This window comes from Oryx dammah, unplaced genomic scaffold (assembly GCF_014754425.2).
Source record: "Oryx dammah isolate SB20612 unplaced genomic scaffold, SCBI_Odam_1.1 HiC_scaffold_29, whole genome shotgun sequence".
NCBI lineage: Eukaryota > Metazoa > Chordata > Mammalia > Artiodactyla > Bovidae > Oryx > Oryx dammah.
The window spans coordinates 8,984,739-9,053,921 of NW_024070213.1; the positions used below are offsets into that span (position 1 = coordinate 8,984,739).

Here is a 69,183-nt window from a genome sequence, read left to right on the forward strand (position 1 = left end):
TCATATCCATTTCCTGGGTTTCCCTTCCTTTTAGATGAGTGAGATGAGCCAAAGAAATGCTTAACTAAATACCCTAAGATTGAGGAGGAGGGGTGCAAATTGACTCCTCTAGAAGGAGAATGTTGCAGGCGTTCAAAGTTCTTAGATGGAAATTTACTGCCTACAGCAACCTGAAAAGCAGTTTAACAGAATCCTCCCTCCCTACTTTGTGTCATTTTGCAGATGAGAAAACCAGCTGAGAGAGGAAGGGCCTTGCTACAGGGCTGGTCAGGGAGACAGTGGGCAGCCTGAAGCTGCCCGAGACTGTGGGGAGGTCCTTCTGAGTGGGAGCAGGTGGGAAAGGAGCTGGCTCTGTCTCCCAGGTCTCTGGGCCCCAGCCTGGCCACACACACGCCCCCAGGAGAGAATCTAACAGCCTCTGCAGGAAAAACGGCCCTGCCCCCTCTCCACCATCACCCCACCTGCCAGAGAATCCCAGCCTTCGAATAATGAAGGATTCCTAATTTAATTACATCTTTAATTCATTCAGGTCTCTGAGGAGCTTTGAGGGGACGCTCAATAGTTCCCAAGAGGGGGAGAGGATTTCCTTCCCTGTTTCAGGGAGGGGAGAAAGAGAGGCCATGGTCCCCTTTTCCTCTGGGACTGTGTGTGCCCCCCACTTTCCCTGCAGGGAATCCCTCCATCAGACTTGGACTTTGGGATAAGCAGGGTGCTAGCAGAGGGTATGGAGGCAGCTGGTGGAGGAAGCAAGGAGTACTGGGGAAACCTCCATATTTTAAAAGACACCGTGGACTTCCCTGGTGGTCCAATGGTTAAGAATCTGCCTGCCAGTGCAGGGGTCACAGGTTCAATCCCTGGCCCAGGAAGATTCGACATACCACAGGGCAACTAAGCTCACACACCAAAACTAGAGAGTAGCCCCACTCTCGCCGCAACTAAAGAAAACCCTCAAGCAGCAAAGACCCAGAGCAGCCAGAAAGAAAGAAAGAGTAAGCTCAGGGCTTCCCCAGTGGCTCAGAGGTAAGGAATCCACCTGCCAATGCAGGAGACATGGGTTGGATTCCTGATCCAGGAAGATCCCACATGTCTCGGTGCAACTAAAACCATGTGCCACAACTATTGAGCTTGTACTCCAGAGCGTGGGAGTCCTAAAGCCTGTGCTCCAAAACAAGAGGAGCCACCACAATGAGAAGCCCGCACCCCACAACTAGAAAGTAGCCCCAGCTTGCCACAACTAGAGAAAAGCTGTGCAGTGGTGCAGACCCAGCCAGCCAAAATAAATACATGAAAATTTAAAACCTGCTTTTAAGAAAACAAATAAATAAGCTCACTACTTTAAAGAAAGAAAAGCCACAGAGCTCACACACATAGCAGGGAGCTGGTTGTGGACTGCCTGTTTTGTGCTGGGGCATCTTAAGCACTGTGATCATTTCTTGAGGGTCCTCTTTGTCAGGCACTGCATCAGATTTAACCTTTACCTCCCAACATTACCATCTGTGTTTTGCAAAAGAGGAAACTGAGGATCCGAGGAAAGGAGATGACTCGCCCAAGACCATCAGGTAGGTAAGAAACATAACCAGGCCTCAGAGGTGTTCTTTCTGGCTAGAAGCCACAGCTCACATGTCCCACCTCCACAGGGATCTCCAACACCTACTCACACATTTCTGACAAGGAATCCCAGGGGATATCTAATCCAAGGATGTTGACACTCCAGGAATGAACCTCTTGGAAATGTTTGGGAAATCTTGTGCCCACGTGCAAATTTCATCAACTTATAATAATAGCAAACATTTATACAGTCTCTATTGTGAGTTAGGCGCTGTTCTAAGCACTTTCACATATTACCTCATTTAACCTTCACACCAGCCCCGTCAGGTAGGTGCTCGGATTATCACCCCCATTTTACAGATGAGGAGACTGAGGCACTGAGAGACAAGTAACCTGGCTAAAGTTCACATACCTGGAAAGTAGTGCGTTCTTACAAAATAAGGCTTATAATCCTGACTCTAAAGGTCAGGAAACAGGCTCAGAAGGAGGCATCTCCCAGAGACGCACAGAAACGACCTGACTTAAGCTCACGCCCAGGTCTGACCTCCCGGTCTCAGGTCCTCCACTGCATCGAGTAGGTAGGAACCTCTGTTTCCTCATTCATCAAACAGATTAGGTGTGAGGCCCAGAGGAGCCCTGGGAAAGCACTCTACAAATGGACAGGCACCAAAAACCTTAACAGCTAGGTTCCTAAGGCACTTAGAATGTGTTCATTTAATCCTTATGGCAACCTACAGGGCTGACATCATTGTTAAGCAGCTTATGATGGAGCCACCAAAGCACAGAGAGTTTAAGTAATTTGCCTAAGGTCACACAGCGATAGATGGTGGAGCTAAGATTTGAACACAGGCATCTGACTCCCGGATTCATGCTCTTAACCATCATGTTCTGCTCCCTCCACCTGGGAGCATGAGGGAAAGGGAAGGGAAGGGAGCCAGCGACCAGGCCTGGGAGGACACAGGAGGAGGTCATCTGGCAGAGAAGAGAGGAAGGCAGAGGCAGAAGAAGGGACGATTCTGGGACCAGACTCGGGTGGAGACACAGCCTAGCGCCCCATCCCCAGGACCAAGGGGTCTTGTGAGCCTGTCGGTGTAGAAGCCTAAGCCATGGGTCCCCAGGCACAAAAGGTCTGTATGGGGGGAGAGGGTGTGTTGCCACCCTGGGGCCAGCAGAAAGGCAACAGCCACCCTAAAGGCCACAGCTGGACAGTCAAAAGCTGCCCACTCCCCAGGCAGGCCTCCCAGAAACTCCCACCCCAAGCAAGCATCTGCAGGCACAAGCCTCAGGACAGACGAGAAGTCATCTCCAGGGCCTGATGACCCTGGGAGCATGGTCCTGGGGGTGGAGAGAAGGCAGAGTCTGAGGTGATTTAGAAACTTGAATGGACAGGACAGGTGACTCCTCTCAGGTGGGGTAAAGGACAAGGGGAGACTGGCACCCCAGTTTCTGGCTGGAGTGAGACAGAGGAGAGAAGCAGGTTTGGGGGAGGAAAGCAAGCTTCCTTAGGGACAGGTTGAGGCTGAGAGGCCCGTGCAAGACACAAGAGCAGAGGACATGCCGGGAGCTTATGGAGACATGAGTCTGGGCCCTAAAGAGAGGTCGGAGTTCACACAGAAGCCACACAGCCTGAGACGGCTTGGCCAAGGACCAGTGGACTCACCAGCCTCCTTTGATCCGTTTCTCAGGAGAGGAGTTAAGGGGAACTACCAGGACTCTCTGGGGACAAAGAATTGATGCTTTTGAACTGCGGTGCTGGAGAAGACTCTTGAAAGTCCCTTGGCAAGGAGATCAAATCAGTCAATCCTAAAGGAAATCAACTCTGACTATTCATTGGAAGGACTGATGCTGAAACTGAAGCTCCAATACTTTGGCCACCTGATGGGAAGAGTCAACTCATTGGAAAAGACCCTGATGCTGGGAAAGACTGAGGGCAGGATGAGAAGGGGACAACGGAGGATGAGGTGGTTGGATGGTGTGCCTGACTCGATGGACATGAGTTTGAGCAAATCCTAAGAGATGGTGCAGGACAGGGAGGCCTGATGTGCTGCAGTCCACAGGGTCGCAAAGAGTCGGACACAACTGAGCGACTGAACAAGGACAACTGGGGACATACCCTGCCAGTGTCCACCACGTCAGAACCCCCACCAAGGGCCGATCACCCAGGACGCCCTCCCAGACGGAAGCTGCAAGTGACACTGTCCTCAGGCTGGGCTTTGCCTCCCTTCCCAGCAATTCCGGACTCAGGGCCTCCAGCACAGACACTGCAGACACTGCAGGCACCAGGGGCTGACTCAGGTCTGAAGGCCATCCTGCCAGGAAACAGGCTGCCTGCTGAGGAGCGAGCTCCCCGTGACAGGTTACAGCCACACAGCGAACGGATGCCCCCTCCTCCCGACCAAGCCTTCCCCCAGCCCGTTCCCCCCAACCCCATGTCCCTGTCCTTGAGTCTGTGGACACCATCTGCACCCCGCCTGCCCCTCTACCGCTGGCATCCACACTCACTCTGCTCCCCTCCTTCACTTTTGCCCCAAAGCTCCCTCACAAGGAAACCTCAGACAGTCCCTGGCACACAGTAGATGCTCAGTACATATTTTTTACCTAACAAGTGGCTGACACTCATTCATTCATTCAACAAATACCTGCCAGGCACTATTCGAGGGCCTGTGGCTGCTGGCAAGAAGAAGATATAAAGAGTTTCCCAAACAAGCAAAACCTCACAAGAAATGTTAGAGGGATTTCTTTAAAAGGAAAAGGCCATAAGTAGATTCCTTTAAAAGGAAAAGAGGAAAAGGCCGTAAGTAGGAATACAAAAACTATGAAAGAAAAAAATCTCATGATAAAGGCAAATAAATAGTAAAGGCAGTAGAGCAACCACTTATACAGCTAATATGAAGGTCAAAAGATAAAAGCAGAAAATCTACAATGAGTTAGTGAGTGTAAGTGAGTGTGAGGGCTTCCCTGGTAGCTCAGAGGATAAAGCGTCTGCCTGCAATGCAGGAGACCTGGGTTCGATCCCTGGGTCGGGAAGATCTCCTGGAGAAGGAAATGGCAACCCACTCCAGTATTCTTGCCTGGAAAATCCCATGGATGGAGGAGCCTGGTGGGCTACAGTCCATGGGGTCACAAACAGTTGGACACGACTGAGTGACTCTTTGCAATCCCATGGACTGTAGCCCACCAGGCTCCTCTGCCCATGGAATTTTTCAGGCAAGAGTACTGGAATGGGTTGCCATTTCCTTCTCCAGGGGACCTCCCTGACCCAGGGATCGAACCTGTGTCTCCCGCATTGCAGGCAGACACTTTGCCATCTGAGCCACCATGGAAGCACCACAATGAGTTAAAGGATACACAAAATTAAAAGATGTAGAATATTACATCAAAAACATACCTCACTCTGTAGTAGGGGGGTAGTAAAAATGTAGCACTTTTAGAATGGACTCAAACTTAAGCAACCATCAACTTAGACCGCTATGTACATAGTTGTTATATAAAACCTCATGGTAAACACAAACCAAAAATCCATGACACAAAGATAAACAGAAAGGAAGATGAACATAACACTCTAAAGAAAGTCATCGGATCATAAGGAAAGAGAGCAAGAAGGGAGGCGCAGAGGACAAGAAAAACAACCACGGACAATCAACAAAATGGCAATAAGTGCATTCCTACTACATTTAATAATTTAAACGTAAATGGACTGAAGGTTTCAATCAAAAGACACAGAAGGAAAAAAGGCTATATAGAAGCCCTGTGGGCCTCACATCACGTTTGAGAAGACGGACAACAAATAAGAATAAGAAGTGGAATAAAACACCTGGTGGTCAGACAGTGGTTAGTGCTGTGGACTGAACACGGGCAGGGGCGGGGGTGGCAGGAGGTGTGATGGTCATTTGAAGATCTCAGGGTGGATCACCTGTGGATCCCAATACTGCCCCACCCCACCTCAAGGCTTTACACTCTCCTGAATCCTCACTCTAGAAGGCGGAGTCTTTTTATTTTTATTTTTTTATTTTGCAGATGAGGAAACCAGCTGGTTCTTGTGCTGCGGTGGGAGGGGTGAGGGATGCCTTAGAAAAATCCCAAGCTGAAAAACCCTTCCAGGCATGGGCAGTCCCACTGGGTTCCCCACCTCCACCCCCAAGGGCCTCATGCTTGGTTAAAGGCTCTGCTCTCAGCTCACCGTCTCAATTATTTTTGAACAAGGGGCGCCACACTTATTTTGCACAGGGATCCACAAATAGCTAGTCCTGCCCTCAGGGAACAAGACTCTGACAGATGCTCCCTTCCCCCCTTCCTCCGGCAGGCCAGCCAAAGGCCACTGTCACCGTCTTCCCCACCAGGCTCCTTGACAGTGGTGGGGTCAGAGCAGCTCTTCTCTGTGTCTGCAAAGCCCAGCATGGGGCTAACAAAAGCGGACCCTTGTGGGGTGTTGGCTGGGTCGGACCACTGGGGTTGGGATGGAATAAACTGACCCTTCCTGGGGATCCTTGGTGGAGTCACTGTTGTTCCGTTGCTAAGTCGTGTCCAACTCTTTTCGACCCCATGGACTGCAGCACAATAGGTTTCCCTGTCCTTCACCATCTCCCAGAGTTTGCCCAAACTCATGTCCATCAAGTTGGTGATGCCATCCAACCATCTCATCCTCTGTCGCCCCCATCTCCTGCCTTCAGTCTTTCCCAGCATCAAGGTCTTTTCCAATGAGTCAGCTCTTTGCATCAGGTGGCCAAAGTATTGGAGCTTCAGCTTCAGCATCAGTCTTTCCGATGAATATTCAGGGTTGATGGTTTGATCTCCATGCAGTCCAAGGGACTCTCAAGAGTCTTCTCCAGCACTGCAATTCAAAAGCATCCATTCTTATGTGCTCAGCCTCCTTGGAGAAATTTTTGGCCCAAATCTCTAACTCTTTGTCCTCCTGGGAGATCCTGGGATTCCCCTCTGACCACATCCTGACTCCAGGTCCCAGGGTCCTGACTGTGAGGCAGGCTCTCAAGATACACCCAGTTCGGGGCTCTGGGGTCCACAGAAGCCCCCATCACTGGCCCTGCCCCCATCACCTGTGCCCTCAGCTCCACCTGTGTGTGGTGAAGAGCTTCAGACATTCCACACCTTCTCTTTTCACAGGTTGGCTGGAGCCTCTCCTGGGCTGCCAGCAAGGACATACAGGAGTGGGATGACTCTGGTTCCTCACTAAGCTCCCCTGTCAGCCATCTCAGGACCCTGGGGTTTCCTCTCCTCTGAGCTTGAGGAAGCCCCAGAGACCTGGTCGAGGTCTCAGCACACCCACAGGCCTCAAGCCCTAGCTCCAGGCCTCTCAGTCCTCTGCATGCTTGAAGGCTGAGCCTTCCGGGACGGGAGTTTCACCACTGAGCAGACACAGGACCCTGAAGCCATGACAAACCCTGCTCCTTCTCATTCTGCCTCTGTCCATAGATGATATAGGTCATCCTGGAGCCCTGGCCTGACCTCTTGGGGGCTCCTGGGGACTCTCAGGAAGGGAACTGGGAGGTGTATTAGTCAGGATGTGGTAGGCTATGCTATGGTAACAAATTGATCCTGGATCTCAGAGTTACAAAAAACTTTAACAACAATAGCTTATTTCTTATGAGTGTCACAGTTCTACTGGACTGTCCTCTGCCACCCATAGTATATTGTCCCAAGGTCGTGGCAGCAAGGAATATGAGCTGGAAGGACTTCCCTGGGGATCCAGTGGTTAAGACTCCGAGCTTCCAATGCAGGGGGCGCAGGTTCGACCCCTGATTAGGGAATTGAGATCCCACATGCCATGCAGTGCAGCCAAGAAAAGGAAAAAAAGAAAGAAAATGAGCTGGAGATTGCAAGGGGTGCTTTCAAGAGCCAGGCCAGGCCCAGAGTTGTGTCATTTCCTCCACCAACACGCCATCAGCCAGAACTCATTTTCTGACCCCACCCAGAGATCAAGGTTGGGGAGCCGCTGTAAACTCCAGCACTGAGCCATCAGGATGGATAAGGGGGTTGATGCACACTTCCTGGCCTCTCCTGAGAACTGACCCCCACCTTGTTCAATATCTGGCCCCTCCGAGCGAGACCAGACCCTCGAGTCCCACCCTTGTTCTTGGAGGGATGTGATCTTAACCGCTTAGCATTAAGAGCACAAAATCACTCATCAGACACATTTTACAGCCACTGTTCCCTGCCCCCCACTCCCTGTCTTCCCCTTCCAGCACTTAAAATAAGGCCACAGTCACCCACAGGTTTAGAGGCTGAAAAGTCTGCACAGAACAGCCCATGCTCATTCTTTCTCTCTCTGTCGTCATGATTTATTTATCAAAATCATGTATACTCTCAGCTATTTCTAAAGAGGATTTCTCAGGAAGCAAAATAAAAAGATTAGAAATCATTTAGGGAACAGAGTGAACTAGATAGATTAGAAAGCTGAAATGGACACTTAGTACAGCTGAATAATATGGTAACATAATAATGTAATCAGTTACATTTATTACAGTATTACAGTAATAATGCCATCCAATCTGAGCTTCCTAGTAACAGAGGCAAAAAGGGATACAGCTTCTTTCATATAATCATCCCTTCCGGCTTCTTTCACCAGCTCTCTTTTCCCTTCCCAAAGTTCCTTCTTTTTATCCTCCCTGTTTTCAGATTCTCTGAGGGTAGAAAGATCCCTCCACCATTTTTTAGGCATCCACATCTCCCTTGCAAGGAAGGAACAGCATAAAGTCAAAGGGCTGCAGCATTAGTGTAAGAGTGGCTCCAACTGAAGACCTGAGCGTACACAGGACTTGAAGGTCACTCATGCCATTATTTTGGCTCTTGGTTCAGGAATGCAGCAGAAGCTAGAATTCCAGGGCAAGAGATACCTTGGTTCGCCATCCAGTACTCTGGAACCGCATCCAGAGAGCAGACCCTGCTCTCTGAAGTCCTGTACATTTAATCACTGAATCCCCAGGGCGATCCTGCAAAAGAGGCCTATAGTATTATCTCCAGTTCACAGATGGAGAAACTGAGGCCAAGGAGGGAAATGACTTCATCAAGGTCACCCAGCTCCCTTCCCCTAAAGACCCAGCCGTGGGGCGGGAGGCCCCCAAGTAATGCGTGAGAGAAGAAGAGCGGTTCCAAGCAAACTGAAAGTTCAGGAGATGGAGACCGGCTCCCCTCTCCCCCACCCCGCAGATTCCAGTTTCCATGACAACAGGCCCTCCTTTCCGGGTGTTTGTGGAAATTTGCATTTTAATGGAGATGTAATTAGAATTAAAAAGCTGAGGCTGGAAGGGATGAGACCCTTCCTGGCCACTCGGAACCTGAACCATCCTTCTACTCCTCACCCTTTGCCCCCCACCCCCCAGCCCTATCCTGACACTTTGCAGCCAGGCTCCTGGTGTCTGTCCCCACTGCCCAGATGGGCAGCCTGAAGCCTGGAGCAGAGAAGGGACTTATTCAAAATCTCACAGTGAGGACAGGTCCCCAGAGTCTGCACTGCCTAAGGAACCCCCCATCTGACAAGAGGAAGGGGTACTGGCTTGATGAGGCCCCCTCGGGTCCTCCCCTGACTCTTCCAAGCTCACTTTTCCTCTCCCTGTAATCTCACAACATCTCAGTGACCCTGGTGACCTGGCAGGTCTGTGGGGCCGGGGTGGGGGGTGGGGGCGGTGGTGGGGACCCTCCCATCTCACCCCAGAGGGAACTGAGGCCCAAGGGATTTGCCAAGGACACACAGCAACTTAGTGTCTTTGGCCAGGGCTGAGTCCATAAAAAGATCCCACCTTTGGGACTTGCTTGGCAGTCCAGTGGTTAAGACTTCACCTTCCAGTGCAGGATCTCTCATTGGGGAGCTACCCTCCCTCCTACTTGCCTCCTGGCCAAAAACCCAAAACATAAAACAGAAGCAGTATTGTAACAAATTCAACAGAGACTTTAAAAATGGTCCCCATCAAAAAAAAAAAAAAAAAAAAAGATCTCATCTTTGACCCCCACCCAGAGTCACTATCTGACCCCAGAGCTCCGTGGAGAATTTCTAGCAGGGTGACAACGGCTGCATTTGAACACAAGCCTGCTGACTCCAGGCTCTTGAACAGCACTCTCCCCATGGGATCACAAGAACATGGAGGTCCAGCAGCTACACAAACACACAGATCACACTCATGGACGCGGACAGAGGTCCCAGGGCACACTGCTGGTCCTTTATTTTCAAACACAGAGTGGTTAAACTCCGAACCCGATGTGCTATTCCAAGTATTAACACTTTGCGCTCAATCCCCACAGCCACCCCAGAAGGCAGGGACCATTACTATAATGAACACACAGATGAGGAAACCAAGGCACGGAGAAGTTATGGGATTTGCCCAAGGTCACACAGCTAGTGAATGAAGAAGCCAGAATCCAAATGTACACCCTGGCTCCAGAACCCATGCCCATCCCAGACCTCAGGACCCTGGAGCCAGGAGCTCTGGGCCACCCCCCAACCCTCAGCCCTGGGAGGAGGGCCGGACAATATTTCTCAAAGCCCAGTTGACAGAGGAGGAAACAGGCCTGCACAAGGAAGGCAGGCGACTTTGGGGCATACGGCTGTGTGAGCCCAGAGCCTCTGCACCAGCCCCAGCCCTGCCCACCTCCCAACCCCTCCCTCGGCCCACAGGGCCCTCCCCTACCCTATGGGGGCTGCAGAGGAGTGACTGCCTGGTGGCAGCCTGGTCAGGGGGAGACGAGGCAGGGGACACCTTTCAGAAAAAAAAGCTCCAGAGACCCTGAGAGGGAGGCGATGAGACCAGAGGCCGAAAAGAGCCCATTCCCCATCCATTTAGAACCAGACAGCGCAGAAATGGATTTTCTCTTGAGCACTCTTGTGAACACACTTCAAAGCCACTGATGGCAGGAGCAGGAGGTGAAAGGGAGAGGAGGCAGAGAGGCCAGGCGGCAGAGGGATCACCAGTCAAAAAAGGCAGTTGGAAATTCCATTTGGGTTTTCAGTTTGAAGATGGAGAGAGGCTGGGAGCTTGGGGTGGGGGTGAGGGGGCAGTGCAGTGACTGAGGATGAGACGGTGAGGGCTCGGGGATGGGGAGAGAAGGAGAGGACAGAGACATGGGGAGACAGAGTCAGAGACAAAGGCGAGGAGATAAAGAGACACACAAAGAGGGGGAGGCAAGAGCGAGTCACCAGATGCCGGGTGCCCCCCAACACGCAATTCAAGGCCACACAGGGACTTGCCCGGTGGCCCAGTGGCCAACCCCTCCTCCCGGTGCAGGGGGCCCGGGTTTCACCCCTGGACAGGGAACTGGATCCCACACCTAGTTCCTGGACAGTGGAAAACTAGATCTGCTGCAACTGAAGATCCCTCAGGCCACATCTAAGACTCAGCACAGCCAAATAATCTTTTTTTAAAAAGAAAGAGATTTCAAAATGGACTCATACAGACACTCACACATGCTCTTGATCAGGACTCAGAGCTGTGGGTCCTTGTCCTCCCTCTGGTCTTGAAATACCCTGTGACTCTGCAGAAGACCCTTCCTCCCTCTGAGCCTTGAGGTTCCCCGCCCCCAGGCCTGGTGAGGTTAAGTTGACTCTAGAAAGGCCAGGAAGGAGACTAGGATGAGGCACGTGGGCAACAGGGGCTAAGAAGGCAGCCACGTCACCTGGGTGCTTCTTCTGTGCAGCTAAGGGCCTGGGCCAAGCAGGCAAAGAGGGACACCCAGAGAAGGGTCGGGGCAGGCTGGTAAAGAATCTGCCTGCAATGCGGGAGACCCCAGTTTGATTCCTGGGTTGGGAAGATTCGCTGGAGAAGAGATAGGCTATCCATTGCAGTATTCTTGGGCTTCCTTGGTGGCTCAGCTGGTAAAGAATCTGCCTGCAATACAAGAGACCTGGGTTCAGTCCCTGGGTAGGGAAGATTCCCCTGGAGAAGGGAAAGGCTACCCACTCCAGTATTCTGGCCTGGAGAAGTCCATGGACTATACAGTCCATTGGGGTCGCAAAGAGTTGGATACAACTAAGCAACTTTCACTTCACTTCAGGCAGGAGCCCAGCGCTTCCACCAACAGATGAAGAAACAGGCTGAGAGCAGGAAAGCAGCGGGAAGTCAGGCAGCCAGGACAGAAACCCACCTGTGAGACCTCAGGACCCCCCCCCCGACTCCCCAGGGGCAGGGAGTGAGCAGGAGGGAGCTGCCCTCTTAGAGCTGGACCAGGACAGGCAAGGCACTTCTAAGGGGCCCAATTGCAGGCACCTCGTTCCTGATCAGAGTGGGGCAAATCTGGCTGTAAAATTCACCAGGAACCCTTGTGGGGTACTTTCCTGCCCAGTTTCTAGTCGGGTAATACAAGTTTTATCAGTATTAACTTACTGGCTCCTCCTACCCACTTTATCAGAGAGCTAAGGGAGCCTGGTGGGCTGCCACCTATGGGGTCGCACAGAGTCGGACACGACTGAAGCAACTTAGCAGCAGCAGCGGCAGCAAGCCCCATTTAACAGATGAGGAAACTGAGGCACCGGCTGTTAAGGGACTGGGTGAATGCCCCGTTGTCATTTGCACACCTTTCCATAAGAAAGCCTTAGCTCCCCAGTGGACAGTCCAACCTGGTGGCTCTGCCTCGACTTCCCCACCCAGTCTTGGAAGGCCACGGGGCAGGGACAGCAGGAAGCCAGGGCCATGCAGGGCTGACCACAAAGAGCCAGCCGACTCCAAGGGATGTCCCCACCCCACGCTCCGGCACCCTAGCCTGGACAGTGGCGAACCAGCTTGCAGGGGCGCACAATGGGAGAAAGTGGTCCTGCGGCGCCACCTAGTGGCCGGAGTGGTCGCTTGTCCCCTCTGGAGGCCGGCGAAGACGCTACAGGAATCCACTGATTGTTTGGGACATCGGCATACAAAAAAATCCCTCCACGACGACCACCGTATGCTGACCATCCCACGTCGGCAGGAGAAAGGGGGTACGGTCGGGCTTTGTCCTTTGCCCTCCTGAAAGGCAAACTCACTCATCCCACGCTGAGTGGACCTGGACATCTCTGCCTTCCTCTCTCTGATTTACACCTTTATGGAACCCTTACAATATGCCAGACTCTGTTCCAGGCGCTTGATGTAATAGTGAATAAAGAAAGATGCCTTTCTTCATAGAGTTTATGCTGAGGAATGGGTGGGAAACATTCAATAAACACTACGTGAATGTATCAGTTAAGTTCAGTCGCTCAGTGGTGTCTGACTCTTTGCGACCCCATGGATCACAGCACATCAGGCTTCCCTGTTCATCACCAACTCCCGGAGCTTACTCAAACTTATGTCCAACGAGTCAGTGATGCCATCCAACCATCTCATCCTCTGTCGTCCCCTTCTCCTCCTGCCTTCAATATTACCCAGCATCAGGATCTTTTCCAATGAGTCAGTTCTTTGCATCCGGTAGCCAAAGTATTGGAGTTTCAGCTTCAGCATCAGTCCTTCCAATGAATATATAATAACAGAAATGAGAAAATCTGGCCATTTCAGAAGCAGGAAAAAAGAGCTTGTCTGACAACATCACTGGAATGCTGGGACACCCCCCCCCCCGCCCCCCGCCCAAGCCCTCAGGGCAAATCTGTGGCCCTGATGCCAATGAAACCACCCAGCCCTCTGCTCCTTCAGGGCCACACCTGTCCCAAGGGACATGCCCCCACTACAGGGTCCTCCTGCCGGGACACTCCCCTCCCACGCTGCCAGCTCTTCTCCAGAGACCTCCTGACCCACACCGCATCCTGGGTGGTTGGCACAGGCCAGCAATGCGTAAACGCTCCAGCCCAATGGTCTTTCTTTATTCCCAGCTCTGACACCATCTGTGTGACCTGGATAGGTTCCTTGGCCCTTCTGAGCCATTTGTAAAATGAGGGAAACAGTGGTTTCTACTTCAGAGCGAGGTGGGTGGTATAAGTGAGCCAACAAATGTAAAACACTGAAAACAGCACCTCGAGGTAGTGTTTGTTATTATTAATGTTTGTTTAGGCATTTCTCTTCCTTCTGGACAAGCTGGTGGAGGTTAGTCAGGTTCATTCACATAGGAGCAACTGAGTCACCTCCATGTCCTACAAAAGGCCCTCAGAACATGTTTGTACTCTGAATTCATTCACCACTCATTTACTGAGTGCCTTCTGCATGCCAGGTACTGGGCTAGGAGCGCAGGAGTAGTGAACAAGACAGGGCTCCTCCCTGCAGCAAGAAGAGCACTAATTTCTAAGCCAGGATTTCTCAAACTATCGATATTTTATCTAAGAAACTCTTTGCAACCCAGTGGGCTCCAGCCTGCCGGGCTCCTCTATCCATGGGATCTTCCAAGACATACGTCAGAATCCCAAAGAGCTTCTGCATATGTAACTATCTAATGAGAGTTACCATGTTAGAAAATCAAACAAATACATTTAAAAATAGTTATTAATTTAAAATAACAGTAACAAACTCACATATTAACGTAACTGACGTATTTTAATGAAAATGGTTGTATTTTCCAAAACCAAACAAAATAGTTTTTTTAAAAAAAACCCACTGATACTGTTTTGCGTTTCTGCAAATATCTTTAATATCTGGCTTAAGGCAAGACAGCTGGATTCTCACGCCGAAGTAAACGTTGCTCTGGTTGAAGTATATGAAAAAATATTTCTAAAAACATATTTTCCTTTTTCGTAAAAATTGAGACTACTAAGTCCCCTCCCCGGCCTTGCCCACTACGTAGCGGTCAGACCGCAGTCGCTTTACCTACGAGGCTGAGCTACTGGTGGGCGGTTTCCGGGAGAAGGTGCCGCCTGTCTCGCAAAGGGTTGATTGGGTTGCGATTGGACAACAAATGCTTCCTTTGGCGCTTTGGCCCCGCCTCCAGATCCCGCCCCCTTCCCGCCGATTAGTAAACCTCACGCATGCGTTCTAAGGAAGGTGGGCACTTCCGTCCGCTCACTGTGGAACTTTTGCTTCTGGCTCAGGTTTCCGCCGAAACCACCACGGGGGCCAAGGCGGAAGTAGTTGAGATGTGTGGGCAGAACTAAGGGCGGCTATGTCGGCTGCCTTGCTGCGGCGCGGCTTGGAGCTACTGGGGGCTCCTGAGGGTGAGGAGGCTCTGCCCGAGGACGTTCGGCCAGGCGGCCAGGCGGCAGGGGCTGGGGGCAGGAGCCCCGAGGGCGCCAAACGATCCAAACCAGTCTTAGCCTCGGTGGGATGGGAACCCTGAGCGCCCTCCGACCCGAGTCCTTTCTTTACAGCCCCCGGCGCCGCTCCAGGACACACCAAACCGAGCCAGGCTCCGATGAAGCGGACCCGGAAGGCGAAGGCGACCCACGCCCAGAAACTGCGGAACTCCGCCAAGGGAAAGGTGCCCAAGTCGGCGCTGGGTGAGCTTGGGAAGGGGCTGAACGCGCTGCTTCCGGGGGCCGGGGGCGGTGCCCTGGGGGAACTGGCGCTGGAGTCAGGGCTTCACAGGTTACCCAGGCGTTTCTAGACTACCTGCCGTGCGACGGCCGCGGAGCGGGGTCCTGGGAACACGGAGATGAACGAGTCACATCGTCCCGACCCTCAAGGTCTTCAGTCCTAGTGGGGAGAGAACACAGGAGTTTCAAAATCAGCGTTTTCAAACTGTTTTTGGGTTTGGGTTGGGTCAGGTTGGGTCTCTGTGATGAGGTTTGTGCTGTAAAACAAGGGTACTTTGAAAGGGACTTAGAATACTAAGACTTCTCTGAGGAAGCGACATTTAAGCACAGACCTGATGGAAGTATAAGAATGAGCTGGGGGAAGTATACTGTTGGCATATGTGGAATCAGAAGTTTATTATTAATCTTTGAAATGTCGAAAGAAAGAAGCCTGGTTGAGGTGACATACAGTAAAGGAGGGTGAGACACTGAGCATTTAATACAAGTTAACACTCTGGGTGCTGTTCTAAGCCTCTGACAAATGTTTGCTCATTTGTTCCTCACAACCCTGTGAGGTCGGCGCTGTCATTACCCTCGTTGCTCAGATGCAGAAACAGACCCCTGCCCAGACGGTGCAGGTGGAAACCAGGCAGTGTGTCTCCAGAGCCCTGCTCCCACCTATCGCTTCAGGTAGAAGGTGCTGTGGCCTGAGCAGCGGGTGACAGTGCAGAGATAACAAGAGAGTCCTGCAGATGGAAGCTGTGTTGATGGTGTCAGTGGTGGATTGGCTGTGAGGATGGAGGGAGCATCTTGAGGGATTTGGCACCACTTAATGAGGGACAGGTGTAGGCAGCATGGCAGGGTGTTTTGATGTTTTGACCTGTGGCAGGACTTAAGCTCCTAATGTGTCGTCAAATCCCCAGTGTTAGTTGCTCGGTTGTGTCTGACTCTTTTGCAACCCCATGGACTGTAGCCCGCCAGGCTCCTGTGTCCATGAGATTTTCCAGTCAAGAAAGTGGAGTGGGCTGCCATTTTCTCCTCTAGGGGATCTTCCCAACCCAGGGATCGAACCCAGGTCTCCCACATTACAGGCAGATTCTTTACTGTATTGAGCCACAAGATGAAGCCTCAATTCCCCAGGGCCTGGTGCAATATAAAGGTGTTCAGGTATTTGTTAAAAGAACTATGAGTCTTGGGGAGGAGCAAGTGTGAAAGCTGGGAAGTGAGCCTGGGTTGAGCCACAGTGATGCCAGGGTGGAGCGGGCACCCCTCCATCCCCACCCCATCCCACCACCCTGCCATGGCACATGAGTGAGGGTTCTCAGGGCCAACGTAAAGAACACCTCTGTGGCTGCCACCTTGGTCTGAGCTATACCGTCTCTTGCCTGGATTATTACAAAAACTTCCTAATTGGCCTCCTCCTTCCCCCTGCCCCGGCCATCTGGTTCTCAGCGTAGCAGCTGAAGTGATGCCGTAAAATCCTAAGTCAGACCTGTCTCTACCCTGCCTTGCACCCTCCAGGGTCTCCCATCGGCCTCCGTGCCTGCTGAGAGCCCCCCAAGATCTGCCTCCTCCAGCTTCCAACCCTCAGGTTCGCCCCTCCACTTCCTTCAAGCACATTAGTCACACTTCTGCCTCAGCCTTTGCACTGACTGTTCCCTCTGTCCAGAATGCTCTTCCGGCCACAATTTAATGCTGTTTTCCTCCAGTCTTTGCTCAGAATTTCCTTCAGTGAATTTCAGGTCTTCTCAGAGCCTGCTGTTTATTTAGAATTGCCACCTTCCCCCCATCCCCTGCATTCCTCCTTTCTGATTGCTGTTCTCTCTTCCTCCATAAAACGTCCACCCTCTAAACTACTGTTTGCCTTGTTTACCATCTCTCTTCCTTTGAAATGGAAGCTCCATGAGGGCAGGACTTTTGGTCTGTTGTTTCCGGCTCTGTGCTCTTGCACCTAGAACAGTGCCTGATACACAGTAAATGCCCAGGACACGTTTGTTGAATACATCACTTGAGCAGCTGGAACCAAGGGGAACTTTGAGCGGGATCTATGTGGAGTATGGTTTTGACATAAGAAGCCAGACTGTTGCAGTGACTTGGGGAATGGCCGATGGGGCCTTCAGCAGGGCTGGGGGGTGGGGAGGAGTGGGGAGATGTCAGAAGGGGACCCAGAAGGCTTCCACGGAGTGAATCTGGAACCACCCTCCCTGCCTCCACAGCTGAGTTCCGGAAGAGAGAGCGTCGAGGTTACCTTGGAGTAAACCTGAGGTTTATGACCAGTGCAAGAAGCACAGTGGACGAGTCTGTCACCCGGCAGGTTCGTCAGGGGTTGGGCTGTGGGAAGTAGGGGTGGAAGCTGAGCCTGTCTTGGGGATCCCTGGGAGTCTCAGCCCTGAGCCTAGGGTGGCGGGTGGTGGGTGGGCCCCCACCCCCCCAGGCTCCCGAGAGCTGGACACACTTCTGTGCAGTGAGGGGTCTCCTCAGAGGACTGACAGCATATCAGGGAAGGTGGGAGCCTGGCCTCACTCCCCGGCGACCCCTCTGGGCCTCGGTTGGCTCCTCTGTGAACGGAAACGATGTGCCCTCCCCCTCCCCAGACGTGATGAGGGCCGGGGGAGAGGGCGGCCCTGCCAGGCTGTGGGGCTCCAGGTGGCAGAGTCACCACCCAGGGCTCCTGACCCCCACACGCCCCCAGATTGTGCGCCAGAACCGGGGCCGCAAGGCCTGTGACCGGCCTGTGACCAAGACCAAGAAGAAGAAGAAGGCCGAGGGCACCGTGTTCACCGAGGAAGACTTCCAGAAGTTCCAGCAGGAATATTTCGGCAGCTAGGCTCCCAGGAGGGCACAGCCTCCTCCGACGTCTCAGCCCGGGGTGGGGAACCCCTGGGGGAGCTGGCGAGCTGGAAGCCCACGGGAGGACCTTCGCTCAGACTTGAGCTGACATTTCCAGGCTCAGGAGGTACCACCTGCCTGCCAGGAGGAAACACTTCCGACTGTTCTGTTTGCTTTGGCCCAGGGAGGGCCTCTGGGTTGTTTGCTGTGGAGAGGCCAGTCACTGGGCCCTTGGGGACTACACCTCTGACAGGAGGAGGGCCACTGGGTGGGCTTCAGGTTCTAATAAATGTGGCCCAGGGGCTGTGTACTGCTCTAACAGGGTGTTTCCCGTTGTCTCCCCCAGTACCAAGGAGCCTCCACCACCACCCTCCCACCCCTCCAGCTGCTTCTTAGGCTCCAGGTGAGGAGTCCTTGGGCCCAGCCCCAGTGCAGGTGCCAGCAGAGAGCAGTTCACAGCCTCCACGGGCCTCCTCCCCCTGGCGGGCAGCCACGGCTCAGAAGGCAACTCTTCAGGCAAAAATAGCACCCACAACTGCTGGGGCCTCATTCCAGGGAAGCCAACACCAGGGTCTGAGGGAGGGATCACTGCTGCCTCAGGCCAGTGCCCAGGGCGCCTGCACACACAGTGGGGGAACAGATATCAAAGGCTACTTTTTTTTTCCTCTTAGCTCTGTCACGAGGTGGGAACTAGTGAGGTGAGGGGGAAGGTGGAGGCTGGGCCACATCTGGCGGGCACAGGCACTGCTGAGCAGAATGCCTGAGTGGGTGAGTGGTGCTGCCCAGCTCAGGCTTCAGTGTGGTACTGATGACAAGTCCTGGTAGCCCCAGGAGTTCCTTCTGAGGACAAGTTGGGGGCCTTGTGGAGAAAGGTCCCTGGAGGCCTTCAGGCTGCTAGTCTGGCTCTTGTAGGGCCCCCACCCACCAACCCATGCCTAAAAAGCTCCTTGGGACATGCAATGTCTGGTGAGAACTTCCGAAGGGCCCTGTGGCTGGGAAGAGCCGCCCATCCCACCATGGCTTTAGTGCAGATTTTACCCCTTACACACCCATCCTGGGATGGGGAGCACTTTCCCTGGTTATTAGCTTTCCATCCTCTTTGGGGACACAGAGGGAACACAGACCTGCCTGAGTCCAAGTTGGAATCCTTCCTGTCTGCAGGTGGCCACCATCTGAGTAGAAAGCTGGCCTGCCTTCCAGGAAGTCAAGGTGGGCAGAAAGGAGCTGAGATTCCAAATCGGTATTGTGCCAATGTCCTCAGATGGGCTTGTCCAAGAAGGGAGGCTGGTGTGCCCTGAGCTCTCCACCCTCCTCCCCCCGCAGGGAGAGGTGGTTGGGTGTGCTTCCTCTTTTAAGGAGCTTAGCAAGAAGCAGGCTCAGCTGCTCACTGCCTCTCACCAGGAGTTTGTTCTCTGAAGAACAGGCTAATCAGGCCCCTTTCCTAACAGGATGCACCTGACATCTGATGGGACAGGCAGGCTCAGGAGCCAAGAAAGAGGACGCTGGCTTACCGTGTTGAGGCCAAGGCTAGAAAGACCAGTTCTCTGAATGGCCGTGAAGCACCTGGGAGCATGTCTCTGGTGGTTTGGAGCAGCTGGCACATTTGCCTGGAGGAGACCCTAGGGTAACCAACAAAGCCCCAGCCAAGGCTTCCTGTGGCTTCCACATGGGGTGGGCTGCTCCAGCCATCCACTGCCCTTGGCCTCCATGAGTGGAAGGGCCAGCTGAGGCCGTAGCCAGCCAGCCACATGTGCACATGTGGGTGGGAGGCAAGTTTATGCTGGAGTTGGGTGGGCCATCTCCAGTGACTTCCTCTAGCGGAGCTGGGGTGGGGCCGTCCTCTTGGCGGTTATTTGTTGGGGTTCCATCCCCACCTCCAAGGCTTTGCCTGAGCTGCTTTCTCGGGTGTTCTCCCCATTCTCGGCGTCCACAACTTTCCCTGTCCTTCTCAGGTACTTAAGACCTCGAAAGTCACGAAGGCCACATACACCCTTGGTGTGCTGGAGGAAAATTCCCACCTAGGTCACCAAGCAGCCCAGCCCTGGGTTCAAACAGCTAGCCCTACCACTCTGAATACCCCCCACTGTAGGACATGGGTCACCATGGGCACTGTGTTTACATCAGTGCCTGGTGCCACAGTCCCATCACCCATCAGACCCACTCAGCTACATTGTCCTTCATAATACACTCATCTTCCTCCCACAGGCTTCAAAGGACATAAGAAACCTATCTAGGCTGGGATCATCTCAACAATCCCAAAGGAAATGTCTGCCATAACCTGCTTTTAAGATGTTACCAGCCAGGGTTGCAATAGCAGCATAACCCCAGTGCCCTTCCATGCTGACACTCTTCCCTGATCCCCCCCCCAATGGATAGCAGGCCTTCCAGCTGGCCTAGGTGCCAGAGAGGAGCCTGAGAACCAGCCAACCTTTTGACCCCACTCATCCACTTCAGCTTCCCTTGTGGCTCAGAGGTTAAATCGTGGAATATGGGAGACCCAGGTTCGATCCCTGGGTCGGGAAGATCCCCTGGAGAATCCCATGGAGAGAGCCTGGTAGGCTACAGTCCATGGTGTTGGACACGACTGAGCAACTTCTCACTTACATGGGGTTTTATCTGGGTATTTAATGTTGGCACAAAAACAGAAGTGGAGTCCAGGCTCTTCCTATTCCCCCCCCACCCCCATTTCTTAGGCTAAATTCCACAGCCTTACACCCAAGGGTGGTAGCGTCATCTAATACTTCCTAGTTTTCAGCGGAAAACCTAATGACCTACTGGAGGGATGTAAACCAATTCATTGTTTCAGGTCCCATCAGTCATCCTGGGGCTTCCCTCATGGCCCAAAGGTTAAAACTCCTGCTCTTAATTCAAAGGGCCCAGGTTCCATCCCTACTCAGGGATAAGACCTAGCACAGCAGGTTATTAAAAAATCTTCACCTATGGCCCAAGTGTCTGTGCGTTTAAATACTGACAGCCAACCCATAGCAATAGAGACTTAGGGGGATTCATCAGGACTCTTTAACAGAGGCAACACACCAGACTCTGCAGTAGTACTTTAACTACAAAATAATTTATTGAAACACAGCTTCAGCCTCCTATATACAAGCGCACATACTCCTGACTACCCTAACTAGGGGACCCTTTTCTTCTCCCTTGCTTTGCGAACCTCCTCTATCAGATCTTTAAGATACTGGATCTCCTTGGCCAAGGAATCTGCCTTCTCTTTCAGAGCCTCATTCTTTTTTTCTAGCTCTTTACATTCCCCAGTGAGGGCCTCCTGTTCTGCTCTCTTCTTCTGGCGGTACCTAGTAGCTGCTGTCTTGTTCTGCTCCATTTTCTTCAGCTTCTTATCTAGTTTCTCACCCTTTACTTTTGCTGCTACCATCTTCTCTCCAGGAGGGTCGTAGGGTTTGGGGCGGGAAGAGCCACTGAGGGCACCTGGAGGTAGCAGGCTCTTATTTGGAGAGCCCCTGGAGGTGGAGGGGCTATGCTGGGGAGAGCCCAGAGAGGAGTCAGGGCTCATACAGATGCCACTATCGTTATCTGAGGGGGCATCCTCCTCTTTTATGCACTGAGGGATCACAGTAATGGAAGTGGTGGAGTCTGGCTTGCTATCTCCTTCAGAGATAACCACTTCACTGCATAGCTCTAAACTAAAGGAATGATCTGGAGTGGAAGACAGGGCCCCTGGGGAAGGGGGAAGAGGTTGCAAGAAAGTGAAGGGGGCACCCTGGTCAATTGTTGGTAAACTTTCCGGAAGATGGCCAATTGGGTTCACTATCTCGGGGGGCTCCTTGTTAGTCTCCTGGAGTAGGGGATCAAAGAGATCACACGTGTCATCCAACGTGGCCAAGAGCTCATCTGGCATGGTTTCCAGGTCATCTATACTCAACAGAGTATCATTAAAATCAAACTCCTTCAAATCCATTTTCTCCACCATCCAATCTGTCCCGGAGAAAGCATCCTCTGGAAAAGATAAAAAGTTGGAAGAAACGTGAATCAAATGTAGAAGCCCCTATCACCAGATCCCACAAGCAGATAAAAAAAAAATCCCCCCTTACCCTTGCTGTTGTCTGAGAAACTGACCAACCCATCCACAGCCAGCCATTCGGAGGAGCCTGCCTTAGCCTTGTCGCAGGAGAACCCATGAGGTTTGAAGTGCTTGGCCACCTCCAGGTAGTCATCTAGGAGACCTAGGCTCTCTTCAGCCCCCAAACCCGACTGGTCGAAGGGGGACACGAAGTCCCCCACGAACACCTCGCTGCTCAGGAAGCTCATCTCGGCCATGTTGCGAGGTTTTGGTGTTTAATTCGAGGAATGTGCTTAATTCGAAGATGTCTCTGTCGGTTACAGCAAGGCTGCTGCTGAATGCCGTGAAAAGCCTGGATAACAATTAGAAACCGAGTCCCATTAGAAATCAGCTGGTCCGAGAATTTCATCTTCTCACCCATTAGGCAGGATGGCCAAATCAGAACTCCACTCCATATTGAAACTAGGGACGACCACGTGGCCCCAAGGCCATGGTGTCACCCTTCTAAGAGGCCATACAAAATGGACGCCCGGCCCTTCCCTACCGGCCCCAAGAGGAAGTCGCCCCACCCTCGCGTCCAAATCCGGCACCAGCCGCCCGGCCCCGCCCACGCCCCTACGACTCAGGCCGCGGCCGCCGCCCTGCCCCGCCGCCATCTTTGCTGCCACGTTTCGCGGGACGCCAGATGGGACTCCGGTGGTTTCCGGGGAGCCCGGGGCCGACCCGGGCTTCGCTCCGCGGCAAAACGCCGCGGTCCCCCGACACAAGGGCACCGGCGTTGCGGAGACACCCAAGCAGGAGTCACGCGTCCTGGGCGCTCGTAAAACCGCTTCCCGCCTCCGCGACGCCGCCAGGCCGTCGGCCGCGCCCAAGCAGGCAAAAACCCCTCACCAACCCGGGGACCCCGGCCAGAGCGGCTCCTCCCTGGTACTTACGCCATGGCTTAAGCCGCTGGGGGGGTTGCCGCTGCAGAGCCTGGTGCTGCTGCCGCCGCTGCAAAGGCCGATGCTGCCGCTGGCACTGCTGCCTCTAATGCGCCATGGTGGCCGCGGACCCTGGGGGAGCGGGAGGAGAAACTGTGCGCACTTGCCCGGAGGAACTACATCTATGGGCGGGAGGAAGAAAAAATGGCGACAACAAGCAGAGCGCGGCTCCTTTATAGACTCTGCCTCTGTGAGGACGCATCACAGACCACATCCTTCCGCCGCCGTCACGTGACTCGCGCCTCCTACCCACATATTGTCATCTATCCGACGCCCCGGCCGTTTCCAAATCTCCGACTTTTATGTCTAGGGCATACCAGTGAAGAGAGAATTAGTTGTTTTTTTATTTACGGCCTCAGGAAAAAGGTATACTTCTTTACAAGGCTTTTAAGATCAAAGAGTCACTCTAGGCCGCCGCCAGAGAGCGCGGAGGGATCCGTACACTCACTTCCGGCGTTGTCTCGAGGGGCGGAGAAAGAAGTCCTTAACTCCCAAGAAAGGTTTTTATTGTGAAGTAGAGAGTCTCCTGGTTCTCGCGCGAGATAATGGAGGAGCGAGCGCGTCGAGATGATTGGTCAGGCACGGTGAGTCATCTATAGCTCCAATTTCTATTGGCTCAAGCTCATGATCTGCGCGGGAAGGGGCGGAGCGGCCGGTGAGGTTCCCGCCGTCTGGCGCTGTCGCCTACTCGCTTTTTTCTGTGGTGACGCTGCGAATTGATTTTCTCATGCCAGTCCGCCCGGAGCCGGTCATGATTGCCTGGGGCAGCCCTCGCCTAGTGCGTCCCCAATAATGGCGTTAGGTCCCGGCCTTGCAGTCCTTTTCCTGCCGTTCTCAGTGAAGCCCCTAACTAGGGACCAGTTTCAGGCCCTAAGATAAAACTAGGCAAAAGGAAGTGTCACTTCGTGTGTGCGTTTTCACAGTGTCTTTTTCATGCAGACATTTGCAAAATACTGAGGACTGCAAGCCCTTCAGTAATTGAAAAGGTTGGCTGATGACGTCAGTCGAATCGCCGCATCTGTGCCCACCTACCATCAAAGGCCAGCTCCGCGTCCCTACTCTTGACTGTAAAAGTCGAGGAGATGCATAATCTTACAGCCGAGTGTATTTTTACATAATCCATTTTGCTAAAATATAAATCTGCTATTCTGTTACGGCGGGGTTTCTTTCCGTTTATGTAGTTTCAATTCCGCTTAGAACAAGGGGAGATTTTATTAAGCTACTGTCTCTCGGGTGGTTTTAATTATTTCCCACTGCTGTAACTTCTAGGCACAGTCGCTTCCCAGCAAGTCCTCCTAATGCCCAATTGCGGTAGTTTGTGTTTGGAAGCCGCCGTCCACGTCGCGATCAGCAACTTGCGCTCTCTACTGGGGAACTGTTAAGAGTGATGAGAAAGCCCTCCACCACCTCTCAACCCCCTTGTCAGGCCCCGTAGAAGTGGAAACCTTGAGTTTTTGCTTCCATCCACTTAAGTGGGCTCTGCAAATATTCCTTTGAGGACTGTGATGTGAAAAATGGGGGAAGCACTGTCCTCCGTGACTACTGACCATTCATTGACTTGATTCAGTCTAGCCTAACAATTTCTTTTCAGTGATAAACTGAGGACTAAAGGGATGAAGTGTTCTTGCCCCATGAAGGCAGTATGAGGTAGGAGTTGAGAGACTTTTTAGGGGCAAATACCCCCAAATTTGGCTGTTTATTAGTGGAGACGTTTTGGTTGAGTGAGTTATCCTGCTGAGTCTGTTTCCTGATCTGTAAAATGAGGCTCATGATGAGTATGCTTAGAATGAAGTAAGGTAATACATGCAAGCACTGAGCCAGAGCTCCTGGTATCTGATAAGTGCTGGATAAATAGTTCCTATTACTACTATTATTAGAACTGAGGTCTTCTGAACCTCCCAGGTCCCCTTTCCCATCTCCATTACATCATCCTGCTTCCTCAGAGGACTGTTATTTACAGAGATGAAATCAACAACTGAGCAACTAGTATAGGCAAAGCATACTAGATGCAGTTCTCCTTTCTCCTTGGGGAATCACAAATATCTCGACATACATAAGGCATCTAGTCTTTCTGTGCAAAGACGGTAAGAAGCCCTGAGCCACTACTCAAGTCTTCCAAAGGTGTCACCAAGGACCCTGGGGGACATGTCCTCCATTCGCTGTATGGAGGGAACTGTAGTGCTTGACAGATGACCATATAGATGGCTGAGAATTAAAGTAACCCTGCTCCAGACTGACACTGCAGAGGGGTGGGAGAATGACTCCAGCGGCAGGTCGTCCCGTCCTTTCCATTATGGTAACCCAGTTCAAAGTTTCTCCTACCTGCAAATGGAGAACCAGTCCCACTCCTGTAGGAAAATGGTTCATACGACACACACAAGCCAAAGCTGTTGGAAACTTTTTATTTTCGTCTTCCCATGCTGTAGACAGACAGCACATTCCCTGGCTTTATTTCCTCCCTCAAGGAGAAAAAGGATAGTAGTTGTCTGGGTCTCAGGGCTAACTGCTTCTCTCTGGACCTAGCCCAGACAGGACAGAAGACTGGTGCTGAATTCCAAACCTATCCGCCAGACATAGTAACCTCTTATTGAAGTGCAGGCAAATGACTGGATATCAGGTTGTGGGCCTGGCCTCAGGGGTGAAGAATAGAGACCACGAGGTGACTGTAACGAAAAGGTAAGCAACACGCTGTACGCAGCCCCAGAACACACACCTCTGGTATTTCAGCCCCTTAGAATCAGCTAAGTGTACCTACAAGGGCTACCGCCTCACAGCTCTAGTCCTAAGTCCTCTTACCATTCTCTTTGGCTTTAAGCTTCGGCTCAAAGGTCAGGATTCTAACACGTCCTGTGAGAGCAGTTCTCGGCCAGGGTCATAGTCTCAAAGATGTGCCACAGCAGAGCCTCTGAACACATGGCAGGGATCCCTGCTCACACAACTCCACCCCCAACCCTCTCCAGGGCTCTTGATCCCAAAGCTGATTCCTCATCAAAACCATCTGCGTTCTCAACTTGAGTGAAGTACCAGGGAGGAAAACCAGCCAATCAAGAATATGAAGAGGAGGACCACAGGGGCTGAGCCCAGGAGGAAAGATTATAGGTCTCACAACACAATTTTTCCAAACATGAGCTTCAGTTATTTTTTTATTTGGGAAAAAAAAGTCACAACCAAGAGTATAAAGTACTTTGTATTGAACTCATGTTTTAGGAAGGGGCAACAAGGAAAACCAAAATACACTTTGGAATTGATTGGGTTTTCGAGATGATGAGTCTTTTTTCAAGCATTAAGCTAACTATGTGGTTTGCTAACCTAGATGGTGCAAAAAAATTTCCAGATGGAGTAGAAGCAGATGCTGTTACTTCAGGCAAAGGTGAAAGTTACAGAGTAGAAAGGTGGGAAAAGGCCCTACCTCTTTCCCCAAAGCTAAAAAAAAAAAAAAGTGTGTGTGTGGGGGGGTCCCCTCCTTCATCCAAGAATCTCAAAGCGCTGACTTCATCCACATGTGATGATGGGACTTTCCCCATCTCAGTCAGCAAGCCCACCAGGACTAGAGTCAAGAATGCCCACTGCTTCTAGTTCTGAGGACCACTAAGATATTCTTGTTTGCAAAATGGCAGAGTTAGGCGTTTTGGTTTTGTGAAACAGGTAAGAGACAGAGCTGCCTGTAGAAAGGTGCTCAGAGATAAACTCAAATCACAATTACACTTGGCTTAGATGATTTGGGATCTGGTCTTTAAAGTCTTTTGTTTTTTGAGTCTCCATCCAATGTCTTAAATAGAATTTGGTCAGAGACACCTGCTTAGGAAAATTCCAGGTTTTCTAATATTCACATGGGGAAAACCAGATCTTTTCTCTGAATGAAGAAAAACAAGAAGGAATGCTTCTCAAACACTCATAGCCCTATCCTTTTCTTCTAAAGACAGCAGATGGGTGCATCAGTGCTCAGCTCCACCCCACACCCTCTACACCAGTCACCCTGGATGGTACTCAGGCGTACAGAGCATTTTAAACTCTGAGTTTGACTCTGATGAACAGCCAAGATGGAGAACCTCTCTCACGGTTCTGGGCTGTTGTGTTTTTCATTCTCTCTCAATGTCTTCATACAAAGGGAACAACTGAACCATTTCAGGGAGCCTTTGCATGTATGTAAGAGAAGAGACAGGAAGACTCCCTAAATATAGCCAATGTTAACCCTACTGCTCAACCCACTAAACCATGACAAAAAAGGGGACAGGAGTCTCTACCTTAAATTCAAAGGGACGCTAAGGTTTCAATGCTATTTAAAGTCATTTCATGTCGCTGTCATTGGAAAGGAATGAGACAGCTGCGGAGAGCTTCACCATAATCTCACTGATGAAGAGGTAGTAAGAATAAAAATAAGATTTGATGGGAGAAACAAAATACTGGATGGGCAGATCAGAAATAGAATTATCATCAGCCTCCTGCCACAAACAGGAAAAAAACCACACAAAACAAGATGCACTGACACTGTATATTAAATATTCCTCCCCACTCTCAGGATACTTTTTACATTGCAATAAACAGTGCAATTTTAGCAGCAGGAAACAAGAAGGAATGTGGGAAGTACCCACCTCCCTCTAATGTGTTCTAGCCATGTGCTGTTCCTGGGTAGCACCGATCTCCCCGGGTGCTGGGTGAGAGATGGGATGGAGGGAGGAGGTCTGTGCATGTCTGCCTGCCCTCTGGCCTCTGGTGATGCCTGCAGAGTTCAGCAAACACTCCCTCACGTTCCTATGGCACATGCTGGGGATCGAAGGGCTGGCTTTTGGACCCGTTCTTGCACTAAGGCAATATCCGAGAAAGGCAGGCCTGACAGGGAGGAATGTGGTCATTGATATTCAGCTGCCTGTCAACCTCGAGCACTAAGACTGTATCCTTGAAGGCCTTGTCCTCATTGGCAATACGCCAGGGAGGGGCCAACAGCAGCCCTTCCGTCCAGTCTGACACCTGCACCCAGCGGCGCCGGATGTGAGCAGCCCCAGGTGAGGCACAGACATCAGGCACACAGACCCCACTGCCACCTCCAGGTTCGCCCACCTGCACGCTCACTGATGGCCACGGAGAAACAGTCTCGGGATAACTCTGCATCCAGTTTATCGTGAGCCCTCACTCCCCTGTGCGGCAGCCAACAGTGTGCCCAGGAGACCTCGGTCCTTCTGGATATGAATTGGTCAAGAGGTGGGGGTGGGCTTCTTTTTTCCAGGAACTTGGGTCAAAGACCAGCTTTTTTACCAGCTTTATTCCCGGAAATCCTAAATACTGTCTGAGCACTCCCTGCAGAGTTGAGTTTGAAACATGCAATCCTAACTTCAGTGACAGTCAACTGCAAGGCTACATCTTAATTAGGCAGATGCGCTCCAGGAAAAAAGAGCAACAAAGAAGATGTGAACAGGCAGGAAAGACAGAGCAGACGCAGAAGAGGAGCAGGCGGCTCAGCCGACACAACAGACCTAGATGCAAAAGACCCAGTGGTCGCCACAGCTCAGGCCGGGGCTCCACCTTCTCAATTCATTCAAGGAAAACTAGCCTGGAGCATGGGGGAGGGGAAGAGTAGGGAGCACAGTGTTTGATAACAAAAGTCAAAAGGGAGGGTGAGAAAAGAGGAGACAGAAACGTCATTCGAATCAGCATGAAGTGACCAGGAGGATGACCAGCAAGACAGGAGGCACCTAGGGACCCTGTGAGGCACCAACTATGTAGCCAAGTGTTTCTAACGGAGAATCAGGGGCCTGAGCACCCGACACCTGCTTTGGCCTTCACCTGCCCTACGTCTGCAGCAGCACCTCCGGCTCGGATAACGAGCAATAGAGAGTGTATCCCAATTCGTCTATTTCCTCGGGGGTGAGCTCTGCAAGTAAGTTCACCTTGGGATTCAGGACACTGGGCAGAACGCCGGCCTCTAAGTGGCTGATGAGCCCCCTCAAGGCCTGCAGGAAGCGGTCGGCCAGCACGTCCGGGGACCAGTCAGCCTCCTCCTGGGCCAAGTGGAGGATGACGTTGGTGAGCTGGCTGGCAGTGAGGCGGCCCAGAGCTGGAGTGGACTTGCATATGGCCTTGAGGATCTTGAGGCACAGGGAGCGGCAGCCCGAGTCAGCCTGGTCCAGGGCCCGCAGGCGCGCCGTCTCAGCAGGACGCAGGCTCAGCCGCCACAGGTTGTCATACTGGGCTAGCCGGTGTGGTTTGGCCACCAAGACAGTGTCACCAAGGGTCACTGATGGCAGGAAGTCAATGAGGAGGTGCTTGTCGCGCTCATACTGCACTTCCAGAGTCAGGGCCTCTGGGGGTGGGGCTGGTCGAATCACATAGTCCAAGAGGGACCCAATGGCCGGCCAGTTGATGGAGCCAGCTACTACCTTCTCAAACGTGTCTGCCACCGTCTTTGGAGAAAGGTAGCCCCCTACTACACAGCGGTCCCAGTAACTGCTACCGCGAGGAAAATACTCTGGATTTTCCCGGCGAACTAGAAAGAAGCCAGGGATGTTCATGATGGTGTCCTCCCCGGGGATACACGACCACAGGTTTGGCTCCAACACGAGGGGCACAATGAGTTGGATGTGGTCGGCTGTCACCACCTGTTGTAGCAAAATTAAAAAGGGTTTGAGGGACCTTCATCTCCTCAAGAGACAAGTTTCCCCAAACACAGGTCCCACCATCTTGTATCCTGCACCGCCCCCCAGCAAAAAAAGAATCTAAAAATTCTTGCACATGACCACATCAATTCAGAGTGAGGACTTAAAGCCAGGTCTGTTAGACATTAGAGCCTGTGGTGGCTCCCCACACCCCACTGTCTCTGGACCCAGTACACATAACATCCTCCATGCCTTCAAGATCCCAGAAGACAGAAAGCCAGGAAGGAGAAACTGGGACAAGAATAAGGAGGGAGGAAGCCTCTAACAGCTTCCTAGAAGTTTTATGACTGAAAACGAGTTAAAGGCAGGGATCAAATGCTACCACAATGTGCAGAATTCAGAAGCAGTAAGACTAATCTTTGTTGGCAAGCCTGGGACACTGATCTTCTGCCCCAGTGGCACTATTGAGAAGCATCGTGGTCAGAACCACCCTACCCTTCGTAAGCACCCCCTGGTTACCTGCAGGTCATCATAGAGGCTGCCACTCAGGTACATGTCCCGAAGTGGCATGTCAGGCAACTTGGCCCGCAGGAAGCTCCGGAGCTCAGCACATATGTCCACAGCAGCTTGCTTGGCCCGAGCCTGCTCGCCGGAAGGGATGGCCGCCCGGTTCCGGTAGTAAGTGAGAAGTTTCTCCTGCAGGGACATGCGGAGTCGTGACTTCTTCAAGTCTACCTGGCCCTTCCTGGCCAATGGCTTGGGCCGGGGCGGGCAGAATGTATCTGCCAAGGCAAGAGAGAGAGGCCCGTGAGCTCATCCCGTGCTTGCTCATCCACAGCCGCCTCAGCCCCAGAGAGGAGAAGGGCTTAGCACAAAAGGCCAGCATGGTGCCTGGCGCGTGTGTCCTTAAGAAATGTATTGAGGGCAAGAGTAGCACCAAGAGCCCGAGAGGAGTCCCAGAGGGTAACAGCCTTCCTCACCTGTGTCGAAGGCAGAGGAGCCTGTGGGAAGGGCCTGCAGGGACCTGCTCAGGCCTGCCTTCATGTCCTTGTTGAGCAGTCGGGGAGAGCCCATCCAGTTTGGTTCTTCCCAGCTCCTTTTCCCTGAATGGCTCAGGCGGGTGGGGCTGGTGGGGGCGCTGATCGCCCTGTCATACATCTGAAAGAGCAGAGAGGACCCAGCGTGTGGACCTTCTTTCCTGCTTCCCACCAGTTCTGCCATAATGAGTTCCACTACTTTTCAATAACGTCATTTTATTCTAGATTATGGAATGCTTTGCTCCACACAGAAAATCTCAGGAAATACTAAATCTTATAAATAAGTAAGAAACACATTTATCCATAATGTCACAACCCAGGAAAAAACCTCAGAATTTCTGCTAGTTCTATTCATAAGAGCCTGCTGGGTGACTCGGGGACACCCCCTCTACCCAGGCCCCAGGGCTTCCGCAATGGGGGTCAGACCTGTGCCCCTACGGGGCTTGTCCACAGGGCCACAGGCACCAGCCTGCTTCCGAGGCTCAGTACCCATTTCAGGACATGACAGGGTCTGAAGGACTAAGTGCCGTGCTGTGTGCTCAGTCGCTCAGTTGTGTCCACCTCTTTGTGACCCCATGGACTGTAGCCCGCCAGGCTTCTCTGTCCAAGGGAGTCTCTAGGCAAGAATACTGGAGTGGGTTGCCATTTCCTCCTGCAGAGGATCTTCCCAACCCAGGGATGGAACCCAGGTCTCCTGCACTGCAGGTGGACTCTTTACTGCCTGAGCCACCAGGGAAGTCACACCAGAAGGTAACTATTGATATTGGGTATATTTCTCTCTGGAAATAGGTATTTATATAATTAGCATCTTCCACTATATATACCTTAAAAAACTGATGTTTTACTTGTCATTTTTATCACTCCTCATATCACTAAGAATGAATCAGGGCTGAACAATATGGTACAATTTCTGATGATACAACGCTGTACCTTATCAATGCACCATAATGTCAAACACCGATCCATTTATTTAACAAACACATCACTGAATGGCTACTCTGTGCCAGGCACTGTTCTAGGTGTACAAAATAAATCAGTTTCCCAACCCAATTCCTGCCTTCATGGAGTCTGCAGTCCAGTACAGGGATTCAGGCAATACATAATCAACAAGCTAAAGCAGGCAGATACAGGTGTTAATTAAGAGTAAAGCAGGAAAGGGAAATAGGAAATATATGTGTGGTGAGGGTGCTGCTGTTTTAAGGAAGGTGGTCACAAAAAGCTATTTTGGTTATTTGCAATTTAACCCTGGGATAAACTAATTTCTTTGTATTTCCAACAGTTTCTTTATAACAGGATCCTAGAAGCACATTTACTTAATTCTCTTAAGGTCTTGTCTAATAATGTCAAATTGCCATGTTACCTTCCCATTAGCAGGATCACAGTCTTATTCTAGGTCAGCTCCACTTGGCACCCTCACCACCTCTCCAATGCCTGGCCTGGCCTGAGTGCACTTACCCGCTTAACCGCCAACGTAGCGATGCCCAGCATGGCTGCTCCTCCCACCCCCAGCACCAGCCGAGCGTTGGAGAGCACAAAATCGATGGCCGTCCCGATGCCATTGTCGTCTTTCTTACTTTTGCGCTCACCAGAGCCTGCCATCGCGCACCTGAGGACGAAGGCAGAACACAGCTGTCACCACCTGCAACCCTGAGAACCAGACCTCCTCCTCCCTCCTGCTTCGGGCCAGTCAAGGGTACTCGAGTTCCAGCAAACCAAATCCCCCTGACTCTAGTGCTCCACGCTCGAGGGCCAGGAGGGAGGTAGCGTGTCCTCGATGTACCTGGATGCAGGCGGAGGAAATGGCCATGCTAGTCATGGGAAAACCACCCCACCCGTCTACTGAGATTACAGAGAGCACTAAGCTCATGGTCAACCCTTTCTTGTATTACAGTGAAGACCCCACCACAAAACCCAATCCTCCAGACCCTTTCCCAACACTATAGTGCAGATAGTGCTTTGATCCTTTGGCCACTGCTTGTGCAAAGTCAGAGCAGAGAAGGTCTAACTTAATTAGAGGCGGCCCATCTAGTCCCATCACATCACCTCACACACAGGGAGGTGGCCTGTCAGAGTTCTCAGAGAAAAGGAACGACGGAGCCACGTGCACAACTCGCAACTCCCGGCATGCTTTCCCCCTCTATCATGTCTACCCTTGCCCAGATCAAACTGTTCCTATTCTGCAAACTTTCTGCGAATAACGGTAACGACGACGACACAGACTGAATACCCTGGCACACGGAGACGTAACTACAAGTCCACGTGTGAGGAAGGGCCAAAGAAGAAAAGGACTCTCTGCGGACAGTCCTGCTTGACAGATGCTGCTTCTCGGGGAGCGTGTGCAGGGGGCCACGAGAAGCTCAGGTGAGCCTGGCACTGGGGCAGAGGCTGACTAAACACGACGGGCGCTGGAGACTGAGCTGCTAACTGGAGAACAAGAAAATCCACCCGCTCACATGCACCTGAAAACGAACTGAAAATGTGGCCGCCCGAGTGGAGTTCACAGGCACGATGCAGTGTTCCCACATGGTGAGCTCACCTCTGTTCCTGGCAACAACAGGGTCATCCTGACTGAAGTTCCCCTCATCCCCCAAAAAACCCATTTCCCATGGACTTAAAACCCTGGGCCCAACCCAGACGAGGGATGAGAAAGTGGCTCGGATCAGAGCTCAGCACTTCACACTGCTTCTCTCCTCTTCCTCCCGTGTCCTGTATCCCCAGGAACTACCTATAAACAGTTGTGTGCCATCCACCCGTTATCCAGAATGGGAGGACAGAGAGACAAGATCACTGGTGCGCCTTCCAGTGTGAAGTAGTTTTTCGATATCCTTACAACTGAGTGCTACTCATCTCACACCGCATGCTTCGCGCCTCCCTCATCAACAAGAAAGGAATATTTCTGACTGTACTTATTTCAGCAGGAGTTGCAGTCAAGCATTACTTTTTCTCTAACTAGAATTCACCACCTTGGCACTTTTCTGTTCTCTTCTCCACCTTCTGCAGTTAGTAGACGCTTCAGGTTCAGGGACAGAATGAGAGACTTGGCCAAATTAAATATACTTCCACTTCAAATGCTCAGAGCAAGCAAGGCTGAGAAGAGGGAAACTCTGTATTTGCAGGTGGGGTCAGGCAGGAACTCTAGCCATCATCATCCCTCCAGCAGCCACTGAGACAGAGATGGGACATAAATGTCCCCGAGGCAAACTAATACAATCAGGACAAAGTTGACAGGTACAGTTCCCCACACATGATGACGACCACTGTTTTGTGTGTGTGCTTAGAGTCTGACTCTGCGACCCCATGGACTGTAGCCTGCCAGGCTCCTCTGTCCATGGAATTCTCTTGGCAAGAATAACGGAGCGGGTTGCCATTTTCTATTCCAACCACTGTTTCATTTCTTTTAAAACAAAAGGCTCTTTAGGGATGTATTTACAATAGGGAGAACCATCTCCTAAATGATCCTTGCATGTGATACAGCAGAGCAAGAAGGGCCCAGCTCCCCTCTGCGTGGAAGCTGGAAGGAGCCTCTCTGGGCCATTTAGTCTTTGACCCTCTGATGGCTGGTGAGAATGAGGCAGTGAGGTGGCACGACAGAAGAGGCTGAATTTTAGTCAGAAATCTTGAGGACTTGCCATTGAGCCCTGACTAATTAGCTGGGTGAGCTCAAATGAGTTACTCAGCCCCTCAGCTATGTAAAGGGGATAATGACGCCTGCACGGCCTAAATCACAGGGTTGTAGTGAGGCCAACACAGCTACTAAAATACTGCACATGAACATTGTATCAGCTGTTAAAGGGCTCTACAAACATGGGCTATCATTAAGTCTTTTACAGTTTCCATCCACAGGACAAAGGTCACGTTTCAGAAGGCACTCTGAATCCAGACTGTCCTGTGAGGTCCATTTCACCTGAGATGGAGCCAGGACCGGTCTCTGAAACCAACACTGATGCCATCCTGGGCTTGAGACCAAAACTATTATGTTGAGCAGACTTGGGAAAAGGCTTTTCTACACCAGTGCAGTATATTCCCTGTCCCATCCCAGGACCAGGTGGTGCTGACGACCTAGCAACCAGCAAGAGGAGAGAACACCCACAAGCTCCCCCAGGGAGATCAGAGTTTCTATTCTAAAACTGAACTCAACCTGTTCCAGTTGAAACTGCTTATCCACCACTGAGGGGTACGAGCTCTGCCTAACAAGGGGGAAGGAGCCTGGGTCCTTGTGCAATTAGGAAGGAGCCCTGTGGTTTAGTTTCAGTTTTACATGATGAAAAAGCTCTGGAAATCTGTTACATCACAAGATGAATATTCTTAACACCACTGAACTGTACACATACAACTAGTTAAAAAGTATTTTTAAAAAGAGGAGGAACCACTGTCCCGGTGGGCAGGGCTGAGGATGCAGAATGTGAGCTCTGCTAACATTTCAGACGAGGTGTTTAACCTGTCTCCTCAGACACAAGAATGGGAACAGACATACTCACCACCCCATGTACTGGCAGTGGCGGTGGTGAGTAACAGTCGCACTGTGGCTTCCTAGGATGACGACACAGAACTCTGAACATTCCAACTTCTTTTACTTGAAAAGGTCATATGATTCGAACTAAACATGACCTGGCTTAAGCATGCGTGATAAGAACTAACACACGTTGAGCATGTACCCTGTGCTGGGCATTTTCCCCCTCTTTGCTCTCTTACTCTTCACAACAATCCCATGAGGTCAGTCACATTGTTAGCTCCCACTGTCAGATGAAGAAACTGAGGCAGAGGTCAGGTAACTGGCCCAAAGTCACCACGCAAGTAAGTTGTGCAGTCGCGAGTTGAACCTAGAGCTCACGGTGCTGGGGTGCAGGTCACAGGGGTCCCAAACAGCCTGCAGCCCCGCCTTGTACCCATCTGCTCTCCACGCACCACTAGACCATATGCCCCAGAGGCATTCTGGCTCATTCACTGCCCCCAGGGCCAGTAGTGCTTGACAGACGGGACTTGACGAATCTGTTCCACCAGTGAGCTACTAATTCTGTGGCTTTTTTTTTTTTTTGGTTTTTGGAGGAGGTAGTAGCAGCAACCTGTAACCCAACTCACGCTCAAAATAGACTCTGAACACAAAGTCTTCAGTACTCACTTCCAGTTTCGCTACGCAGGCAGGCCCTCGTGGGCATCACTTCCTACCTCCCCTTTACTCCCAAAGGCAGGTCTGCCAATCAACACAAAACCATTACACAAGGCTCCTCCTTGCCTTCCCTCTCTGTTGAAAACAGTACCCTCCACCGATCTGGCATGCCTTCCACCTCAAAGTCATCCTTCATTCTCTCTCCTCCTGCTGCACCAGCCCCCACTTGGTAAAGTCCCCTGCTGCCCACATTGCACCTACATGCAGCCACCCCACTGCCTCAGTCCCTCCACTCATCTGCTCAGATTCACCCCCTCTGGGGCCTCTCACCGATTTACTCTGCATGCCACCACTGCCCTGGCCCCTCATCCACACCACTCCCCAGCTGACAAAGCTGTGGTGCCCACCACCCTCCATCAGATATCACGACTTCCTCAACAGGAGATCTGATGTCCTTCCAGACCTGGCTCAGTCTAAACTCCAGTCACCTGCCTTACAGGTACGAAATTCGAGCTACTCCAGACTCAAGTTTCCAGACTACAAAATGTGGTTTTCACCTCCTCACTTGCTCATTCTTGCCCATCTACCCGATGAGCTGCTACTTTTTGTTTGAGGCAGACCTCCAATGTCCTCTTTTCTACAGCTACCTGTGATTCCTCACCCCCCACCCCGCTCTCCAGGTAGTTTTGGCCCCTTCCCCGTCTATAAGCTCTTGACCCACCTCTAGTCCAGAGCTACCTCCTGCGGATCGCCACATCGTTCATCCCCACCTCAGCGCCTACCATGATGTCAGGGCAGGCCCTCTGGGAAAGTTGCTGAATTAAGTACAGTCATCAGGTTACAGAGGAACTTGCTGGTCACACTGGCATGACAGGAAACAGAGCTCACATACCACTGGCCAAGAACCACTGAAGCACTCTGTGCATTTTCTCATTAACTCCTGCAATAAGCTGAAGAGGTGGGTACTATTTCAGTGGCGGTGCTCAGTCGTGTCCTCTTTGCGACCCCACTGTAGCCTGCCAAGCTCCTCTATCCATGGAATTTTCCAGGCAAGAGTACTGGAGTGGGATGCTAGTTCATCTACAAAAGAGGAAATGGAGGCCTAGACAGATTGAGTGATTTGCCCTAAATCCCACAGTTGTTAGCAGCAGTGGCACGAAGGCAGTCCTCTGAGGGCTGGACACTATGCTTGCTTTAGAGACTTTGGAAACATATAGTTATATTTACAGCTTCCCAGTGGCTTAGTTGGTAAAGAATCTGCCTGCAGTTCGGGAGACCTAGGTTCAATCCCCAGGTTGGGAAAATCCCCAGAAAAAGAAATGGCAACCCACTCCAGTATTCTTGCCTGGAGAATTCTATGAACAGAGGAGCCTGGTGGGCTACAGTCCATGGGGTCACGAAGAGTAGGACTGGATTTAGTGACTAAACCACCTAGTTATGTTTGGAGGAACATGATCTAAGCCTCAAGAGAACTGAATCCACTGAAGAATGAGCCAGATGGAACAAGATCTAAGTTTTAACCAGTAACTTTTCTAGCATTTTCATACATTAAATGTTCTATGAAGAAAAATGATCTCCTAGTAGGACTTGAAACTAAGGGCCTTTTTAACTGGGAGCATTTTATAAGGGAACATTCTGTTATTTATGTTGATATTTCCTTCAGTATGCCTAAAGAACTTTGGCCACTAAAAAGAAAGATTTTCCCTTTCCTGGTCCCCTGTATCATAAATGAAACCTAGAAGAACACAGGCCTACCTACCTGAGGCTTCTTAATGCATCTGTGAGGTGGAGGTGGGAGAGAGGCAGGTGTGTCTCTGGAAGGCACCTGTGTCCTCTTTCCCTTGGAATTAGGATGGGAGGGGAAAGGAGAGGACCCTAAATGATCCCTCCTAGCTTGCTGTGGAGGAAGACCAGGCCCTTTTCCAGCTGCTTCTCCCGGGCCTCGGGATCCTCCAGTTTCTGGTTTTTCCGGAACTCACGGCGGATAGAGGCAAGGTAGAAGTCTCGATCAGTGTAGCGAAGCTGGCGGCCTTGGCGAAGCAGAGCCCGGTAGAGACTCAGCACCGCCTCTCGACTCCATGAGGCCATGGGGGACTGACAGGGGCTGGGCGTCAAGCTATACACAGGAGGGAAGAAAGAGAAGCCTAGAATCAGAATTAATGATAGAAGGGAACTACACTGTTGTTCTCGTTCAATTGCTCAGTTGTGTTCGACTCTTTGTGACCCTTTGGACTGCAGCCCGCCAGGGAATCCCAGTCCATGGGATTCTCCAGGCAAGAATACTGCAGTGGGTTGCCATTTCCTTCTCCAAGGGGATCTTCCCCACCCAGGGATCAAACCCACATTTCCTGCATTGACAGGTGGATTCTTTACTGCTGAGTCACCGGGAAAGCCCAGAAGGACCTATGAAAGTGAAATGTGAAAGTGTTAGTTGCTCAGTCATGTCTGATTCTGCAAACCCATGGACTGTAGCCTGCCAGGCTCCTCTGTCCATGGGGTTCTCCAGGCAAGAATGCTGGAGTGGGTAGCCATTCCCTTCTCCAGGGGATCTTCTTGACCCAGGGATTGAACCCAGGGCTCTCTTGTTGCAGGCATTCTTTACCGTCTAATTCACCAGTAATTCTATAGTTCTTAATCCAGGTCTCAGAGACCCCCTCAAGGTCACACTGTGACTTAGTGGCAGGGCCGGGACTAGATCCCAGCCTACAGACTCCTGCTCCTGGGAAACTACCAGTTACGCTGAAAGGTCAGGGACTGGAAGCTGGACTACCTGCGCTTGAATTGTGGCTCTGCCACTTACGTGCCATATGATTTTGGGCAAAGTACGTAACCTCTTTGAGCATCAGTTTCCTCGCTTGTAAAATAGAAATAATGCTATCTACATTTATATACTGCTATGTACTTTTATGCTAATAGTACTTACCCCATAGGATTATTTTGAAACTTGCCTGAGATATCGCATGTAAAGTGAAAGAAAGTGAAAATATTAGTTGCTCAGTCATGTCCATCTCTTTGTGACCCCAGGGACTGTAGCCCACCAGGTTCCTCTGGAGCCTAGCTTCTCTAGGCAACTGCACTGGGTTGCCATTTCTTCCTCCAGCGGATCTTCCCGACCCAGGGGTTGAACCCCGGTCTCCTGCACTGCAGGCAGATTCTTTACCATCTGAGCCACCAGGGAAGAAGCACACGTAATATAACTTCACCACAAGGGGCCTCAGTCATACTTGAATCCTAGCACCAACACTTAGTAAGCTGATTACCTTGGGCAAGTTTCTTAACCTCTCTGGGCTTACCTTAGTTCCTCATTTGTAAAATGAGGATTAAAACTGTATTTTCCATATGGTTAGTATGAGGATTAAAAGTGGTTAGAATAGCACTCAGCATATGCCAAGCCATATTGTGGCAGCTATGATTAATGCTACCTCCCCTTGTGTGTTTGTAAGTGCTCAATAAGTATCAGATTTAGTTACACATAAACCACCATCATCTACCTTCAGTAACAATAAACCCCTACAGAACCAAGGAGTGTTACCATTTGTAAAGTGCTTTGTCATCCATTATCACATTTAAACTGAGGAACATATGAAGTGGACAGGGTTCATAACAACAATGGTTAATGTTTATTGATTGTTTACTATTATAGCACGCACTGGCCAAGCAGGTCCCACGTGACATCTCATTCCATCAACAATTCTAGTGTCACCAGTATCTCCATTTTAAGTGGAGGAAACTGATGCTCCCAGAGAGAAGTAACTCACCAACAAGCAAGGCTGTAAACGGGGGTGCACTTCCGACCCCGACTCTGCCTGCCTGTGGAATGAAAACTACCGTTTGCTGGGATCTTACCGTGCATACAGCACTTCTAAGGTGCTGTACAAACTTTCCCAGTTCAGCACCTGGCACACACTGAGAGCTCAAAAAATAAACTTAACAAAGGACGCTCACAATGTCCCTGTGTGGAAAAAATGATCACCCCTCTTTCTGAAATAAATAAATGAGACTGAATGGGAGAGGTATATGACTGGTAAAAAGGTCTGGACTTTGGGCCCAAAGTCAGCTACCGTCAGCCTCCAGCCTTGCGAGCCTGCTGCGCGAGCGTGAGCAAGCCACCGTCCTCGTCCCTTTACCCTCAACTGCAGAAGAGCGCCCCTCGGCGCCAAGTCTCCCTGAGTGGGACAGATGAATCCAGAAATCAACAGAAAAGTGTTTTACGAAGTAGGAGGCGACTGGCATGCAAGAGCTGTTACAAGGTCGACCGGCGAATGGATGGGTGGGCCCTGGAGGGTCCCCAGGTCCTCCTCCTACCTGGGGGGATCGCACCGAACCTGGGTGGAGAGACCCTGAGGCTGGGGCAGGCCGGCTCTGGGGCATCGGGAGAGCTCCGTAGGTTGGGGCGAGGCCCCGGAGCGGCCTCTGGGGGAAAACCCAGGCCAGGCCGGGGAGAGACCCCCGGTGGTCAGGCCGATAGTGTGGGCCCCGGCCGGGCTAGGGACTCAAACAGCGACCCTGAAAGAAGGCGTGGCGAACCCCCAATCCCGGCCTTCACTCCTCCCCGCGCTCACCTGAGGACCGCGCGCACTCCCTCTACTCGAGATTCGCCTCTCGCCCGGTACCTCTCCTAGGGTCACCCACTAACATGGCCCCTTTACTTCCGGGCCACGACCTTGCGCCCGGACCTCAGAGGAGGAACCGAAGGGAGCCGGGAGGCCGACGATGGCTGGAGGACTTCCGGTCTCCCCTGCCTAGGCCTCTCTCTGGGTGGGGCCAGGAGTCGCATCGGGCCCCGCCCCCTCTCGGGGCCCCGCCCCACAGTCCTGAGTCCCGCCTCCATACGTGACGTCACCCAAGGATGGGCCGGGCCAGGCCGTTTGGACCCCGCCCAGAGGGCCCCAGAGGGCCGTGGACAAGTGGTCCGGTGGGAGAGAGGGGGGAAAGCGTTGTATGGGCTGGATCAGCCGCTGTGCGGGCTGGTCCCCCAACCTGCTGTCAGCCCTATAACCTGTCAGGCCCCAGCACTGTTTGCTGATCTCGGGCTGGCGCCCTGGAGGGTCCCTGGGGAGGTTTAGCACTAACGATGTTCCCTATCGTGGCTTTTAAAGCTCTTTCAGATTGTTCACTTTTTATCCTTCCGTGCTGTTACCGCTCGACTGTTAAAGACCTACCGTCGAAGGTCCTCCTCAAACATCCCCTCTAGAAGTCTCCAGCTCATTCTGCGCCCCTATCCAACACACCTAGGTGTCTCCTTTGAGTCCCACAGAACTGTTTGCACATCCCAGTTAGGGCTTCACTCCTTCAAGGAAATGTGTTGTTTGGGGTTTTTTTTTTTTTGGGGGGGGGGTGCTAATCCGGGTCTTAGTTGGGGCGCTCAGGATATTTGTTGCTGCATGCAAATTCTTAGTTGTGACTTGTAGGATCTAATTCCCTGACCGGGAATGGAACCTGGGCCCCCTGCATTGGGAGTGCAGAGTCTTAGCCGCTGGACCTCCAGGGAAGTCCACAAACATGTTTACTGGCTCCTGTTATTTGCTAAGCACTGCTTTTTAATTTCTCCATTACTTTTTGTCTCTCATCAGATTTGAGGGCAGGAGCCATGTCCTTATGGAATCTGTCAGCCCTTTCCCCCCTTTTCCCAGCTCAGCATTTCAGAAGGGGAGGGGAAGAGGCAGGCTTTGGAATCAGGCCCAGCCTGCTCCAAATTCAGCTCTACTTTAAAGAGAGCAGCCTGCCCTCTGGCAACTTTCCTTACCCCTCTCAGCCCCTCTCAGCCTTTGTGAGGATTAAAAGGCATCTAGCAGGAAGGTGTCCAAGGTCAGGGGCACCGGCCGAGACAAGCTAACCCACGTCCAAGGTCAGGGGCGGCGGTCAAGAGGAGCAAGGCCATGTCCAAGGAGCGGCGGCTGCGCGGGCACAAGAGGGCCTAGAGGAGCTACTCCACGTTCAAGGTCATGAGGGGCAACCTCATCCAAGGTAAGGAGCTGCAGCTGTGCTTTGCTGGAGCAGCTGTGAAGAGATACCCCACGTCCAAGGTAAGAGAAACCCAAGTAAGATGGTAGGTGTTGTGAGAGGGCATCAGAGGGCAGACACACTGAAACCATAATCACAGGAAACTAGCCAATCTGATCACATGGACCACAGCCTTGTTTAACTCAATGAAACTAGACATGCTGTGTGGGGCCACCCAAGACGGATGGGTCATGGTGGAGAGGTCTGACAGAATGTGGTCCACTGGAGAAGGGAATGGCAAACCACTTCAGTATTCTTGCCTTGAGAACCCCATGAACAGTATGAAAAGGCAAAATGATAGGATACTGAAAGAGGAACTCCCCAGGTCTGTAGGTGTCCAATATGCTACTGGAGATCAGTGGAGAAATAACTCCAGAAAGAATGAAGGGATGGGGCCAAAGCAAAAGCAACACCCAGTTGTGGATGTGACTGGTGATAGAAGCAAGGTCCGATGCTGTAAAGAGCAATATTGCATAGAAACCTGGAATGTTAGGTTCATGAATCAAGGCAAATTAGAAGTGGTCAAACAGGACATGGCAAGAGTGAATGTTGACATTCTAGGAATCAGTGAACTAAAACGGACTGGACTGGTGAATTTAACTCAGATGACCATTATATCTACTACTTCGGGCAGGAATCCCTCAGAAGAAATGGAGTAGCCATCATGGTCAACAAATGCAGTACTTGGATGCAGTCTCAAAAACAACAGAATGACCTCTGTTCATTTCCAAGGCAAACCATTCAATATCACGGTAACCCAAGCCTATGCCCCAACCAGTAACACTGAAGAAGCTGAAGTTGAATGATTCTATGAAGACCTACAAGACCTTTTAGAACTAACACCCCAAAAAGATGTCCTTTTCTTTATAGGGGACTGGAATGCAAAAGTAGGAAGTCAAGAAGCACCTGGAGTAACAGGCAAATTTAGCCTTGGAGTATGGAATGAAGCAGGGCAAAGGCTAATAGAGTTTTGCCAAGAGCACACACTGGTCATAGCAAACACCCTCTTCCAACAACACAAGAGAAGACTCTACACATGGATATCACCAGATGGTCAACACCAAAATCAGATTGATTATATTCTTTGCAGCCAAAGATGGAGAAGCTCTATACAGTCAGCAAAAACAAGACTGGGAGCTGACTGTGGCTCAGATCATGAAGTCCTTATTGCCAAATTCAGACTGAAATTGAAGAAAGTAGGGGAAACCACTAGACCATTCAGGTATGACCTAAATCAAATCCCTTATGATTATACAGTGGAAGTGAGAAATAGATTTAAGGGACTAGATCTGATAGACAGAGTGCCTGATGAACTATGGATGGAGGTTCATGACATTGTACAGAAGACAGGGATCAAGACCATCCCCATGGAAAAGAAATACAAAAAAGTAAAATGGCTGTCTGGGGAGGCCTTACAAATAGCTGTGAAAAGAAGAGAAGCAAAAAGCAAAGGAGAAAAGGAAAGATATAAGCATCAGAATACAGAGTTCCAGAGAATAGCAAGAAGAGATAAGAAAGCCTTCCTCAGCGATCAATGCAAGAAAATACATGAAAACAACAGAATGGGAAAGACTAGAGAGCTCTTCAAGAAAATTAGAGATACCAAGGGAACATTTCATGCAAAGATGGGCTCGATAAAGGACAGAAATTGTCTGGACCTAACAGAAGCAGAAGATATTAAGAAGAGGTGGCAAGAATACACAGAAGAACTGTACGAAAAAGAGCTTCACGACCCAGATAATCATGATGGTGTGATCACTCACACAGAGCCAGACATCCTGGAATGTGAAATCAAGTGAGCCTTAGAAAGCATCACTATGAACAAAGCTAGTGGAGGTGATGGAATTCCAGTTGAGCTATTTCAAATCCTGAAAGATGATGCTGTGAAAGTGCTGCACTCAATATGCCAGCAAATTTGGAAAACTCAGCATTGGCCATGGGACTGGAAAAGGTCAGTTTTCCTTCCAATCCCAAAGAAAGGCAATGCCCAGAAATGCTCAAACTACCACACAATTGCACTCATCTCACATGCTAGTAAAGTAATGCTCAAAATTCTCCAAGCCAGGCTTCAGCAATATGTGAACTGTAAACTTCCAGATGTTCAAGCTGGTTTTAGAAAAGGCAGAGGAACCAGAGATCAAATTGCCAACATCTGCTGGATCATCGAAAAAGCAAGAGAGTTTCAGAAAAAAACATCTATTTCTGCTTTATTGACTATGCCAAAGCCTTTGACTGTGTGGATCACAATAAACTGTGGAAAATTCTGAAAGAGATGGGAATACCAGACCACCTGACCTGCTTCTTGAGAAACCTGTATGCAGTTAGAACTGGACATGGAACAACAGACTGGTTCCAAATAGGAAAAGGAGTCCGTCAAGGCTGTATATTGTCACCCTGCTTATTTAATGTATATGCAGAATACATCATGAGAAATGCTGGGCTGGATGAAGCACAAGCTGGAATTAAGATTGCCAGGAGAAATATCAATAACCTCAGATATGCAGATGACACCACCTTTATGGCAGAAAGTGAAGAGGAACTAAAAAGCCTCTTGATGAAAGTGAAAGAGGAGAGTGAAAAAGTTGGCTTAAAGCTCAACATTCAGAAAACGAAGATCATGGCATCTGGTCCCATCACTTCATGGGAAATAGATGGGGAAACAGTGGAAACAGTGTCAGACTTTATTTTGGGGGGCTCCAAAATCACTGCAGATGGTGATTGCAGCCATGAAATAAAAAGATGCTTACTCCTTGGAAGGAAAGTTATGACCAACCTAGATAACATATTAAAAAGCAGAGACATTACTTTGCCAACAAAGGTCCATCTAGTCAAGGTTATGGTTTTTGCAGTAGTCATGTATGGATGTGAGAGTTGGACTGTGAAGAAAGCTGAGTGCTGAAGACTTGATGCTTTTGAACTGTGGTGTTGGAGAAGACTCTTGAGAGTCCCTTGGACTGCAAGGAGATCCAACCAGTCCATCCTAAAAGAGATCAGTCCTGGGTGTTCTTTGGAAGGATTGATGCTGAAACTGAAACTCCAGTACTTTGGCCACCTCATGCGAAGAGTTGGCTCATTGGAAAAGACTCTGATGCTGGGAGGGATTGGGGGCAGGAGGAGAAGGGGATGACAGAGGATGAGATGGCTGGATGGCATCACCGACTCGATGGACGTGAGTTTGGGTAAACTCCACGAGTTGTTGATGGACAGGGAGGCCTGGCGTGCTGCGATTCATGGGGTCACAAAGAGTCGGACACGACTGAGCGACTGAACTGAACTGAGCAGGAAAGGGTGGGCACCCACAGAGCAGTTGCCCACCCATCCAATTTATTCTTGCACAAATCATTGCTTGGGGTCTCTAATGTCAATCCTAAAGAAAATCAACCCTGAATATTCATTGGAAAGACGAATGCTGAAACAGAAGCTCTAGTACTTTGACCACCTCACGCGAAGAGCTGACTCACTGGGAAAGATTGAGGGCAGGAGGAGAAAGGGCAACAGAAGATGAGATGGTTGGATGGCATCACCGACTCAATGGACGTGAGTTTGAAGAAGCTCCAGGAGATAGTGAAGGACAGGGAAGCCTGGTATGCTGCAGTCCATGGGGTCGCAAAGAGTCAGACATACTAAGTGAAAGAACAACAACAATGTGCCATGCACTGCCACATGAGTGGCCGATGATGAGATCAAGTCCTCATCTTCCCACCGGGGCAGATGTAAAAGGAAGTGATAAGAATTGGGAGGAAAAATAATGCATGAGGGTGGAGAGAAAGGAGCTGCTTTAATACCTGGAATGTTGCTGGAGAGCCTGTCTGATAAGAGGACCTGAGTAGGACCTGCAGGAAGGGCATTCCAGGTGTTGGCCATCAGGTGGGCCCTTAGTCTATCCTAGGAGCAGACAGGGAGGAGGCCAGTGCCTGGGGGAATAGAGTGAGCAAGAAGTGAAGAAGAGGCAAGACAGGAGGTCCTTATCATGGGCAGGGGAGAGGAGACCATCTGAGACAGGAGCCACCAGAGAATTTGGAGTAAAGTAGTGATGGGATCTGACATCCATTAGTTTGTCTGTGGTTAAAAACAAAAAAAAATTATACTTAGAATTAGCCAACTGGACTTAGTTTACAAGATACAATTTGTTGGCACCACCCAAAGCATTACAGGGCCTGTCGAACCTGTATGCCTTCTTCTCTCCATCAGACCCCATCAGGGTGTTGGCCTGGCTAGGTGATGTCATAAAAGCATCTTCCCAGCCTGTCTGATACCTGTGCTGATGGCCTTGACCTCCACAGAGAACATGAGCGTGTTGCTGTCTTCTCTTTCACGGCGGATCCAGTGGCCTGGGGGACGTGGTGCTGGCATGGTGGTCAAGCTTGGTTCTCCTGGAGGTGCACTTCCGAGAACACTGAGGCTCCCATTGGAGCCGTGGTGCCTCTGTCCTCTGGAAGGTGGGTGACATGTGGATTTTCTTTTGTATGTGTCTTTGGATGCATTTCAGCACCGCCTTGCTGACCTTCAAAGTCTGTTTTGACATCAGCTCTGGGAGGGCAGGGGCTTTCTTCTTCACTTTTGGTGTCATCTTTGAGAAAGAGGTCCCTGAATTCTATTTTCACAGGATCTGTCTGACTGGAGACTAATGGAAGGCTGATGGGCTAAAGTAGGGTGACTGGTCAAGAGGTTGCTGCAAAGCCCCAGGGGAGAGAGGACAGGGGCTCGGACCAGGGGACAGCAGTGTGGAGAGGAGTGGTCAGATCCAGGAAGTATTCGGAGGTAGGGCCACAGTTTGTTGATGGGGGAGTGAGACAGAGGGTCAACCATGGCTTTGGGGTCCTGCCTGAGTAATGCCCTGTTGCTTCCCCTGCTCCAACCTATTCAAGAGCATCTTCGAAGCTTCCCGTGTTTCTAAAAGAAGGCAGTTTTCTGGGGTCTAGAGTATCCACTCAGGTAAAGGAAGATCTCCCATGACAGAGGGAGCCCCATCAATACTGGGGAGACCGTGGACCCCTGGAACATCTAGGAAAGGGAGGAACCCAGATAGGGGCCTTGAGGAGGCTAAGATTTAGGAGTAATAATGTGTGTGGCATCTGGGATCTTAGGCATCATTCCCCGAGGGCTGGATTGGTGTGGGAGAAACACCGAAATGGCAGCAGACCCTACATGTGCCTTTATGAAGCATCTGTTGTGTGCCAGACACGTGGCTAAGTACTTTACAAATGTTTATGTAAAAAGTCCATGTTGGTCAGCATAATTGTCCTGATGATGATAAGCAAAGCAGAGAAAGGTTCAGGCGTTTCCCTAAGACACCAAGCCAGGCAGATGAGAGGCTCACTGTGGAGCCCAGGTCTGTCTTACTCCAAAATGTGTATTCTTCCAGCTCTTCGAGGCTGCCCTACTTTGCTCTTTAAGGAAATAATGTTGTGACCCACATAAGCCTAATTGGTGACTTTCCCAGCTGGAAGACCAAGGGAAATTTTATATCTCCCCTGACCCTCCTGTTCTAGAGAACATTAGTTTTAGGAGGGAAAGAGGAAGGCCCCTTGGGCGTCTGCCCTTCAGATCAGCTCCCCCAGACTCTTCTTGCTCTTCAGAGCAAACTCTGGGAGACAGTGAAGGACAGGAAATCCGGGTGTGCTGCAGTCCTTGGGGCTCACAAAGAGTTCTATATGCCTTAGAGACTGAACAGCAACAAGACAGAAAGCCCAGCCCAGCCCACCAACCCTCCCCAGCCTACCCAGGGAGACTCAGGGTGTAGTGAAAGTGTACATGCTCTTATTACCCGGGATAATGGAGACATTGACTATAACCCGATCGATGAAGGCTCCATGATATAAGTGGCCGGGGATTTGGAAATCATTCTTTGAGAGCCAACTCCATCCTCATGGCGTTTGCTATCTTCAGATGTCATCGATTCTATATTTACCAGACTAGAACCTGATATCCCTGGACAGGTGTTTCCCCCATTGTCCTGTGAAATCTTTGCTGCCCACATTGTGCCAGGTGGTGCTGAAATGGGCAAAGGGAATGGAAGCTTGTTAATTGAATACCTCTCTTTGGCAGGCACCAGGAGTAGGGGGCTGAGGGCAGAAGATGTGTGGGCTCAGAGCCCAGATCTCAGCTCCCCACTTTCCACTTGTGCACCTCGGGGAGATCCAGGATGTAGGAGAGAGACAGGGAGACTGAGTACAGTGAGCAGCCCACAGTTGCTCAGGGAGTGGCAGCTGTTTCCCTTTATATTCTTCACCCCCATGGATTGACTACACCCTGCCAGGGCATTGCACTAGTGTACCCACTTTTTAAAAATTATTTTAAGCTTAATCCATGTTATCATATCGGTTTATTCCATTTTACTGCTACCTGACCTGCCTCCTGAGAAATCTGTATGCAGGTCAAGAAGCAACAGTTAGAACTGGACATGGAACAACAGACTGGTTTCAAATAGGAAAAGGAGTACGTCAAGGCTGCATATTGTCACCCTGCTTATTTAACTTATATGCAGAATACATCATGAGAAATGCTGGCCTGGAAGAAACACAAGCTGGAATCAAGATTGCCGGGAAAAATATCAATAACCTCAGATATGCAGATGACACCACCGTTATGGCAGAAAGTGAAGAGGAACTAAAAAGCCTCTTGATGAAAGTGAAAGAAGAGAGTGAAAAAGTTGGCTTAAAGCTTAACATTCAGATAACAAAGATCATGGCATCTGGTCCCATCACTTCATGGGAAATAGATGGGGAAACAGTGGAAACAGTGTCAGACTTTATTTTTTTGGGCTCCAAAATCACTGCAGATGGTGATTGCAGCCATGAAATAAAAAGACGCTTACTCCTTGGAAGGAAAGTTATGACCAACCTAGATAACATATTGAAAAGCAGAGACATTACTTTGCCAACAAAGGTCCATCTAGTCAAGGTTATGGTTTTTGCAGTAGTCATGTATGGATGTGAGAGTTGGACTGTGAAGAAAGCTGAGTGCCGAAGACTTGATGCTTTTGAACTGTGGTGTTGGAGAAGACTCTTGAGAGTCCCTTGGACTGCAAGAAGATCCAACCAGTCCATCCTAAAAGAGATCAGTCCTGGGTGTTCTTTGGAAGGACTGATGCTAAAGCTGAAACTCCAGTACTTTGGCCACCTCATGAGAAGAGTTGGCTCATTGGAAAAGACTCTGATGCTGGGAGGGATTGGGGGCAGGAGGAGAAGGGGACAACAGAGGATGAGATGGCTGGATGGCATCACTGACTCGATGGACGTGAGTTTGAGTGAACTCCGGGGATTGATGATGGACAGGGAGGCCTGGCATGCTGCAATTCATGGGGTCGCAAAGAGTCGGACACGACTGAGCGACTGAACTGAACTGAGCTGAACTGCTAGATAATATTCCATTATATCTGTGTCACAATTTTTAAAATATCTATTTATTTTACTGCCTTGGGTCTTAGTTGCATCATATGGGATCTTTCATCACTTGGGACGATGTGACTCAAGTTGCCCTGCTGCACGTGGGATCTTAGTTCTCCAATCAGGGATGGAACCTGTGCCTCTTTTGTTGGAAGGCAGATTCTTAACCGCTGGATCACAAGGGAATTCTCTCAGTGTACCCATTTTACAGATGAGGCACCATTCAGACTGACTATAACTTCCTCGACTACAGCTTCACGACTTAGCGATTGAACAAGCACATGGCTTCCACCTCCACAAGGGGCAAACTGGAAGACCCCATGCTGGGCTGGACCAAGATGTGTTCTTGCTTCATATCAAGCTTTGTAAGATACAGACAAATATAAAAGACAGCTTTCTAGTTCGGCTTAAATGTTTAGAAGATCTGGAAGCACTGGGCTCAGAGTTTGAGCTCCCCCCGCACGCCAATCCACACTGCTCCCTGTCATCTTCTCCATGGGTCTTCATTCATCTGCATGACCTGTTGGGCTCCTGTATCCTGCTGAGTCTGCCAAAGCCTCACAAGGCTTTCTCATCCAAGATGGAAAGGAAAGGGATTCGGAGAGAAAGCATGATTGCCCACTGGAGTCAGGATGGGTACCCTCTCTGACGTATCTTCCCAGCTGTAATCACAAAGCATCAAACCTTAAAATATAGAATGAGGAAACCAGAACAGCACAGCTGTGCTCAAAGCCAAGGTAAATACCTCCACAGCTCAGGAAGGGAACTGAAGCCGAAGTTCTTGGTACAGCCTGAAGCCAAGGTGGACTCTTGGGGGGTGCTGGGACCTGCAGGGCTCCCAAACCCGCCTCCTGGGAGTCCCAGGAGAAAATCCAGGCATGGTGGGGCAGCTAGAGTTGAAGAAGTGAGAGCTAAGATTATTCCAGTCAAGGGCAAAGTATCACAGGAAGCAGATGGGTGTGGATGGAGAAGGAAATGGCAACCCACTCCAGTATTCTTGCCTAGAGAATTCCGTGGACAGAGGAGCCTGGTGGCTGCTGTCCATGGGGTCCCACAGAGTCAGACATGACTGAAGCAATTTAGCATGCATGCATGCATTGGAGAAGGAAATGGCAACCCACTCCAGTATTCTTGCCTGGAGAATCCCAGGGACAGAGGAGGCTGGTGGGTTGCCATCTATGGGGTCGCACAGAGTCAGATACGACTGAAGCGACTTAGCAGGAGCAGCAGCAGTGGGTGTGGAGGGCTGAGGGTCGCTGGGCTGAGAGTTAGACCTGAGAGTTTATTCAGCTTAACTTTCCCCCTGCACTGACCCCCCTCTTCAACTGTACAGCCACTCAGAGACAGAAAAGACTGGCCAAATTGTAAAATCTTATGTTTATGGTGAATTCATTTTGTTACAAGGAGCGAGGGAGGGATTGTAATTAATCTTTTTTTGAAACGACTGTCTGATATTTATAAAACAATCCTTCTTTCCCCCAGTGCGACTTTATCATATATCAAATTCCTGTGCATATTTGAGGACCCCGTCTCCAAGTCTTCAGAACAGACTGGCAACTTCACATTAGCCGACTTCCAGGTCAGGGTACTCCCTTCCAACGTCTACTACTGTTATTACAAGTTAGAGGCCAGGGAGACCAGTCACCCAAGGAAGGGTGAGTTACTATGTGCCCAGGTCAGTACAATTCATCAAGGATTTAGCGAGTGTGCCCAGGCCCAGGGCAGACCACTGGAGACCCAAAAGTGAGGCCCAGCCCCTCCTCATAAACAAGAGAGACGCTCCAGAGGTATGTCCTCTGTTCATGCTTCTCTCGGAGCTCCAGCACCTCCAGCACAAGCTCTGGAAACTTCACTTCCTCTGTAAAGGAGGAGAGAAGGTTCCCTTCCTCCCACCCCCGACCTCCTACCCCACTGTGCCTTCAGCACCCTGACATGCCCCCAGCATCGCCTTCATCATGTTGTGTTACTTCCTGAGATTGATTTTCTTTTATCATTTTCCGAAATTCTAATTTTTATACATTTGCTTTTCCATTCTGTGGCCTGTATTTGTATCATCTGGCTCACATCCTGGGTGGTGTCCAGCAAGAAGGAAGAGGAAGGAAAGAAGGGAGCAAGCAAGGCGGGTTCTGGCTCCCCCGCTAGGGGGCAGCGCTGCGCCACGAGAAGGCTGGTAGAGCCCTGGTCCTTAATCCGGCTGGAAGCGGTTCCCAGCCTTTCAGCAATTCTACCCTTAATCTCCCAAAATCCTAGGCTCCCCACCTCCAATCTCATAGACTGGAATGTGGGAGGAAACCCTTCCCAAATACTGTTCGGATTACGGGAGAGATCTTATAGCCAAAGGGCCTGATGTGGACACAGCAGAGGCTCGGGGGCCAGGTGGCTTTTCTTGTGATCAGAGGCTCTAGGGTGAGGGCTTCAGGAGTTGCAGCTGGAGGCCTCATAGTTGTGGCACCCGGGCTTCGTTCCTCCCAGGCATGTGGGATCCTCATGGACCTGGAATTGAACCAGTGTCCCTTGCATTGCAAGGCCTTTTCTTAACCACAGGACCACCAGGGAAGCCCCAATTTGTCTTTAGCAAAAGGGCACACATAGTTGAGAAATTCTGGCTGTGGGGTTTTTTTGTTGTTTTCCTTTTTAATTTGGCTGTACCAGGTCTTAGTTGCAGCATGTAGGATATAGTTCCCCGACCAGAGATCAAACCCCAGACGCCTAAATTGGGTGAGCAGATTCTTAGCCAATGGACCATTAGGGAAGTCCCTGGTTGTGTTTTAGCAGAGGCTCCACATAGCAGCCGGGAGAAGGCACTGGCACCCCACTCCAGTACTCTTGCCTGGAAAATCCCATGGACGGAGGAGCCTGGTGGGCTGCAGTCCGTGGGGTAGCTAAGAGTCGGATACGACTGAGCAACTTCACTTTCACTTTTCACTTTCATGCATTGGAGAAGGAAATGGCAACCCACTCCAGTGTTCTTGCCTGGAGAATCCCAGGGATGGGGGAGCCTGGTGGGCTGCCATCTCTGGGGTCGCACAGAGTCAGACACAACTGAAGCGACTTAGCAGCAGCAGCAGCAGCAGCCACATAGCAGCCAGTGCTATAAGCTATATGCTCCACACACACTCCTGTATTTTTTCTAGTAGTGGATGGAGAAGTTCTTTTTTATTAAAGAAAAGAACTTTTTTTTGGCTGCACCATGAAGTTTGCAGGATCTTAGTTCTCTGACCAGGAATTGAACCCAGGCCCTCGGCAGTGAAAGCATGCAGTGGTTAGGACTGCAGTCCAGTGAGTGAATTCTGGGGAAATTCCCAAGAACTTTTTTGGTTAGTATTTGTTTATTTGACTGCACCAGGTCTTGGTGGTGGCATGCAGAATCTTCGATCTTCATTTCAGCGTGTGTGATCTTTAGTTGCGGTGTGTGCACTCTCAGTTGGGGCATATGGAGTCTAGTTGTGGCATGTGGTTCTTTGACCAGGGATTGAACCCGGACCTCCTACACTGAGAGTGTGGAGTCTTAGCCACTGGACCATTAGGGAAGTATCCCCAAGAACTTCTTTCTAGGAGCTTCCGGCAATTTATTCTGTATCATGACCAACCTAGATAGCATATTCAAGAGCAGAGACATTACTTTGCCAACAAAAGTCCATCTAGTCAAGGCTATGGTTTTCCAGTGGTCATGTATGGATGTGAAAGTGGGACTGTGAAGAAAGCTGAGCGCCGAAGAATTGCTGCTTTTGAACTGTGGTGCTGGAGAAGACTCTTGAGAGTCCCTTGGACTGCAAGGAGATCCAACCAGTCCATCCTAAAAGAGATCAGTCCTGGGTGTTCTTTGGAAGGGTTGATGCTGAAGCTGAAACTCCAATACTTTGGCCACCTCATGTGAAGAGTTGACTCATTGGAAAGACTCTGATGCTGGGAGGGATTGGGGGCAGGAGGAGAAGGGGATGACAGAGGATGAGATGGCTGGATGGCATCACCGACTCGATGGACATGAGTTTGAGTGAACTCCGGGAGTTGGTGATGGACAGGGAGGCCTGGTGTGCTGCGATTCATGGGGTTGCAAAGAGTCGGACATGACTGAGCGACTGAACTGAATTGAAGCCTGAATTGGGCCACTTTTCCATCCCTGAAGCTATTGCCCTGACCAGGCCACGGATGTACGCCTTGGCTTAGCCATGCAGGGCCACCCTGGAAGCTGGGTGTACCCACTAGGAGATGCTGAGAAGAGCAGGTGCAGATGCCCACAGCAGGTAGCACTGACTACTGGGTGCCCACTGCTTCACAGGCCTCGTTTAATACCCACACCCACCCAATGCTTTGAGGTTGGAGTTGCCATCCCCACTTTACAAATGCTGAGCTGAGCACATCTGAGGTCATGTGATTAGCAACTTGAAATCTGGAATTTGGACCCTGGGTGGTTGGATCATAACCCTGGTATACAGTAGGTGATCAGTAATGGTAGCTACTATTAGGGAATTTTCAAGGACGACTCTCAGATTTCCAGCTGTTGTGATTGGGAAGATGAGGCATCATCGACAGGATGGGACGTACGGGGAAAAAGCCTTTGGGGAAGCTGAGTTCCATTTGGCTCTTCGGTGTTTGAGGTGACCGTGACACTCCACCCCGGTGGGGTCCATGAATAAGGTGCTCAGGAGAGAGGACTCCCTGGAGAGATTTGTCTGACCCCACCTTTATTTTTAGATTAATTAATTATTTCTGGCTGCGCTGGGTCTTGTGCACGGGCTCTCTTTAGCTGCAGGGTAGGCGCTAGTCCTCGTTGCAGCGCCCAGGCTCCTCACCACGGTGGCTTCTCTTGACGTGGGGCATTGGCTTCAGTAGTTGCCGCACTGGGGCTCAGTAGTTGTGGCACACGAGCTTAGTTGCCCTGCTGCAAGTGAAATCTTCTCGGACCAGGGGTCAAACCCATATCCCCTGCATTGGCAGGTGGATTCTTATCCACTGTATCCACCAGGAAAATCCCTCAATCCCACCTTGATAAGAATCATGAACTGTAAGCAGAGTTGTGGGCCCAGGACCAAGCCCCAGAGAGACCCCTTATTGAAGGGCTGTATGGGGTAAATTGTTAGTCACTCAGTCGTGTCCGATTCTTTGAGACCCCATGCACTGTAGCCCGCCAGGCTCCTCTGTCCATGGAATTCTTCAGGCAAGAATACTGGAGTGGATTACCATTCCCTTCTCCAGGGGATCTTCCTGACCCAGGGACTGAACCTTGGTCTCTCCTGCATTGCAGGCAGATTCTTTATCATCTGAGCCACCAGGAAAGCCCTATGGGGTAAAAGGGGCCCAGAAAGGCAGCCAAGAAGGAATGACAAGGAGGAGGAAGGGAAATGCCCAGAGGCTAAGGGGAGGCGTGTTGAGAAGAGATGCATGGTGCGTGTGTCAAGCGCACCACGTGAGGAAATGCAGGGAGGAGACATGGTCATGATGCTGGCTCGCGCCTGCAAAGCTCTCACAGCGCTCCAGGCTCAGTCCCAGACTCTGGGCAGCCTCACACCCACTCCAGAAGCCTGCTCTATGAAGATCCTCAGCTCACAGATGATCCAGGAGAGCAGGTTGACCACGGGCTGGTGAAAGGCTTGATGGAGGCAGCTGAGAGTGTACCAGTGGTGACATCTTTGCCCCCAGTTTGGGGGAGCATCTCCCCTCCTTTTCAGTCAATGTAGAATGGGCTCTGGTTGATCTAAGCCAATCAGTATATGCCAACCCCTCTCCATTCTCAGTGGTCAAGGCACGATCACATGACCTCATCCAAGTCAGTGAGATCCAGACCCAGGACTTTTAGGAGCTCTATTTCTTCTGTGCTGAGTACACAAGACGAGATGGTGTGAGCCCTGGAGCTGCTACAGCCATCTTACAGGCATGAGGGGTAAAACCGTCTGAGAATGAGGGCAACACTGGTTGGGATGTGGAGCTGGGCTGAGCCCCAGAGAGAGCTGGATGACCATGTGACATTGAGCTCTGCCTCAAGCTGCAGCTGAAGGCTTTACCATTACTGACATTTATTGCCAGCAAACCAATAAACTCTTCCTCTGCTTTTCTAGTTTGTGTTGGATTTTCTATCCTTCATTGAAAGCAAACTCTATCAGTTATGTAGGGCCACAATTAGGCTGGGTAACAAACACCCCCATAGCTTAGTGGCTAAAGCTATTCAGCTCATGAGACTGGATTGATGGGTTGGACTTGACTGGGAAGTCCTCTGGCCTTGACCAGTGGGATGATGGAGACAGCCAGGCCACATGTAGAGGCCCCAGTGACAACAATTATGTCACTGTTGACGTTTTGTCTCTGGAAGCTTTCAGGAGTCTAGGATAGGTGCTTCACAGATGGTCTGTGTTACTGATGGAGGGTTGGGCTTTTCTTACAAATACTGCAGGAAGGGGTTGCAGGCTATGGAAGGGTAGATGAGAGGCCAGATTGTTTTTTCCCCTTAATTTGGGTTTGTGTGATGCTTCCCTGGGATCATAGTCAGGCGATGGTTTTTTTCAGCAGCAGACCTCACGGGTGCAACGGGTCCTTCTCAGAGCCTCTTTTCCGTGGGTCTGTGAGGCTGAGGGAGTCCTGTCTTTGTGACTGTTGATGGGCTGGCAGGCTCATTCTTTTGTGTGTCATCCCTTCCTTTGTCAAAACAATGCAGGTCAGGTCTGAGCAGGTGGACATGTCTCTATAGCAGCTGTCCACCCACTGCAGATCAGAAAAACTGTTCAGCTGAGCCCAGCCTGAATTGTAGAACTGGGAGCAAATAGATTGTTGTTTTATCTACTATATTTCAGGGTGATTTGTGTTGCAGCAATAAATAGCAACAGCATTAAAAAAAGCCATTAGAAGATTTGGGGGGCTTTCCTGGTGGCTCAATGGTAAAGAATCTCCCTGCCAATGTCAGGAGACACAGCTCCAATCCCTGGTCCTGGAAGATCCCACATGCCGTGGGACAGCTAAGCCTGTGGACCTCAACTACTGAGCCTGTGTGTAGAGGCCAGGAGCTGCAACTCCTGAGCCCACCTGCCGCATCTACTGAAGCCTGAATGCCCTAGAGCCTGTGCTCTGCAACGAGAGAAGCCACTGAAACGAGAAGCCCTTGCACTGCAACTAGAGAAAAGCCTGTGCAGCAACGGAGACCCAGCAAAACCAACAAATAAATAATTTTTAAAAACTGTATTAATTTGAAAGAATTAGTTTCCTATTACAACTGCTGCTGCTAAGTCGCTTCAGTCATGTCCAACTCTATGAGACCCCATAGACGGCAGCCCACCAGGCTCCCCCGTCCCTGGGATTCTCCAGGCAAGAACACTGGAGTGGGTTGCCATTTCCTTCTCCAGTGCATGAAAGTGGAGAGTGAAAGTGAAGTCGCTCAGTCGTGTCTGACTCTGCGACTGACTCGTGGACTGCAGCCTACCAGGCTCCTCCGTCCATGGGATTTTCCAGACAAGAGTACTGGAGTGGGGTGCCATTGCCTTCTCCTATTACAACTGAGTCACTGGGAATTCACCGGAACAGCAGGTGAAGAGTCAAGGATGCTGGCCCTGGGCAAGGCCTCTCACTCCTTTGAGCTTTAACCAGAGATCTGTTTTAACCCAAAACATGTGTGAGTGTTTCATGATTTGGGGCACATGGGTGGAGACTTCCAGTGGGCTCCAGGATGATGGGCCTTTGGGATTTGGGGGTTTTATCTGCACACAGGCAAATCCCCCACTCGCAAAGCAAACTGGGAGGATTTTAACGATGGGTCTTGACTGCAGTCATCACGTTTGCTCTTGTCTCTTCCAACCTAATGGAGCTTACCAGGTTGCCAAGCTTTTCTCTTTATTTCATTTTATCCTCTGCATGCAGTAAAGCTTTCTATGGGCTATTTTGATAGAGAGGAGACCGAGTCTGGAAGAAAATATATGTTCCCCCTTCAAGGTCAGGAAGCCCATCGCTGCCCCCACACCTACCTGGGTGGCCAGCGGAGGGGATGTGTTTTACTTGATGCTCACGGACAAACAGTGACACTGGTTCCTGCACGATGCCAATTCCTGGGTTCTGGGGACTCTGTGCCAGCCTCACCTCACTGTCCTGAGGTCATGCTTCCCTGTGTTCTCCACTGACTGTGGTCCCTCTTGAGAACAGGGACTGTCCTCTCTCGGCGACCCACGACCCAGCACTGTGCCTGGCTGTCAGAAGCCTGGATGATGTCTGAATGATGGCGCTGGCATCACTCCCATCCTCTCCACCTCTGCCCCCACCCTCCTCCTCCTCCCCGAATGGACTCAGAGATGAAGTTTGGCAGTTAAGATCTCCGTTTCTGGAGTTAGGCAAACTGCCCTTACCTGCCTTATTGAATGTATCCAAGCCTCACTTTCCACATCTCTAACACGGGAATGATAAGGGAGGAAACTCTCTTAGCCCAGAGTTTGGCACAAAATAGGCATTTCATTAAAAATGTTTGTGAAGGATTACAATGGTGATGATTCATTATCAAACACGATTTAAAGGCTGTAAACTTGACCTTAATTGGCAGCTGGGTCACTGTTGCCGTCTTCCAGATAGGTGCAGCATCTCCATCTCTCCCACTCCTGCTCAATCCCGCACCTGCGGGCGCCTTCCTGGGTTTGGGGTGTGGCTGAGTGCAGGCGTCAGTTATAGACACAAAGGGCTCAGCACTCCCCAGGTGCTCAGGAGACGTGAGCCCCTGCTCTGGTCAGCAACACTGCGGTCACTCCTCTCGCCATCCCTAGCCTGTTTCTCCATCTAAGACAGAGGCTGCATAGCCACCCCACGAGGGACCAAGGCAGAGTTCATCTTTGAGACTCTCCTTAGAAACTATCCAGAGGCTCCCCTCCCCAGGACAATGCCAGGATCCAAAAGACCTGGAATAAGCCTCCAGGAAGTCCCCACGTTCCACCACCCGGGCACCATCACAGCACAAGTCCAGGTTAGCTCCATAGGGGAGATGACCAACCGTGGAGGCTGCCACTCCCACCTGCCCTGGAGGGTTGGTACCCCTAATTCAGGTCTGACCCCACACCCACTAAGTGTGTGGCCTTAGGACCCCTGACAGGTGCACAATAGTGGAAGAATCACTCCCCTCTCCCTAGAGGCACTGGGGTCTTCATCTAGATCCCCAAAGGGGTCCCCTGCCCACCTCAGGCAAGTGTGGCCAGGCCCAGACCCACGTCCTCCTCCTGTGAAGGACCGTCATCATCGCCCCCTTTCCAGGCCCGTTTCCACTGGTGGGAAGTCAGAGGCTCCCTGGGTCGGGATCAGGGGTGGGGGTAACTGCAACCCTAAATGAAGAGGCTTGGAATGCCCCCCCACTGCCTGTCCAGTCCTCAGGAAGGCTCACCGCCCCCCACCGACCCAGCAAGACCAGAGTCACCCACTTGCACCCCTTCTTGTGACAGCGCACCCCCAAAGAGGCCACTCAAGTACAACCTTCAGACTTTGTAGCTGTTTTTATTATTAATATTATCTTCTCCTTTAAGCATCCCTTTAAGGGTGAAATGAAATCCAACCATTTACAGAGAAAATGATTTCAGAATGTACATATTGATTTTCCCTTACAAAAAAAATAATACTATTATTATTATCGGTGTCCTTAAATTCCACATTTCCCAGGGCCCTGCCTGCTGCTGGGGCAAGTCCTAGCTCCCCACCCTGTCACCTGTCCCCAAAGCTCTCCCACGCCTGCCTGTGGGAACCACCACACCCTAGGGAACCCCTGTATGGTGGGCTGGGCCTCCATGAGTCTGGAGACCCCCGGGCCAGGGCTTCCCAAGGAAGGAAGGAAGGTGGCTCCGACGACAGGGCCAGCAGCCTGCTGGCATCCCCTTTCACAGTTTGGTTTGCCTTCATAGAGGGGAGTGGCCCAGGGATCGCCTGTCCCCGAAGTTCCCAGTGTATGATGTGACTCTGAGGGAAACTCTGCAACCCCATGCCTTGGTCCCCTGACCCTGTGGACGGCTGTGCTTGCTCTCCATGGCCGGGCCCTCCTTGTCCAAGAGGGAAGGGGGGGTCTGGCACGTCCAAGCTCCTTCCCTCTTTCTACCTTTGCCCCTGAGCTGGCAAACTGGAAGCGAGGGACCCCTGCCAGCCTGGAGGCGGGGACCTCCCCACAGGTGTGGGGGGTGTGGGGTGAGGAGGCTGTCAAGGTGGGAGGCCCTGGGCTGGGGCTCAGGCATGTGTCCCCAGAGATGCCCACCTGGTGGGCAGAGGTGGCTGGCGGACAGGCCCTGGCCTGGAGTGACCTGGAGCCACAGGGACACCCTGACCTCTTGAGCCACTTCTCAGCCCCAAGAGGGGCTGGGGGGTTGGGGGGGCCGCTGCTCTAACTCTGAGGGAGGGGTTGGTTCTCTTGGGACACACCCTCAACTGGAGGGACAGTGGGGGGCCCCCAGCCTGCTTCATGCCCGCCTGCCTGAGGCTGTTCCGCAGCCAGCTCCCCACACCACACCAGCTCCCCGGGAAACCCCCCAGTAAGACACGCGGAGAAAGTCTTGGCTGGAGGCTTGGGGGGAAGAGGCCAGGAGGTCGTGGGCTCACAGCGGTACAGCCCTCAGGTTGAGAGCATTCTCATTCCTTGGACTGAAAGACAGACAGACGGACGGGCCCCCATATCCCTTTCAGCCTGGCTCTCTGGCTCCCCAGGTTGCCCTTCTGCCTCAGTCATTTTGGGGAGTTGCAGGAAGTGCAGCCACAGGCTCCAGGTCCCAGCAAGGGGAGGCCTGGGCCCTGCTCCCACGTCCCACACACAGGCATGTATGTACAGGGACACACCAACACAGACACGGACAAGTACACACCAAGCATGCACCCATGCCATAAATACACACGCACGCAAAGACATGTACCGTTCCACAGGCAGGCTCTGTGTCCCAGCATCACTGGGTAAACACCAGAGGGGGCCGTTGGGAGGGGGCGCCGCTCCCTGCCCACCACTGCATGCTCTCAGTGATCCAGCCCTGGGTCGCCAGTGAGGCGGGCAGGGACGGGCTGATGCAGGAGCTGTGAGCATGCCAGCAGGACCCCACCAGGGCAGCAGTCACTTCTGCCCTCTCCCCTCCTCCCTCAGGGCCAGAGGTGCCCCTTGTCCCTGTAAGTATCCTCTCCACCTTCATTTTTTTCCCTCCTTCCTTTAATAGGTGAAAGGGGCAGCCCAGCTGGAATCAATTTTTCCCGCTTCCCTTGCAGCTCTGGTGGCCAAGTGACGTCGTCCTCAAGATGCCATCAGAAGTGACTGTGCACCTCTGGCTCACGCTCTCAACAGAAAGGGCGTGCACGTTCTCTGTTTCCCTCGGACATGGATGCAAACGAGATGGTGGGAGCTGGAGCAACCACTCTATCCAGAGTTGGAAGGCATGAGGCAGGAAAGCAGAGCTGCCCTCCAGACCACCACCCTCCAGAGAGGTAAGTTAGAAACAAGCTTCTGTCTGCCGAAACCACTGTATTTTGGGGTCTCTTAATTACAGCAGCTTAGAATCTACTCTAACATATTCTCACCCCTCCCCCGAGGCAACTAAGGAATGAGATGACAAACAACTGGCCTTAATGTCCCTCGTGGGCCCAGAGCAGCCTTGTGGCCCCTTCCTGGCCCCAAGCCAGTCCCCAAAGGGGCACAAGGGTGCCTCCACCTGAGACAGTGGAGCGCTGAGGCTGTGGGTTCTAGTGGGAAGGGGTGATGGGGGAGGAGGCTCCCCACATCTCACCTACTCGGCTAGCTGACAGTCCCATCCCAGCCTGAGAACTGGACTCTTGGAACTTGCAAGGACTGGGTGGGCAGCCCACAAGACAGTGATATTAAAAGTAAGAAGAAATGTCAAGGCCAGCTTGGGAACCTAAAAGAAGACTCCCCGGGCTTCCCCACACCTGTGTCATCTCCAGAGGGGCTGAGGGGCACAGGGCCATCTGTGCTGTATGTCCTGTGAGATGAGGGTGGAGGTCCCCACTCCCGCTGGCCCGGCACTCCTGAGGCCACTACAAAGCATCCACTGGAGCTTCTTTCCAGCTGCCGTTTTTCATTCCCTCTCACCCTGGTGTCCCTGCTTCTTCCAGGGCCCGAATGCGACTATTTACAGAGCCCTGGGAACTCCTGGCATCTCTCCCTTCCTACCGTGGGTCCAAAGCCCCAGGAGGCCACATGGTGGGCTGCTTCTCCCTGGAGGGAACACGGCACCCCTCTTGACTGCCCCAGGGTTCCTGCAGGCTCCCTTCCCCGCCCACCCCTGCTCCCCAGTAACCCTCCTGCGCTCTCTGCGGGCACCTCCCAGCCGCAGCACTCGTAGGGGCGGTGGCACCTGCTCTCCTCCCCTGGGGTGTAAGGGTGTTTTCTGAGCTCACAGGCCTGACCCTGGATTCACAGGGGCTTGAGTAGGAAAGACTCCCCCACCTTCCACTCCTGGTCCTCTGACGAACCACCCAGAGGGTGGAAGGAGGCAGAAAGGTAACAAGAGGAGGGGCAGGCGCCAACACCCCACCCCGCCCCCACCCCACCCCTGGCCCTGTAAGATCATGCAGCCTTAGCCTTCAACCACATCCAATTTGCCCCTGGCGGGTGGCCTTCCCTCCGGACCCTTGTTCCGCCGCCCACCGGCCGCTGTGCTCTTCGGCTCCTGGTAGGGGTTGTCCAGCAGGTAGCGGAACTGGTCGTAGTTCTTCAGCAGGTACTTGGGGGCGTACATGTGCTCGCTGGGGTCCGCCGGCGGGTACTCCTGCTGCGTGCCGTCGAACCAGCCCCCCGTGCGGATCAGGCTCCGGATGTAGTTGAGGTCCCGCTTGTCCTCGTAGTCGCCCCAGCGGGGGAAGTCGCCGTTCTGGGCCGACACCAGCTTGAAGTAGATGCCCTCGGGCGTGAAGCACCAGGAGCAATGCCAGCCGGCGAAGTGCAGGGGGCTCCCCAGCGACCACTGCACCAGGATGTGGCCCGTGCGGTTCTCATACTGGCGGAAGTTGGGCATGGTGTAGTACTGCCGGCGGCGCAGGCGGATGCCGTCCAGCCCGTACACCGTCTGCAGCATGTCCACCGTGCAGCCCGACACCACCTCCAGGGTGCCCGGCTGCTTCCAGAAGAAGCCATACAGCGACTTGCGCATGTGGAAGGCGAAGGGCTCCGTCCAGCCGTCGTAGAGCTTGAGGAAGAGCACGCCGTCGCGCGCGGGGATCTCGTCGGCGTCGTCGATGATGAAGACGTCGTCCGGCCGTAGGTTGCGCAGCCGCGACACGCCGTCCTGCGTCAGGAAGGTGCGCAGGTAGTCGTCGGCGATCCAGCCGTCCTGCCGCCCGCCCAGCGGGAAGTGGTCCAGGAAGACGTACAGCACCTTGTGCCGGATGTACTCGAAGGTGCCGTTGGTCAGCATCTCGCGGAACTTGAGCGGCCGCGGCTCCCCGTACGCGGTGAAGTTGGACTCGCACACCACGAAGGCGTCCACCACGTCGCCCAGCTCGTGGAAGCGCACGTCCAGCAGGTCGAACTCGTGGTTGATGTTGATGGCGTTGATGACCCGCCGCGGCACCTCCCGGGGCACCAGGCGCTCCTTGGTGGGCAGGTTGGAGTACTGCACCACGGTGGGCACGCCGCAGCTCGGCCCGTGCCAGCCCGGGAGGCACACGCACTCCACCCACTTGCGCCGCGTGCCGGCGCCACGGCTCCCCGCTCGCTCCCGGGCGCTCAGCAGCTGCCGGCCCGGGCCCCGCGCCGACGACGACGCGCCGTCGCCCGCCTCCATCTTCTCCTCTGGCCGCCCCGATGGGGGCTTCTCCAGCATCTTGGTACCTGGCTTGAAGCACATGCCCCCGGCTTTGGTGCGGACGAAGTACTCGGTGGTGTCCTCGGGCAGCACGAAGTCCATCCGGTGGAGCTCCTCCGTGGCCTTGCTCGGCGACAGCGGCTGGAGCAGGGGTGAGTGGGAATAGAGTGGGGTCCGCAGCAGGTCGGGGCTACCCGGCTCCGGGCTGGCCTGGGGCGTGACCGGGGCATTGTTCCAGAAGAAGCTGGACACCAGATTAGGGCTGAGAGAGGCCAGTTCGCGGGGGAAGGTGACATACGACAGGGTCTTAAAGAAGTGCAGGAAGGAGATGAGACACAGGCCGGCCATACAGAACATGAGAAACAGCTTGTAGCGTTTCATCTTCATCCTGCAGGAAACGGGGGAGAAAGCAGAGCGGTCAGGAGTCTGCAGACCTGGCGAGGGGAGCCTGAGGCTCTTCTCCTGAGGGAGGGAATGCAACTTTTAGGGAAACTAAAATAGAAAAAGTCGTGTTCAGGCTTCAGAAGGAGAGCCGGCCTCTGACCTGCTTGCACACTGCCTGGATTCCATGCCTGCCTGAAAGCACAGCAAGTCAGGCAGCACTTTAAATAAGAAAGGGAGTGGGTCTTGGGATTCTTGAGCCCCTGGAGGTCTGGCCAACCCCCTGGGGTCTAATGAAATCCTATGACTCAAGGTGAAACAAACAGCATTGTAAAAGTTAAAAACGAAAAAGACAACCCAGAGCTGCATTTTTGAACACAAACTGCTTATAGTACCAGGTTGTGGCCCGGGATTATAAACAGGAGCCCTCAAAGCTGCAATTTGGATTATCACCCATAGGGTGTATGCACCACCCAAAACCCTTCCCATCTGGGACTCCAGATTGCAGGGACCTCCCAATGATTGTCAAGTCTGGATGTAGGTTGTTGCCCCAATGTGGTGATATATGTTTTTACTTCTCTCTATTGTTTCTATTTTTTTCTTTTAATGATTGTATGTTGAAATTAAATTATCTTCTCTTCTATAAAAAACTGAAATTGTTTGTGTGCAAGAGTGGTTTCAAACGAATCCTTTGAAAAGGTTTACTAAAAGGAAAGTAAAACTTTTGGCAGAACAGCAGCCAGCTCCAGCACCTGGCCCACCCTACCATGATTGTGCCAGCTGCATCACTGGGCTTTACTCCAGAACAGAATGCATCCTGGGAGAAGCTCAACCCTACAATGCGGAACCTGCCCCAGGGGGCTTACAGGCCCTAAGGGAGGGGGAGAGTGGGTTGTAGGCTGCAGACATGGGGTCCCTTCCCTGCACTGTCCAGGATGCTTTCTCCTCCTATCTGTCCATCTGTCTGTCTCTTTATCTTTGTGTGTGTATGTGTGTGTGTGTGGCTATATTAACAAACCTTTTTCACTGAAAAAAATTCCCAGGTCTCAAGGGAACACTTCTAATTCTAACATATTTAATAAACAAAATTAAGAAAAAGTTCTCCAGAGGATGGCGACTGCAGCCAGCCCCGAAATTAAAAGATGCTTGCACCCTGGAAGGAAAGCTAAGACAAACCTAGACAATGTATTTAAAAAGCAGAGACATCACTTTGCCAACAAAGGTCCATACAGTCAAAGCTACTGTGACTTTTGCCAAAAGTCATGTACAGATGTGAGAGTTGGACCATAAAGCACAGAAGAATTTATGCTTTTGAATCATGGTGCTGGAGAAGATTCTTGAGAGTCCCATGGGAGGAAGGAGGTGAAACTAGTCAACCCTAACGGAAATCAACCCTGAATATTCAATGGAAGAAGTGATGCTGAAGCTCCAGGCCTTTGGCCACCTGATGCGAAGAGTCGACTCATTAGAAAAGACCCTGATGCTGGGAAAGATTGCAGGCAGGAGGAGAAGGGGACAACAGAGGATGAGATGGTTGGAGGGCATCACCAACTTAACGGACATGGGTTTGAGCAAACTCTAGGAAATAGTGAAGGACAAGAGAAGCTTGGGGTGCCATAGTCCATGAGGTTGCAAAGAGTCAGACATGACTGAGTGACTGAATAACAACTCCTTCATTGCCCCATGCAAGGCAGTTGACTGATATCCAGCCATAAATATTATCTGCTTGAGGTGCATCACTGGTTTTATATGCATTTTTTTCTGTTCTCAGCTTAATATTTTTTATAATTACTATTCTATTGAACACTCATCCAATCAAGTGGTTTTCCTCAATCAACGACAGGTTAAAGAGATTTTCATGTCAGTAGAAATAAATGTAGCATTTCCTTTTAAATTTCACATATTCCATACTCATTTGGAATGAATCATTCTCTATGAGGGATCGTGATTATGACCATTCTCTACTTGTTTGCACAGTTTATCAATTAGTTTATGGTTGTGGAATGGAGAGCCATATATATTGTTTTTCATAATTAAAAAAAGTTCTGATTTAGAATATTTGTAGCTTATCAGAAAAGTTGCAAAGATAGTTCAGAGGGTTCCTTTACACTGGTTACCCCGTTTCCCCAAGTGTGGACACTTACATTGCCACAGTATTTGGTCACAACTAAGAAACTGAAAGGCTCACGTTACTCTAAACTGGACTCCACACTTAACTCAGCCATGCTCTTTATCTCATAAGGGAGCCTGTGCAGCACCTTTGACTCTCACCACACAGCCCAGGAAAGAGGGCACACCGGCCAGGAGAGTACACCCATCTGGCCAAGTCAGACCAGTGCCTTCCCGGGTAGCACTGAGTGGTAAAGAATCTGCATGCCAGCGCAGCAGACGTAAGAGACTCAGGTTCAATCCTTGGGTTGGGAAGATCACCTGGAGAAAGGAATAGCATTCCACTCCAATATTCTTGTCTGGAAAATTCCATGGGCAGAGGAGCCTGGAGGGCTACAGTCTATGGGGCTGCAAAGAGTCAGGCATGACTGAATTAGTGACCAGTGCCTTGGCTGGAGTGACTTACGGAGGTAGAGAAGGGGCTGGGACAGAAACTGGTATTTTCATTTCCCTTCCTGTGTGTGTGGGGGTGGGGCCGGGGGGAGGCGCACTGTCCTTTCCCTTAAAATGTTCCTTTCTGTGGCCTCTCCCTATGTTTCTGGTTCTTCCTCTGGGTCATTTGAGCACCCCTGGTGGCTCGGAGGTTAAAGTGTCTGCCTGCAATGCGGGAGACCTGGGTTCGATCACAGGGTCGGGAAGATCCCCTGGAGAAGGAAATGGCACCCCACTCCAGTATTCTTGCCTGGAGAATCCCATGGACGGAGGAGCCTTGTGGGCTACAGTCCACGGGATTGCAAAGAGTCAGACACGACTGAGCGAGTTCACTTCACTTGCTATACTCTCCCCTTCCTTTCCTAACTTAAGCCAGGCTCCTCACCATTATGAACCTTGGTTTCTACATCTGTGAAATGAGTACAGAGTTCCTGATGTACAGCAGGTATTCAACAGATTTCTACTTCTTTCAAAGCTCAAGGCTGGAAGACTCCAACATAAATGTTCTCTAAACTACATGATCAGAAGGCGCACAATCATGAAATGTTTGGTCTAGAACAAGCTTTAAGGACCATCTCCTCCCACCCTTTCATGTCGGGGAGGAGGGGCCACCCTCCCTGGCCTCACCTTGGTGAGGAGTCCTCAGCACGCTAGTGAGGAGCAGTTGAGTCTGCCAATCCTGCTGGCCAGGGTGGTACTTGTGCCCTCATATGTCCCCCCTCCTCCAGTTTAAATGCAGACACCCTGGAGCCTGGCCTCAGGCGGGGGTCGGCACAGCTGACTGCAGGAGGCAGGACAGTCAGGGGTTGGGGCCTGACCTCTGCTAAATGTCAGCTGCCCTGGGGCAGAGCCGGGGGTGGGGGCGGGGGGGACTGGTCTCCACTGGCTTTGGGGGAGGCGGGAGGGAGCTTCCAACCCCACCAGATTCTAGCCCTGCTCTGGCAAAGGCAGACCCGGAGGCGGCATGAGTGGAGTGGCCGAGGGCTGAGGCCCAGGAGAGGCAGGAGGATGGGAGCTCGTACTGGGGCAGGGACCAAGCGCAAGGCAACACAGCAAACAAGAGGTCAGCATGGCAGAGGTCTCCAGAGCGCCCTCCCGAGGGCTTTTAGGGCCTGGCAAGGCAGCCCCGCGCCTTCTGGCGGATCACTTCTGCCCACTTGGAGCCTGTCTCTATGAGACACCCCGATCACAGCCCTCCCTGGACTGAACTGGCCACCACTCAGTTCAGGTTGGGGCCGCCACTCAGACGAAACCTCCTGGCAGCTGTGAACGCGGGCCCCGGGAAGGTAAGAGAAACTCAGGTAAGGGGCCCCCGCAGCCCTGCTGAGGTCACACCGACCCAGCTGCCCCTCAGCTCCCTGGTCAGACAGGCTTTTAGGATCTAGTTACCTCTGGCCAGCTGCACCCTTTGGAAAACAGACTCGCCAGGGCCTGGGAGTCCCCCCTCTGAATTGCAGGGGCCTTCAGGGTGAGGCCATGTGATAAGGCCCCAGCCCGGCTTGCTGCCAAGAATCACGGAATGAAGTGTGTATCCCTCGTGGCTTGGGCTGCTGGGAGGCTGACAGACACAGAGGCTGGCCCAGAGCAAGGCAGTGCCTTACAGGCCAAGTTTTCTGGGACACTGTTACACACAGCTGTCTGGGTTTTTTTTTTTCCCTTGAACTTGTTCTTGGCCTGATCTCTTTATCTTATCTTCAAGTATTTTGAAATACATTTTATAGACTGAGTGGCCTATAAACAAGAAACCAAATAAATAAATAAACATGGGCCCTGGGGTCTCACGTAAGTCTTGCCCACCCAGGGAGACTGAGGATTGTGATCACCGTTTTCACAGATGGGGAAACTGAGACTCAGAAAGATGGCAAGACTTTCCCCAAAGGATATTAGGAAGGCGATCAAATCAGGAACTCAAGGTAAGTTCGGTTTCCGAACTAGCCTCTGCCTCCTTACATCTGAGACCACAGCCCTCCTTGGTGCTGCTGGCCTGGCTGTGGGCTAAAGTCGTGGAACCAAACTAGACCCCTGCTTCAGCATCTTTGCCTCCATTATAAAGCTTCATCTAGAACCACCAGATGTACCGATAAAGCTGATGGTCACTGACATTTACAGGCCAGCTACTGTCCCGAGCACATCACATGCACGTCCTCACCAGATCCCCTCAATGTCCCATTTTACAGATGAGGAAACCGAGGCCAAACAGATGGTATAACTTAGTGACACACAATCAGTAAGGGTCGAACTCAATCCTGTGGGGTCAGTAGTGGGATTTCATCCAGTGGTAAAGCTGTCCTGGGTCCCTTCCATCTGCCAAGTTCAGCCCAAGTGGGGTGAAACCCAAGTGGGGTGATAAGGGTCCCATGGAGAGTCCACCAGTGACCAGTGAAGGCAGACGGAACAGCCACCACTGCATTTGACCCGTGTGACCCCCTGCAGGGCGTCACCCAACCCATCTCCTCCATTTACTCAGTAACTACTTATTGAGAGCCCACTGAGTGCCAGGCACCGCACTGGCCCTGGGAGTGCAGCAGATGAGGACCACAAGAGCCCCCAGCTCGTGGAGCTGGCGCAGGGTGAGCAGGGCACGGGGCTGTGGCAACTGAAATGAGCCAAATCATACGGTATGTTAGGAAGATGTGCTCTGGAGAAAAATAAAGCGGTAAAGACTAGGAGTGGGCAGGTTCACAGGTAATCAGGTGGCCAAGGTGGGCCTTAAAAAGAGTGAGGCCAGGAAACAAGGAAGGAGGGGCGGTGGAATGGAAGCGCTGGAGTGCGGCTTTCACGGGAGGATGCTAAGTGTCCAGGCTCAGCTGGGCTGCTCTGCTGAGAGTCACCTGAAGAACAGAGCAGGGAGAGTGGCAAGGAGGCCGCGGCACTGTCTGGGCAAGGGGCGGGGTGCAGGCAGCGGTTAGACCTGGTGTGAAATGTGAGTGACGAGTCACACTCAGTGGCTCCGGGACCTGCAGGATGGACCGGCCTTTGACTGGGGCGGAAGTCATCTTTCAACTACCTCCATGGAGATGGAAAATGGCAGAGCTGGGCTGGAGGTAGCTCTTGTCTCTGCAGGGTCCTCTCTAAGTGCCTTGCCCACTTCAGTCACCGAATCAGAGAGACCAATCTGCAGCCCCACCCCGTCCCTTCTTCCCAGTGCTGAGCCCATCTCCCCATCTGTCTCCTCATCTCTGGACACGAGCCCCTGGGGGCAGGGAGCCGTCAGGGAGCGAGCTTCAGCCAGAGCCACCAACTGTGTGCACACAGAGCCTAGAACCAGACAGTCCAGCTCAGACCTCTGGCTCTGCCATTTCCTATCTGCGTGGCCTTGGCAGGTGAAAATAACTTTCCTCCTTTAGCTCATCTAGAAAATGAGGGTTCAATAATAACCCATGTGAAGCTCCTAGCACAGAGTAAGAGCCCAATAAGCATTAGCTCTTCTTACCGCTGTTATTCCCCCACCTGGAAGAAGAGTAGGGAGAGCCTTCAGCTGGGGGAGGGGGCAGCAGGTGCACAGGCTCAACCAGAGCTGAGCCCCTGTCAGGGCCTGGGGCCTGGTGGGTGCTTTCTTATTTAACAGCAGCAAGGAGTTGAGTGAGGGGCTCAACTGGAGCCTGGTCAGA

The 69,183-nt window shown here is 51.6% G+C and overlaps 5 protein-coding genes across 6 annotated transcripts in view; 2 read left to right on the plus strand and 3 right to left on the minus strand.

Moving 5' to 3' along the window:
• The first annotated feature begins 14,427 nt into the window (after positions 1 to 14,427).
• Positions 14,428 to 18,038, plus strand: RPS19BP1 (ribosomal protein S19 binding protein 1). The gene is made up of 4 exons (XM_040233260.1): positions 14,428 to 14,593; positions 14,747 to 14,875; positions 17,107 to 17,204; positions 17,583 to 18,038. The coding sequence occupies exons 1-4, from the start codon at positions 14,542 to 14,544 to the stop codon at positions 17,715 to 17,717; spliced, it is 414 nt and encodes a 137-aa protein (XP_040089194.1). The 5' UTR covers positions 14,428 to 14,541; the 3' UTR covers positions 17,718 to 18,038.
• A 2,731-nt stretch (positions 18,039 to 20,769) lies between these two features.
• ATF4 (activating transcription factor 4) lies at positions 20,770 to 23,245 on the minus strand. Its single transcript, XM_040233261.1, has 3 exons — positions 22,685 to 23,245; positions 21,781 to 22,101; positions 20,770 to 21,685 (listed from the first exon to the last, which is right to left on the minus strand). Exons 2-3 carry the CDS (start codon positions 22,004 to 22,006, stop codon positions 20,850 to 20,852), a joined length of 1,062 nt encoding a protein of 353 aa, XP_040089195.1. The 5' UTR covers positions 22,007 to 22,101; positions 22,685 to 23,245; the 3' UTR covers positions 20,770 to 20,849.
• Positions 22,101 to 23,886, plus strand: LOC120857619 (translation initiation factor IF-2-like). Its single transcript, XM_040233262.1, has 2 exons — positions 22,101 to 23,316; positions 23,672 to 23,886. Exon 1 carries the CDS (start codon positions 22,179 to 22,181, stop codon positions 22,965 to 22,967), a length of 789 nt encoding a protein of 262 aa, XP_040089196.1. The 5' UTR covers positions 22,101 to 22,178; the 3' UTR covers positions 22,968 to 23,316; positions 23,672 to 23,886.
• Positions 23,887 to 25,120: 1,234 nt separating this feature from the next.
• Positions 25,121 to 40,186, minus strand: MIEF1 (mitochondrial elongation factor 1). Of its 2 annotated transcripts, XM_040233263.1 has the most exons (6): positions 40,029 to 40,186; positions 37,226 to 37,582; positions 31,815 to 31,965; positions 30,303 to 30,480; positions 29,842 to 30,104; positions 25,121 to 29,325 (listed from the first exon to the last, which is right to left on the minus strand). In XM_040233263.1, the coding sequence occupies exons 3-6, from the start codon at positions 31,956 to 31,958 to the stop codon at positions 28,519 to 28,521; spliced, it is 1,392 nt and encodes a 463-aa protein (XP_040089197.1). In that variant the 5' UTR covers positions 31,959 to 31,965; positions 37,226 to 37,582; positions 40,029 to 40,186; the 3' UTR covers positions 25,121 to 28,518. The 2 variants fall into 2 exon arrangements, with proteins under 2 accessions (XP_040089197.1, XP_040089198.1); XM_040233264.1 differs by lacking the exons at positions 37,226 to 37,582; positions 40,029 to 40,186 and having other exon boundaries at positions 31,815 to 36,760.
• Positions 40,187 to 58,287: 18,101 nt separating this feature from the next.
• Positions 58,288 to 69,183, minus strand: part of MGAT3 (beta-1,4-mannosyl-glycoprotein 4-beta-N-acetylglucosaminyltransferase) — a 30,533-nt gene continuing 19,637 nt past the window's right edge. The window contains exon 2 of the mRNA XM_040233265.1: positions 58,288 to 62,978. Coding sequence (XP_040089199.1) covers positions 61,364 to 62,977 — 1,614 coding nt within the window. The 5' untranslated portion in view covers position 62,978 and the 3' untranslated portion in view covers positions 58,288 to 61,363. The remainder of the gene's footprint in view (positions 62,979 to 69,183) is intronic.

Bases quoted from the DNA above. Each gene is read 5' to 3' on its own strand.
- MIEF1 (XM_040233263.1), bottom strand. From the start codon at position 31,958: ATGGCAGGCTCTGGTGAGCGCAAAAGTAAGAAAGACGACAATGGCATC. The intron at 30,105-30,302 runs GTGAGGAAGGCT...TTGCCTTGGCAG, and splicing joins CTCCTCTGCCTTCGACACAG to ATACATTCTGCCCGCCCCGG. The intron at 29,326-29,841 runs GTAACCAGGGGG...TTGCTACAACAG, and splicing joins GCCTCTATGATGACCTGCAG to GTGGTGACAGCCGACCACAT.
- LOC120857619 (XM_040233262.1), top strand. From the start codon at position 22,179: ATGGCCAAATCAGAACTCCACTCCATATTGAAACTAGGGACGACCACG.
- RPS19BP1 (XM_040233260.1), top strand. From the start codon at position 14,542: ATGTCGGCTGCCTTGCTGCGGCGCGGCTTGGAGCTACTGGGGGCTCCT. The intron at 14,876-17,106 runs GTGAGCTTGGGA...CTGCCTCCACAG, and splicing joins GGTGCCCAAGTCGGCGCTGG to CTGAGTTCCGGAAGAGAGAG. The intron at 17,205-17,582 runs GTTCGTCAGGGG...ACACGCCCCCAG, and splicing joins ACGAGTCTGTCACCCGGCAG to ATTGTGCGCCAGAACCGGGG.
- ATF4 (XM_040233261.1), bottom strand. From the start codon at position 22,006: ATGGCCGAGATGAGCTTCCTGAGCAGCGAGGTGTTCGTGGGGGACTTC. The intron at 21,686-21,780 runs GTAAGGGGGGAT...TATCTTTTCCAG, and splicing joins TTTCTCAGACAACAGCAAGG to AGGATGCTTTCTCCGGGACA.